Source organism: Macadamia integrifolia, chromosome 11 (genome assembly GCF_013358625.1).
Source record: "Macadamia integrifolia cultivar HAES 741 chromosome 11, SCU_Mint_v3, whole genome shotgun sequence".
NCBI classification, from domain to species: domain Eukaryota; kingdom Viridiplantae; phylum Streptophyta; class Magnoliopsida; order Proteales; family Proteaceae; genus Macadamia; species Macadamia integrifolia.
This window is the reverse complement of record NC_056567.1, coordinates 1197504-1269592: the sequence shown is the minus strand read 5'-3', so window position 1 is coordinate 1269592 and position 72089 is coordinate 1197504. Positions and strand designations below refer to the sequence as shown.

General features: G+C 37.2%; 1 protein-coding gene and 1 pseudogene across 6 annotated transcripts; one reads left to right on the top strand and one right to left on the bottom strand.

Annotated features, from left to right (window-relative positions):
- The first annotated feature begins 10384 nt into the window (after positions 1-10384).
- Positions 10385-15466, top strand: LOC122093873 (annotated as a pseudogene).
- A 10491-nt stretch (positions 15467-25957) lies between these two features.
- LOC122094165 (mediator of RNA polymerase II transcription subunit 13) lies at positions 25958-69723 on the bottom strand. Of its 6 annotated transcripts, XM_042664872.1 has the most exons (25): positions 69419-69723; positions 68975-69043; positions 65169-65262; positions 64260-64360; positions 63798-63871; positions 63541-63680; positions 62464-62550; positions 62225-62312; positions 62065-62148; positions 59676-59753; positions 59470-59552; positions 58504-58582; positions 58036-58377; positions 57889-57948; positions 56205-56460; positions 54071-54337; positions 51329-52690; positions 39766-40033; positions 39536-39686; positions 38970-39057; positions 38711-38789; positions 31723-32015; positions 29691-30783; positions 29210-29578; positions 25958-26776 (listed from the first exon to the last, which is right to left on the bottom strand). In XM_042664872.1, the coding sequence occupies exons 4-25, from the start codon at positions 64281-64283 to the stop codon at positions 26172-26174; spliced, it is 5970 nt and encodes a 1989-aa protein (XP_042520806.1). In that variant the 5' UTR covers positions 64284-64360; positions 65169-65262; positions 68975-69043; positions 69419-69723; the 3' UTR covers positions 25958-26171. The 6 variants fall into 6 exon arrangements, with proteins under 6 accessions (XP_042520806.1, XP_042520805.1, XP_042520808.1 ...); XM_042664871.1 differs by lacking the exon at positions 68975-69043; XM_042664874.1 differs by lacking the exon at positions 68975-69043 and having other exon boundaries at positions 62225-62306.
- Positions 69724-72089: the final 2366 nt, after the last annotated feature.

Here is a 72089-nt window from a genome sequence, read left to right as displayed (position 1 = left end):
TCAAACATCTTGATTTTGATAGTCCCTATCCCAATGGTCTTGCATACAGCATCATTCTCCATTAGGATAGACCCACCATTATATGGTTGATATGTATCAAACCAATCCTTATGTGGACACATGTGATATGAACATCCAGAATCTAAAATCCAAGAATCAGAAGGTTGATTCTTACCTGATGATATAGAGAGTACATCTCCATCATCTCCATCTGAACTATCAGCCACGCTACCTTCCTCAGATGCCTTATCTACACCTTTCTTCTTTAAGTTCGCCTTCCTCTTCAAGTACTCTCTCTTCAGATGACCTTCCTTCTTGCAATAGTAACAAAAGACCTTTGTCTTTGCCCCTTTTGATTTCGATCGACTCTTTCCAGGTCCCTTCTGATTTGATCTCCCTCTTTTCTGCTCCTTGTCACCTTCGAAAAGACCTTCTCCTTGAGATTTCGTACTACTGGCCTTCTTCCTTGTATCATTGGACATGAGGGCAGCTGCGACTTCATCCATCTCAAGGGTCTCCTTTCCATACAAGAGAGTCGTTACTAGGTGATCATATGATTTTGGAAGCGACGACAGTAATAATAACGCTTTGTCTTCATCCTCGATCTTAACCTCCAGGTTTGCAAGTTTACTTACGATCTGATTGAACATGTTAAGATGCTCTAATAGATCCGTACCTTCTTCCATCTGTAGAGAATACAATTGCTTCTTCACGAACAACTTGTTCGTTAAGGACTTCGTCGTGTAGATGCTTTCAAGTTTCCCCCATAACTGCGGTGCAGATTCGATACCCACAACATATTGTAAGGCATCATCAGAAAGATTTAATCGAATAGCAGTTACTGCCTTTTCCTCCATCTCTTCCCAATCTTTGTCAGTAATTTTTGCAAGTTTCTTTGACTTCCCCAACAACGTTTTCGCTCAACCCTGCTGTATTAGAAGATCCTTCATCCTTTGACGCCAGTGGGTGAAATTGTTCTTCCTATTAAACCTCTCAATATCATACTTGACATTCGATCTCTTCCCTGCCATCGTGATAGTAAACCCTAGAAAACGAAAACCTAGGGCTCTGATACTAATTTGTAGAAATGCAACCCTAAAACGATGCAGAAGATAATGGAAAAACAGAACAAACAATGCACACGGATTTTTACTAGGTTCGGCAAGGTTGCCTACGTCCCCGGTGAGATGAGATCATGCTTCATTATCACTGGAGAATAGGGTTACAGTGCCGTCCTGCCTGTCTAGGTGCTGCACTAGTACTCTTTGGATTAAACTGCGATGGAATACAAGACATTATACACCAACAGTAATATACTTAAAGGGTGTGTTCGGCTTACAGGCCCCTTTTTATTTTCTCTAACAACGGATATCTAGGCCTTTGGCTTGACTAGTCTTGCAGCCACATGTTGACCCCACAACCGCATGGATCAGATCATAGTTGAACAAAAACCATTCAGCTTTTGCTGAAAGCAGTAAAAAACATTAAACATCCCATGTGAGTCGCCCAAGAAGATAAGAGATGTTGAACTGAATCACATGTTTCCTGGGCTTAGAGTCCTTACTCCAGCTTCGGCATGACCATCAACAGAGTAAAAACCCAAAGTAAAAGAAGAAAATTACAAAACTGCAATTTTGGTCTTTGAAGACTATCCCAAGCAAGATCAAAGATTATAAAATTAGGAACACCATCCTAGATTGATGAAGAACGAGTAGCAGAGGCATGTTTCACTAACTTGTCTGCAACTGTATTTATCTCTCTTTGGCAATGAGATATCTCCATAGAGTAATTTCCAGACAGCTTATGTAAAATAGCCATGTTTGTTGAAAGCACCATGGTATTTTCTGGTTTTTGATGTAGTTCACCATTGATTGTAACATATATGATTACTTGTTTATTGGTTTCTTCCCATGTCCCATTCTTTACACACAAATAACATACATTCTGCCATATCTATTGATAATGTTAGGTCTTTATAGAAGATTTCATGTTGGTGCAGATTGAGTAGTTTTATTATGGAATTCCATCATAACTAGTGATAATGTCACAATATTTATTGATGATTTCACGTAGGCGGAGTGAAGATAATTAGTTAGTTTTACTTTCATCCCATACTTGTGCCAAGTTAAGAAATTAGATAAATGTGAAAACTCATCTGATACTCATGTATAGAAGTGAATGTTTTAAGAGGTATGATAAGTGTGATGAAAGTAAATAATCTTGGTTACAACAAGATTTTACCAAAATTAAATGATAAAAACAAAGTTGTACATAGGCCAGCCAATCGTAATGTGAAATAGTGGATCTAAATGAAAGCCAAAATAATTAATAGACACCTTTGCTAAAGAATAGTGATTTTGAATGACACCAATTGCACCTTTCATGAGTTTAGGTTATGGGTTTTTGGATAGGTAACTTGTCTAGTGTGATCCATCTTTAGGGATCAAGTTTGGTATTGCTCTTTGGACAAGTTCACCTGTTGGTTCAAACACACTCCAGCCGGTTCATAGTAAACTTGGCTTAGCTTCCTTGTATATTAAGCCTCCTTTGTTACTAATTACATTATTTTCTAAATCGGTCACCTAGTGAAGAAATATATATGTGACAATGAAAGTCTTCCACATGGAAGCTTAGTGGGCAGGTCCAATGGGCTCCAAATGGGTCTTGCCACCATTAATCATGCACTAATTTCAGCTCAAATGAATTCCGCCTCATGGTTAATAGATGAACTGTTGAGCTATTTTTGAATAAAAAAGTTTGACCCTTTGGCAGCTTAATGAGAAATAAATGGTTTAACATACATCGGAGGAGAACTTTTAAACTTGATATGTGGGCCCTGGTCTTCCATTTAAATTTTAATGAAAAATAAAAATATGAATGATTAAATAACCCTATAATAGAAAGTTCACTTATTACCACCCCCAAAAAATGTTTTTTCTTTTGCTTATTTGTTTATGGTGAAAGATTTCATAGATGCATATGAATATGGTCAACATTAGGTTGAGCCATTAGATAGGAATACTTGACTCTAGTTCGTCTATCCAATGGTTGACGTTTTGACTGTTTAATACATGTCCGCATGTGAAAATTGGGCCACTGTTGGGTGTTGGGGGAGGAACAGAGGTGAGAGGGGTGGTCCAGTGGAGGAATGGATGAGGAACAAGTGGGGTGGGGTAGTCCGGCAGTGGCGGGTGGTGGTACTTGTGATTGAGGGTATAACTTCTTATTTTATTTTGATGAAGATGAAGTTATAATTGGACAAAGAAAAAAAGGTGCTTTGAAAAATATTATAACTTAGGATGATATTTGTGAACTCTATGAGAAAATGAATTATTTTATTTCTTTGGTAGCTAGTAGAGGTTATAGCAACCCACGTAGTAGGGTGTCAATCAGTTGGTTTGGATCAGTTTTGTTTGGGCTGAATCAATTTCAGTTTAGAATTGAGGGAGGCCAAAACCAATCTGTTAAGGAATTTCAGTTTTCGGTCAGGCTGAATCAGTTTCGGTTTAGGAACGAGGGAGACCAAAACCAATTTGCTAAGAAATTTCATTTTTGATCGGTTTCGATTTTGGTCTGGTTTAATTTTGATTTATTTCAGTTTTTAAATATCAAGTTAATATCGGTTTATTATCGGACTTGGACCATAATGAAATCTAACATTCATAATTTGTAGTCATGAAAGATTTTGCGAAAACACTTTAAATTTATAATGAAATCATGGTTTATCATTGTAGAGGAAAGATTATTAATATAACTAATGGATAACTAATTACTAAGAAGAAAATAAATATTGAAATCACAAAATGAACCTTACCGTACAACCATTCATTTAACTATCCAACTAATTTTGTATGAGATAAGTGGAAGCATTGTTACAATTACAATCGATTTCTTTATTCATAGCCTCATATTCTTTGATTTGTAACAATTGCACTTACAACAAAAAATATTCTCACTAGTATTATAAAAAAAATAGATAATCTATTCACCTATTTATAACTTCATAATCACTTATTATTTTTTGCTTTCATTCGGTTTGGTTATTTGTCAGTTCGATTTGGTCCGATTTTCAACTGCTCCAACATACCTTAGTCCAAAACAATTCCAATAAGAATTGGTGTGCTTTGATCCAAGTTTTTCAGACAGTTTTGATCAGTTTTATTGGTTCGATCTAGGTTTAACACCCCTACCATGTATACCATGTAGCAGACAAATACATAATGTATAATTTCTCCAAACATTGTGTACCCAAAGTGTTATTTTACCTTTTTTTTTTATATACGTGTACTTACGTATAGAGCTGTGCTTCTTAGTCCATTGAAAAACACAAAGTAAAGGTAAATTTTAAATCCTGAATGTCTAATTGAGTCGAACAGAAAATAGTTTCCATTACCAATTTTAAATCCAGAAATAAAGCATACCAATAATATGCTTTATTTCTTCTCATCATGAAAAAAACATCTTTTTAAGTTCCCATGTATAAGTTTAGTGGGTTGAAGAGGGAGAAGGTACCAAAATTAAATTACAAGCATAATATGCCCCATCAACCAAAGAGCTAGTTTTTTTTTGGTTGGAACCGTAAAACCAATAGATAAATCAAAAGCATTAGACGAAGATCTCTCTAGGTTGGGGAGGGTTCTGTTGGCTGCTAAAAAAAAATCAAATCTTTCTGGAAGTATATAATGGCCAATTCAAGCATAAGAACATAATAACTATTCCACATTTGAAATATAGATTTACATATTCTTCATCTTTATACATATCTTTATGTTTTGATGATCATTTTTTTTTGGCAGAAATGTTTTGATGATCTTTATTGTGTTGCAATTTGGAAGCGTATAATCATCAATCATCATCTAGAAAACCTAGTAAGCCATTTATTTTCCCTTCATTTCTGTGACGGTGTACTAAAAGAATATCATTTTTTTCAGGTTTACATTTTGCTTACCATCTCCTTTTCCAAAATTAATTGTTGGTAATGTTGCCTTGAGAACCTAGAGAATTGATAGAAGTTTTTTTGCCAATCAAGATATTCACAGAAGTTTTTTTTTTTCATCACAATCAACATGAGAGCTGCATCAAGACTCTGACAAAGCACACGTGTCGATTCTTTAGCATCAATGTGGCATCTCCTTCTCATTCATTTCTTACTCCCAAGGGTTGGGGCTTTCCACCCTAAAACCTTTTGAAGATCTTGTTGCACTTGTAACAGAGGGCTAGAAATGAGAAGAGGGCTGAAGCTTTGCTGAAATATAAATAGCATCAAGCATGACTAGTACAAGAAAAAAGTACAGGTACGAGAGAGATTTGAGCACTCAAACCAGTATATGAAAAGGATTATAAGAAACGGTGAAATCGACATGGGCCATATATTCCAACTTAAAATTTTTCCTGCAGGATTCAGATTATTTTCCTGCAAAAATTTTGGACAAAATAAAAAATGAGGAAAACAAATTAGATCGTTTGGAGGGAACGTGGGACTACATTGATTATATTAATTAGTTTGGGAATCTGGTTGCATTGTTGTATTACAGAATACATCATCCCATTTAAAAAATGCTTACATTATTGTAGTCACTCACAATTTGAATACTCCGAAAGTAAACCACATTAACAAGTAATCGGCAATCACTACAATTAAAATCCATTTTATGGTAAAAACACAAACACTACCATTGAAACCATAACTTCAAAAGTATGTGTTACTGAATCAATAATTTATTATCGAAAAACTATGCTTACTTGCTTATTGGTTTCCTCCCATGTCCCAATCTTTTCCGAAATGATAATATTAACCATATCCACATAACTATGCAGTGCAGAATTCCATGGGAATATCACAGTATGTATAGAGTTGATATTCAGGAGGTGGAGTGAAGATTAGTATTAGTTTTATGAGTATACTTGTTTATTATGGATGAAGACAATAGATAATTGTGAATGTGCTTCACATATTCATGCAAAGTGAATGTGTGACGGAAGTAGATATCTGTGAATACTCATATGATATTCATGTCAAGTGAATGTTTTAAAAAAAAGTAAGAAAAAGATTAAATGACAAAAATAAAGGTGTAAATATGCCAGCCAATCTTAATGGACAGTAGTGGATCTAAATGTCCGAGTAGTAAGAGCCTAAATAATAGACACCTCTGGTAAGGAAGAGTGTGAAAAGGTCATGAGTTCAACTCTTATTAGAGTTTAATTAAAAAATAAATAAAGTAAAAAAAAAAAAAATAGTGATGTTAAAACCGTCTTCATCTCTAAAAATAGAAAATTCACCTATTCCCCACCCCAACATCTACTGTATATATGTTTATGGCAAACGGCGCTGGATAAGAATACTTAATTCTCGTGTGTCTATTCGATGGCATAAGTGTTGACTGTTTTATACATGGCCTAGTATATGATCGGTCCACTTAGGAAGTCTTTTCCTTACATATAGTAACTAGAGCTTGTGTTAGAAACAAGAATAGATCTCAAACATATACTTGTTTACCCGCTTTAGTTTCTATGCCTTTGGAGGGTAAACTAACAATGCTTTCTACAATATTCATAATTTTTTTTTTTTTTTTTGGTTAATCAAGGTGTCCGGGTCAGCTTACGCGCACCTCAACTAATCCTCCTAAAACCATATGTCAATTCACACAATCCCCAATTCACCCTAACCATCTGAGCAACCAACGGATGGGTCCTACAATGTTCACAACAAAGCATATCACACCCTTTTTTCTTTTGAGTTGTCCAGAAGTCCGTTAGAGCTTAAAATCAAACCCATCAGACCTCTGGTTATCAAATTACCAAATGTCTCTACTTTGCTTCTAATTCAACCCCTCATTATATTTGGGTCTCTTGTTGTTCAAATCGAGTTTGCTCACAAATGCCCTACCCTAGCTAAGTGGCCAATATTATATCAGTTTGGTAAAGCCATAACCTGGACAAAGTTAGTCTGATGAAACATTTCCATGTGATTTCAAGCCTCCATGGAATCACATGGACCACCCACAATTGAGGTACAAAAGGTTCCAAGGGCATTTATGTAAATGCCTAACCCTAGCTAAATGAAGGGCAAGTTTTGCTCACCTATATCAGCCTATCTAAACATGTTATTCAATGGAATCTGAAAGCCTTTTAGAGGAAAATGTTGACTTCATGAATTTGTTGCAATGAATTATAGGGATGCCAATCAGTTTTTATGTTAGGAGAGAGAGAGAGAGAGAGAGAGAGAGAGAGAGAGAGAGAGAGAGAGAGAGATCCTAACATTATTCGGGACAAGGGGAATGCCTTGCCCAAGCTTACCCCTAATTTAAAAAACAATGGAATCCCAAATTTGTTGATATGTCCTCAACTTGCCCGTCCACCTTAGAATTCTTTCATATGAAATATGGTAAATCGCTGCACAAAATGTCATCTTACCGAGATAGTTAGCACCTTCATAAAAACATTCATGAGAGGGCAAAATTTCCATCCCTCCATCTATGAAATATGTGACATTTATACTTTTCGAGTTTAGGGTTTAGAAAGTAAACAAATGCATAATTTTCAGCTCTTATATATCTTGTTTGACACAGGTAGAATTTAGGTGTCAAAACCAAACCGAAATCGAGTCGAGACACTTACATTGAAACAGTGAAATCATTTAATAAATGATTCATATTTGGTTTCAAAATTTAGACCTAAACGGTGTAAACCAAATCGAACCATTTTAAATCAAAGTAAACCATTTAAGTAAACTATTCAAAACAATTAATATATACATAGTAAGTTAAATCATTTATAGTTAATTATAATAAACAATAAAAAACAAGGAGAAATTAAAAGAATGTGTCAATTTCTAAATACACCTGTAGAGGTGTCATTCATAAACTCTCATTATATATTGATATAATATATATCATAAAATTTAAACATTAGACACATTTTGTTACAATATATATTGTAAGAATATAATAAGTTAGCTAATATATTTTATTAGGATGTTATTTTATGTAAAATTGATGGTTTTCAGCCCAACCCATGCACCTCCCCTTCCCTTCGAGGCCAATCATGGTCAGCCTGGCCTGACCCTGACTCAGTGCTAAGGTTGGACTTTTTAAGCCCTGAGTTAGGTCCAGGCCTGACTTGGGCTCAGTTAAAATGACTCAAGGTTGGACTAGGGTTTGAAAAAGTTTGGCCCATCCCGACTTTGTTTCAGCCCTAGCTATCATGCACTACTAACATTTGGGGAGGTATTGAAGACATTGAAGAAATCAAGATAGCAAGAAGCTGTTCTTGAGAGAAATCAAGGAACTAAGATGTTGGATTTTCTTTTCTTGGTTTGATTTTAGGATTTTACTTATAGTTGAATACTTAATTAATTTATGGATAAATGCAAGTTGTATAAAAATCAAGGGGAAAAGAAGTGCATGCGTCATAATGCAGATTCTATTATACACCCTCTCACATATTGAGTCATGGGGTCCACACTAAAACTCTTATTCTCCTATTTTGACTCATATGAACCCCATATGGATTTTACCAGAAAAAAAAAAACCCATATGGATGATTCCATTCTTTACACTACCATTGGTGTGATGAGAAAAATTGTCTCCATAAAATGGTGCTGCCGGTAACCCTCCCAAAATTTAATGCACATTCTTCTCTTCTTATGACTGGATATAAATAAGGAAATTATGCTGATAATGCTCTCATTTTCTCTTCTTGTTGCCAACCCAAAACCTGCATTAATTTCTTTAAAACCCAACCCTAAATAGGGTAAAATGAAGATGGTTCAGGCTGGTATTCCCCTTTCCCAGGTTTTATTGGTAAAAAGTGTGGGGTTCTTTTTTCCCCTGGAAATGTGAAAGAAAAAAAGAAAAAAAGGAGGGGGGGGGGCGGGGGGAGGGTTCGGGTTCGGGTTCGGGTTGAGTTCAGACTTGCTCACTAAATTAATTACTGTTACTATTGCCTATAAGTTATTGATGTTGGCCTGTAGGACACAAGTACATGCAATCTGATGGTTAGAAAAGGTATCCTAAAATGCTTCAACTTGATGTTAATTTCTTAATTATTATTTATTTTAATATCTAAAAGAACGATTCATGCTTCTTAAAGGAAAAAACCATTGTTTAATTAATTGTTAGAGAACTTCAGTTTCTCTTGGAAAAAATTATAGTCAATTATAAATTTTTATATATCTGCCATATACTCCTGAGAAAAAATTACATTCAATTATAAATTTTTTATTGTTAGGCTATAAGAATTAACTAAAACACCCAAAATGATTTCTCTAATTGATTAGTATTATTTAGGGTCTGTTTGGTTACAATGGGAATTTAAAGGGAAGCGAAGTGAAATTTTCATACTTTAAAAAGAAATGTTTATAACCATTATCCTATCTGATTGTATTAATTACTTAATTTTTTTAACTATATTTAGTAATAGTATATTTTACTTGTAATTTTTATTTTACATATTATAGCAAAGAGTTTTGGATGCAAAGTAAAGTGAAATTTTATAACCAAATATAAAATGATTTGAAGTAAATGTTATATTCACATTGGTAATGATTACAAATATTTCTTTTTTTAGTATGAAAATTTCACTTCCCTTCCCTCTAATTCCCCTTGCAACCAAATATAGCCTTATGTTTTTCAATCAATATGTCATATAATAGCAAAAAAAAAAAAAAGGGAGGGGAGGTGGGGGGGGAGATAAGATTTGTGTGTTCTAACTTCTAACATCTTCACAAGGGATTAAGGGATAGTTTCTTATTATTTAATGGTTCATTATAGAACTTCAATTTCTCCTGGAAAAGAAAAATAAAAGGGAATTTTTTTTTTTTTTTTTTTGAAGCTTGTGAGATATGATTCTTCAGTTGGATTTTAAGGTTTCATTTTCGATTTTTACAGGCCTGGCCAGTTCTCATTTCAACTCCACTCATGGTCTTAGTTCAATGTAGTTCAAAGTTCAACTCCATTCTCTACACGTATATTCACCTGAATATACATCTGTTTCTTTTATTTCCATAATTATACTTTTTATTCTTTAAATGACAGTAGTAAGGGAGAGAGATTGGATTCTTTGCATGTATGTTCACTTGGACATATACGTGAGTATCCAACACATGTCCCTATGCTTCTTGGCATTAAAAGGGTGAAGATGGGAACATACGAAAACAAAAGGGATAGGTGTTGGATCTTCACATGTGTGTCATCTGGATGCACAATCAGAGGATTTATTCTCGTAATTGAGACAAGTGTTGAAACTTGAAGCATACATGCATGGATCTCAGTTCTCATTCTCTTTTGTGGCTTAGATTTGTCGCACGTACGTTCACCTAGACATACATGTGAGTATTTAATACCTTTCCCTTTTGCTCTCATATAAACCCCTCTTCACCTTTGTAATGGCAAAAAGTGGGGCATATGTTGAATCCTCACATGTACCTCGAGATGAACGTATACAAGCAGCGGATCCAAACTCTAATCAAAGGGGTCAAAACTATAGTGGGTAGTTGTTTTTGCCGTGTGGGTTAGGGCTTATGGCCTTAGGAGTAACCTGTTCCATGTTCCAAAACAATACTCTTCCTTTTAAGGTAGAGTCCAAACATTAATAATAAAATGTAGAAATTAACTATCAGTAAATTAAGAACTCTATTTACTTTAAAGATATAGTTTTCTTGTAGATAATAAACTTAAACAGATTTGGCTACGGAATCTGGGCCTATTCCATCTATAATGTACGTATAGAATCCTAACATGAGTAAATATTAACTCATTTACTATTAGTAATAGCAGAAAAGAAAACGTGTTCTCTCTTTCTGTCTCTCTCTCTCTCCCCTTCCACGATAGCTGCATTAAAAATCTACCTTTGTTTGTGGATAATGAATAAAACAGATAAGAGATTGATCTTGGTTGGAACTTTAATCTACTAATTAATACATCTCGTACCCCTAGAGACTATATATAGATAGCCACCCATACCATTTTTCTTCATTCTGCAACCAATTCAAGGGTCACACACATTGAGATCATGGGGAATTTTGTTTTTGTTTTGTTTTGCTTGGCTTTCTCTTTTTCTCTTTTGGGTTCTGCAAGAACTCTCCCTTCCTCTTTTTCACTTCAAAATAGTTCTCCATCTTCTAGTACTTATGTTTGTGATCCTTCTAGATTTGAGGTACAAGGGTTGAATATTTCAGAGTTTGAATTCTGTAACAAGTCCCTTCCTTATAATGTGAGGGCTAAGGATTTGATTGATAGAATAACATTAGGAGAGAAAGTGAAGCAACTTGGAAATCATGCTTATGGAGTTAAGAGGGTTTTGTTACCCTCTTATGAATGGTGGTCAGAAGCTCTCCATGGTGTTTCTAATCTAGGTCCTGGAGTTCATTTTGATAAAGAGGTTCCTGCTGCAACTAATTTCCCAACTGTTATTTTAATGGCAGCTTCTTTCAATCAGTCTCTCTGGAAGACTGTTGGCCAGGATATACACTTAACTATTTTATTTTATTTTATTTTTATAGTATTTTCAAGCATTTGGGTAACTAAGTATATGTGAGAGAACATAAAATCAAAATATTATATATATAGTTTACATGTAGGTTCTCTATGAGAGAGAGAGAGAGAGAGAGAGAGAGAGAGAGAGAGAGAGAGAGAGAGAGAGAGAGAGGGAATTGTGAATTGTGATACAATAGACACAGCGCGCAGGGTTCACAGTAGGGCTATTGATCCGTCGGTTCGATCTGATTTCAGTAGTGATGAATCTATTTTGATGTGAGTATAGGTGAATCAAAAACAAAACACAAGGAAAGATTCAATTTCGATTTTTGTCCGATTTGAATTTGATTTATATACATATATATTGATTTTCTCTTATTAGGTTGTTATCAACATTATTTTCGTTTTCTGTGCATATATACATAATTATGGGAAAAAAACTTGATTTTTTTTAATGATTTTTAAATTAGTATCAATTTCTTATCAGCTTTACATTGGTTCAATTTTGATTCATTTTCTATGTTCGGTACAATTATCAGCCGGTTCCATAATATTCCAAATTAAAATCAACCCAATATGGAATCGGTTTGGTTCAATTTGAGCATTTTCGATTGGTTTCATACAAAAACTACCATAACAACAAAAATAACTCATTTTCCCAACTAAACCCAATATAGAATCGGTTTGTAGGGTTAGGTGATATATTATAATTTAACCCTTTATTATTTAATTTTTGGATGAATATATCATATCAATTTATTAAAAAGAGAAAAACTGTCCAAAGGCCTCTAATTTTTATTATAATATATAGTATATAATATATATTTCTTCTACATATAATGAATAAAACCAGTACCTTGCAGGGATACTAAAAACCAGATTATGATGGTTCCTAGATGATTGAAATATAGTGTAGGAAATGCCAAACCCAAAAATCCTATCTGGGCCAGTCTAGACCGGGTTGGATTATTGTGGTCCAGGAGGCATTCTTTTGAACAAAACCATGAAGTGCACCTAATGCTCTATGAATATATAGTTGATGTGGTATTTTTGCAAGTGTGTTTATGTCTATTATATGATGTTATTGCAGGCTGTTTCAACAGAAGCAAGAGCAATGCATAATTTAGGGCATGCTGGATTAACATATTGGAGTCCAACAATTAATGTAGTAAGGGATCCTAGATGGGGAAGAATCACAGAGACACCAGGTGAAGATTCTTTTGTGGTTGGTACTTATGCCTCAAACTATGTTAGAGGTTTACAAGATATAGAAGGGGAGGAGACGACAAAGGACTTGAACTCTAGGCCTCTCAAGGTTGCTGCATGTCGTAAACACTACATTGCTTATGATGTCGATAATTGGAATGGAGTTTTTCATGAATCTTATGATGCTTTGGTAAGGTTCAGTAAATTGAATTCTTTATATATTTATGTAGAGTCCTCTATCACATGGATCAACTCATATACTATCAAGTGGCAAATAATGAAATGTTATACTTCATTTGAAATGTTATACTTCATTAAACAAAGTGACGCCTAGAAAGACCCTTTATTTAAAGCCATTGATGATATTTTATATTTCTTATAATCTATTTATGTGTTGCAGGTTTCCCAACAAGATGTAGTGGAGACATTCTCTCGTCCCTTTGAGATGTGTGTTCAAGATGGGGATGTTAGTAGTATTATGTGTTCTTATAACCGTGTTAATGGCATCCCTACATGTGCTGATTCAAAGCTTCTGAAAGAGACAATAAGAGGAGAGTGGGGCCTTCATGGGTAACAAAATTTTTTCTTTCTAATTTTTTTTCTTTTTCTCCCTTCGTATAATCAAATGATACTCTTTTCTTATGTATACTATATATAGTATTAATTGATGGTTCCTTATATAGGTTTATTGTCTCTGATTGTGATTCCATTTCAACAATGGTTAACAAACACAAATGGTTGGGTTTTGGCTAAGAAGATGCTGTTGCACAAGCAATGAGAGCAGGTATATAATCTTAAATTGCCCATCTTTGTATCATATTTAATCCTTACAGTCTATTACTTTCTACTTGACTTTTTTTTTTTTCCAGGATTGGATTTGGAATGTGGAGACTCTTACACCAATTTCACTGAGCCTGCAACATTAAGTGGCAAAGCCAAAGATGCAGACATAGACAAAGCTTTAAACAATCTTTATGTTGTGCTTATGAGGCTTGGATTCTTTGATGACACTACTTCTTCTTTGTCATCTCTTGGGGCAGAGAATATCTGTTCAGATGAGCATATTGAGTTATCAGCTGAGGTTGCAAGGGAAGGCACTGTTTTGCTCAAGAATGACAATGATACATTGCCCTTGAACCCTAAGAAATTCAAGAACATCGCCATAGTTGGTCCACATGCAAATGCTATAACCGCCATGATCGGAACATATTTTGGTGTTCCATGCAACATTACTAGTCCTTTGGATGGGCTCTCTGCATTTGCAAGTGTGATATATGCACAGGGATGTGATGGTGTACAATGCAAAAATGATAGTTTGATATTCCTTGCCATGGAAGCTTCAAAGAATGCAGATGCTACTATTATTATTGTTGGGTTAGATACATCAATTGAGAGAGAGGGTTTGGATAGACTTGACCTAAACCTCCCTGGTTATCAAGAGCAATTGATCAAACAAGTTAAGAGATGTTGCTAAAGGTGCAGCCATTCTTGTGATAATGTCTGCTGGTGTTGTTGACATTTCTTTTGCTAAGGGAGATCCTAAAATTCTGGCCATCCTTTGGGCTGGCAATCCCGGAGAGGAAGGAGGTCGTGCCGTCGCTGATGTTGTTTTTGAAGAACAAAATCCTGGTAAGTGTAACCTGAAATTTAATATATTGATTAATTTTGTATAGTTTGGGTCATTCATTATAGGTTTTTCTTTCTCGTCACTATGCATAGTAAAGTATAAAGCTTCACTATTTGCCATATGGCAATATATTGGTTAGTCAACCCGATAGAGGACCAGACAAGCATCTCTCATCGGTACAATTTCAGCTTAAAATGAGTAGAGGAAGTAACTAAAAAAAGAAAACTATTTGTATTATATATTCATTTCCATTTGATGGTATTTTCGTTGTTTTACTAAAATTGAGTAGAGTTTGAGTAACTTTCCTTGCTTACTTTAGACTAAAATTTGGTTAATGAGATGTACGTGACGTCATCTATCACGTGGACTAAGCCATGTACTACCATGTGGCAAATTGTAAAACCTTATACTTCACAAGGCATGGTGACACCTAGACCCTTGATTATATATAAACTAACCACCTCATTATATATATATATATATATATTTTGTACTTTTTAAAAATTTACTGTTTGTATAATATTCCTATCTTTGTTCATCAGGAGGAAAGTTACCAATTACATGGTATACAAATGACTATGTAGACATGCTGCCCATGACATCTATGGCTTTGAGACCAGTTAATGAGTTGGGTTATCCAGGAAGGACTTACAAGTTCTTCAATGGCTTTACTGTATACCCTTTTGGTTATGGTCTGAGTTACACCCAATTCAACTACAAGATTGCCTCAGCTCATAGGTCGATGGATGTTAAATTGAACAGGAACCAGCATTGCCGTCGCCTCAACTATTTGGATGATGCCGGTAGATCCTCATGTGAATCTGTGCTCGTTGATGATTTGAATTGTTCCAAAATTGAGTTTCAGTTCGAGATTGAAGTCCAAAATGTTGGAATCATGGATGGAGATGATGTCCTTATTGTGTACTCAGTTCCTCTGGTCGGCATTATAAGGACTCATTCAAAGCAGGTGATTGGGTTCAAGAGGGTCTTTGTATTGGTAGGAAAGAGCAAGACATTGAAATTCAAGTTCAATGTGTAGAAAAGTTTGTTTTTGGTGGAGAAACTGTTGCCTTCTGGTGTACACACTATCCTAATAGGGAATGAAGCAACTTTACTTCCTCTTCAAGTTGATTTTACAGTAACAGCCGCTGAAGAATGAATACTTTTCTCTTTCAACGTAATTGTATTCTAAGAGTTTTTTAGTTTATGGGGTCAATGGCCTATATGCTTTAATTACTGTTTTAGTTGTTTTTTGTTTTTGGTAAAAATGTTTTAATTGTTTTTTTTTTTTTTCTAAAAGGTCATTTTATTAAAGAGAACAAAGCAAAACAAAGAGAAATACAAAAGGGCAGGCCGATCCCACTAAACCCACTTGCAACCTCCACCTTCGGCATGGCCATCAGCAGAGGGAACAAGCAAAGGGCTTAGCCAAATCGAAAACGGTGCCTGTCCAACGCATCAGAAGCTAACTCATCAACTACATGTCTCGGGAACTCCACTGAGAATTCTGAAGTACAAGATTTAGATGCTTTCCTAGCCAGAAAATCAGCGACTACATTAGCTTCACGAAAACAGTGAGTGATCTTCCATTGCACCAACTCCAAAAAGGAAATAACAGATCTCCATTTCTGCAGGGCAAACCATGGAATCTCCCTTCGCTGAACTGCTGAGACCACGGACGCTGAGTCTGACTCAATCCAAACACCCCTAGCATGATAGTGTCTAGCTAGCAGAATACCCTCCAAGACTGCCTCAAATTCAGCTTCATATATTTGTTTGACTCCCAGAAAAATACTAAAAGAGTCGATAACCTTGCCTTTATCATCCCGTAAGACACCACCAGCACCTGCATTACCTGGGTTACCAAGCGAACTTCCATCCACATTGATCTTCATCCACGCCCTGGAAGGCTTACACCAGTGAACCTCAAGAGGTGAAGGGGAAGTTGGATTTCTAATACTTCAACCTATCTTCCTGCAGGTCATCAAGTCTGAAATCGAACGAACTTCTTCACTTGATCCATCACAGCAAAGCTGAACCTCTTGCCTTATACTTTGAAAGACATACCGCCCTGCCCTTTCTTTATTTTCCTGCCTTCTTTTATTTCTTTCCCACCAAATATGGTTGATAGTGATGATCAAGCCCAACTTCCATGGCTTCTTTAGCTGAATCACTTGAGATTTCCTCTTCCACCACTGGAACAATGATTGAATGCTTGGATGATTTACCCACGCCACTCCGAAAAAATCTAAAAAATTCTTCCATATTGATATGGAGAATGAACAGTGTAAAAAAATATGAACCATACTTTCTTCAGCCTTTCCACACAGGTTGCATCTGGATGGGAGATAAACACCTTTTTGGCAAACCAGATCGTCCGTTGGGATTCTACCATGCACCACTCTCCATCCAAAAATGGAGTGTCTTGGAGGAACATTCTTCTGCCAAATCAAAGAAGACCAGTTCGCCTTCAAGGATTTCACTCTAACAGCCTCCCAAGCCGACCTTGAGGAGAAATACCCTGAAGGAACTAGCGACCACACCCTGAAATCCTCCATCTGTAAACTCGGAATGTCAATCTTTTTAATCTGTCCAAAAATTTCATTAAGCATAGGAGAAACTACCTCAGGTAGACGCCATTCTCCATTTATGATAAACTCCCCCACCTTTGCTGACGTAGAGAGAGTATGGTCACTATCCAGCGAAAGAAGTTCCATAATGGATTTTGGACCCCACCATTTATCCTTCTAGAAATTTGCAAGCTGACCGTTCCCTATGATCCAGCGCTCCTTGTCATCCACAAAGGACCACATTTTCCTGAGACCTGCAAAAATAGTGGAGGTGTTGCAATTTTTGAAGGATCTTCCATCCTTCTTTAGGAATCGAGCTCTGAGAAAGGTTAACGCTGCTGTCTTCTCCGTTTTGATCCTCCAAATCAATTTGCACAGCATTGCTTTATTGGAATCTCGCAGTCTCCTAAGGCCCAGCCCTCCCTCATCCTTGGGCTTACACATAGAGTCCCACTTAACTGTGACAGCCTTAACCGTATCTACATCACCTGTCCAAATAAAATTTCGCATCCATTTCTCCATCATTGCCACGAGAGATGCAGGCCACCAATAAACAGAGAAACTATGAGTCGGCATCCCCGCAAGCACCGATTTAACCAATTCCACCCTACCTGCCATTGACAACAGTTTCCCTTTCCAACCCGCCAGTCTCCCCTTAACCTTGTCCATAATCGGCAACACAGTATCTTTTTTAATCCTTCCCTTGAAGATTTCCACACCTAGATACCTTGTAGGGAAGGTACACATGGGAATACCTAAAGTTTCAGATATTCGATGCTTCCTGGAAGGTGATATTTTTCCCAAAAAAAGTTTACTTTTTTCTAAGCTGATGTCCTGCCCAGAAAACTCTTGGTACTTTAGAAGAAATTCTTTAAGAGTCCTCACATACCTCATAGAAGCATTGGAGAAGATGAATATGTCATCTGCAAATAGAATATGGGCAGGAGTTTTGACACCGCGAGGCCCATGAATTGGCTTCAGTTGATTAATCTCAATCAGATGCTTTAAACCTCGCGATAGCACTTCCTCCGCAATAATAAAAAGCATGGGAGATATTGGGTCCCCTTGCCTCAGCCCTCTCTCCACACCAAAATATCCCTGTGGACCTCCATTAATCAAAATCGATATCTTAGAGGATATCAAGATTTGGTTCAGCCATGTTATCCACTTCTCTGTGAATCCAAAGCGCCGCAGCACCTGAAACATAAAGGACCATGAAAGAGTATCATATGCTTTCTTGATGTCAATTTTTAATCCCAGACCTCCCCCTCTCATAGAAGCAAACATCATATTGGCCAGTTCTGAAGCCACACTGATATTGTCATGGATTAACTTTCCTTTTTGAAATGCCCCCTGCTCTTCAGAAATCAGCCTAGGGAGCAAATTAGCAAGCCTCATTGCCATTATCTTGGAAAGAATTTTACAATAAAAATTCCCCATACACAGTGGCCGGAATTTATCGATAGAAGATGCTCCCTCCTCCTTAGGAATAAGAACCACAAAATTGTTGTTCACACCATTGGGCAATTGACTAGTACTAAAGAAATACTTAACTGCATTGCACACCTCTAACTCGACAATATTCCAGCATCTTCTAAAGAAAGCTCCAGAAAAACCATCCGGACCAGGAGAGCTATCTGGGTCCAGGTCCCAAACAGCTCTCTTGATTTCTTCATTCCCTGGTAAGACATCAAGCATATAGTGATCACCTTGATGAAGAACCATCGGTATAGATTCAAGAAGCTCCACATGCTCCACTAAAGGCACAACTTTGTAAAATTGCTCATATGACTGAACTGTATAATTCCCAATCTGGTCGTTACCTTCCACCAAAGTCCCATCAGGAGTTTTGAGGCTTCTTATAGAGTTTCTGAGTCTTCTCATTTTAACAGAAAAATGAAATAACCTAGAATTGCGATCCCCTTGCTTCATCCATCTAACTTTGGCTTTTTCAGCCCAAAGTTTTTCATGGTTTTCCATTGCTTTTATTAGAGAGGTCTTCGCATCCGCTTCTAACCCAAACAAATAATCATCCATGCCATTAATTTCAATAGTCTGTTGCACCTGCGCTAGCTTATCCTTGGCTTCCTCAAGGGCTTTATTGAAATTCGGGAAAGCCTCTCTCCCCCAATTACGGAGCACACCCTTCAGCCTTTTGAGTTTCAGCATGAGAACAAATATCGGATTTCCTGAGACCCACTCTTCCCATGATGTGGCAACTACCTGCTCAAAATCTCTATGTTCCATCCAGAACTTATGGAACCTAAAGGGGCAATTAACGGGCCGTTGAGATAAAATTGAGGTGAACAATAATGGAGAATGATCCGAAGCAATTCTAGGGAGGACCCGTTGGTCACAATCCTGGAAAAAGTCAATCCATTCTTCATTACAAAAACATCTGTCCAGAACCGCCGAAACATTACCACGACGTCTATTGTTAGACCAGGTGAATTTCCTCCCCGATGATGGCACTTGGGCCATCCCACAAGCATCCACCAGAGCACCAAACTCAGCAGCTGAACCCATACTAAAATTCCCTGGCCCCCTTTTTTCATGGGAGAACAAAGTCGCATTAAAATCCCCAATTATAGCCCAAGGGAGAAGAGGCTGGGGGAGATCAGCCACAAGCTTCAACCACAGATCCCTTCTTCCTACTCTAAAGCTGCTGGCATGAATGAAAGAAATCTGAAACCATTTCGATTCCCACTTAATAGTAATCGAAATGTGCTGCTCAGACTCAGAGACAACAACTGGGGTGTTCAAATTTCTCTTCCATAAAATCCACAAATTAGAGGGTTTCCCAACTCTACAATTGTAAATGAAAGAACTATTGAATCCCAATTTATTAAAAAATAAATTTGGAAAAGCACTTACCTCAATCATCGGCTCTGCTATACATATAATGTCCGGAGCTCTTTCCTTAATAAAATGTCGTAAGGCATTCCTGCCTGCCGCCTTCTTAATTCCTCTGATGTTCCAGAAGAAAACCTTCATGATCAGTTACATGGAGGCAGAGTTGTGAGCAGCCTCATCATTCTGCTCTGTCTCAGAAACGTGCTTACCAAGTCTATCCGACCCTTCAACACGCTGTATGATCATATCAATTTCTTCCACTTCCTTATGATGAATAACTACTCGGCCTTCCACCAGGCACGATTGAGAAAGCTCAGTCAAATTATTCTCAACCCCCTCCCAAACTTGGTCCCTGCCACTCTTTCCCCCTCTGCGACCCCTACCACCTGGTTTGTAATTAATTTTGCGCCGTGGTCGTAAAGCACGCACCATTTGAGAGTACTCCCTCTGTGTCTGAGATTCCCTGACCTGAATATCACCCTCCCTGTGATCGCTCTCCTCACCTGAGGCCTGCGATTCATTCTCAGACGGGTTAGAAGACCGGGTCGACCCAAGGACATCCACATCCAAAATATTATCCACTCTCTGCCCAACACCCATCGGATCCACCCCAGCCTTAGCATTGTGAGGAATATTCTCAATTGGGCAATATTCTTCACCATTTAAGTCCACCACTAAATCTTGGCACTTTAGGTAACCCTCCTCGTTTGGCTCATTACAGATTTGGGAAGTATTCCCATTTCCTGCATCTACCATTCTGGTAGGAGACTCCTTTTGGGAAGGATTGTCATTCCTACCAGCTTCCTGGCCGCCGCCGCCCTTGTGAGAAGGCTGGTCAACAGCAGTTTTCCCCACCGTTTTACCTCTACATTGGTTCGCATGATGTCCCAGTTTTTTGCACGAGAAGCATCGAACCATATTGTCTTCGTAGACGATTCGCTGATTGAAGCAGAATATCGTCTCCTTTCCCGGTTGTCTTCGTTCCACTTGCATCTCCTCAACTCTAACGCCATTGAGCTCCATCTCAACTAGGACTCTTGCATAATTACCCATCGTTGCTTTAAGTGTTTTATTGTCCAGGGCGACAGGCCTTCCTGCTACCTTTGCCATGGTCAATAGGATTCTCTCATGCCAATACTCCATGGGAAGCTCAGGGAATCGGATCCAAACGAGCTTAGTGTGAGAGTAATTATCATTAATATTTAATTGTTTAGTATCTAGATTTTTTTTTTAATATACTAGTTAATTAATAAATCTATTTGTTTTTTTCTTTTTGGATTTTAATTTTCTTCTTTTGCTACAATTTTGGACTAATTAATTTATAGCACTATTTCTCTCTTCTTTCCAAGATTGTGTTGGGTTACCTAAAAATCCTTTTTTTTTTTTTTTTTTAATTACAATATTTATCTCTACCTATTGGCAGTCTTCCAATTCACATAAAAACTATAGAGAAAAATGGAGAGTAACCCATGGTTTATTAACTGAAAATACATTAACCAAACTTTTATCTTTCCTTTTATTTTATGTTTTAAAATCTTATTTTTTGATAACTCTTCCATTAATTCTTGGATTTGGAGAGGATTCTAAAACCAAACCCTTATCAAGCTGTCTTTGGTATGTATTTAACCGAATGGTAGCCGCCCCGCCTTAGAACATTTTCATTTGAGTACATGCCAATAATAAACCACTTTGCATTTTGATGAATAGAAATCGGTCGGTTGATTATAAATTGTTGATTCAATAGCATAGACTTTGCAAATTATGCTTTTATTAGTTCGTGGGATATTATATACTTACCTTACCAAAAAAAAAAAAGATATGATATACTTGGATGCGGACATTGTGGTATACGATAACATAGATCATCTCTTTGATCTGCACCGCGTAAGCCCTTCATTCAACTCAAATGTTCTTTTAAGACTTTATACGAATAGTTGATGGGCGATGTTCTGGATTTATGGACAAGGATCGAAGCCCTGGAGATTCACCGGTAAGGAAGAAAATATGTTAATTTGCAACATCAAAGTCTATGCTATTGAAATCAACAATTTATAATCAACATAAACACTTGCAACATCAAAGTCCATGTTATTGAATCAACAGTTTATAATCAACATAAATGCTTACTTGCTTATTGGTCTCCTCCAATGTCCCAATATTTTCACAAATGATAATATCGATGAGATTCATGGATATTCAATTCTTTGCCATATCAGTGACAATGTTAGCTAGTTATAGATAATTTCATGTTGGTGAAGATTGATTAGTTTCGGTGTAGAATTCTATTATAGTTAGGTGAAGATTGGTTACTTTAATGTGAATATTCATCCCATACTCATTCCAATGTGTGACAAAAGTAGATAATTGTGAATACTCATCTCATACTCATACCAAGTGAATGTTTGAAAAGGTAAGATAAATATTGTATGCCAAATAAGGGTGTACATAGGTTAGTCAATCACAATGGGTGATAATGGGTCAAAACGACTAAGTCCTTTAAATAAGCCCAATGCTAATAGGTGTTGGGGTACAATGTCTAGTATTCTGTCATTTGTATAAATGGACTGATTTTAAAGGGACGCTAAGAGGTTGAGGGCCCAAATAGTCTAAGGACTTGAGGTTATTACATCTATAGGGTTTTGTTATATATTTATAGTGAGGGTTCCTTCTTTGTAATCAATCTGATAGAGGTGTGAGGAGGAGCAATTGTAACCCTATTCTCCATCGATAGTGAAACAGATCTCATCTCACTATAGACCTAGACAATCTTGCAAAACTACGTAAATCCTTGTGTGCAATTGTTTTTTTACATAGTCCATTATTTTCTCCATCATTTTAGGTTCTTGTTTTCTACTATAGATCACAAGATTCTTGAAAATGATTTATCTGGCTTTAAAAATGGATGAAACAAAATATTATAGATTAAAATATAAGAATAATAAATAACAGTAAATATTTTTTTGGAGGGATAGGGGGAGGGACTGATAAATCAAAGAAAAAATTGGGTAGCATTGCTTACATATTTGTGAGCCTCTCTCACATTCATCTTCTTGTTAGGACTTTTATGTGAGCTTAATTGATACCGATTGATCCATTGGGCCCAAGCAATTATAGATATACTTTGACTAGGAAACTCCTAGCCCAATAGAAGCTAAAGGTCCCTGCAGCCGTCACTTTGACCTTCATGGTTTTGGAAGCACAGATTCCCCTCACAGGAATAGTGCTCATGTGAGAGAATTCTAAGGGTGCAAGGCTACAAAAGATCTTAGCATATGGAACTCATTCAGTAGTTCTTTTTTTTTTTTGTTAACCAAGGTGTCCGGGCTAGCTTACGCGCACTTCGACTAATCCTCGGGGAGACTAGCACAGCAACCCACTACTATGATCTCCACTTAAATCGCAGATGCACAGATAGGGAATCAAACTTGAGACCGTACGCCTAATCCACACAATCCCTAGTTCGCTCTAACCATTTGGGCAAACCCACGGGTGGGTACAGAATAAATAAGAAAAACACACACACACACACTCACACAATGCGTACGACAGGGTTCAATCCCACGACCTCCTCCCCTGGGTGCCGGCTCCACTAGCCAAAGCTACCACCACTAGGCTATTCTAGTGTTCGTAACTCATTGAGTAGTTCTTCATCATCTTCATAGGAGTAATCTTCAAGCACATGGGACAGAGGTTCGTGATCAATATTTATGAGATTCTAAGCTTATACACAGGTATTCCTCTACTCCCATTGAATATCATAGATGTGGCAAATCTACTTGTTTCTATATCTAAGATATATGAGGGAATTATTATTGATCTTGGTTTAGGGACAATACCCATGGTTAATCTCTTTTATGATTTTTATATTCTAAACACTATGGGGTTGTTCATATGATTCTATGGATTAGAATCTTTAACACTTCTCGTTTATCTCCTCTTTGAAATTGGTCGAGGTGTGATCATCACTGAGACTAACAACTAAATCCACCACTTCTTGTTGAAACTTTGATAGTCTTCTGCCTTCTATTGCACTTGTTGTGTTCCTTAACCGAGTCACCTCTGGTAGCACCTCTGTAAAAAGACCAAAATTGAAAATTTTATCAGATTTAGCCTGTTTAGTTGAACCGATAACCTAGTTAAACTGAACCAACTTTATTTCTGTTTGGACCTTGGGCTTTGCAATTTTTTTGTCAGGCCCTCCTGAATTTAACTTGCCAATTAGGGGGAAGAAATTATAAATAATAAGCCTAGGGAGATGAACGTTCCCTAGTTGCAGAACCCTTGCGTTAACAAAGAGTCAATGAGGGGGTGCACATGGGCATCAACAGGAGGTGGATTTTTTGGATTTCAAAGGGTGGGGGATTCATTTCGCCATCCTTTATATACATGCATGGGGGCTGTATGACTAACGAGTGTTCATTTCCCAAGACTATATATATATATATATATAAAAGGATGGGGGGGGGAGTGTTTCCTGTGGGGGAGTGCAATTCTTGTGCATGCACGAGGCCAAAGAGAACATACATCGAAGCATCCACAACGATATCATTTTTCATTTCATGGGGGTGGGCCTATGTGGTATTAAAAAAAGGGGAAAAAAAAAAAGGACACAATCAATCAGAATTATTCAGAAGAAAAAGTTGAAGAAGAAGAAGAAGCTATCTAGTTTGAAATTTTCAGATCATTACCAGTTCCTTCTTTGATCCATGGTGAGACCATGATCATTGGTACTCGAAATCCCAATCTATCAAACTCGAAGTAGCAAGGAGCAGATCCAATCTTCCCATCAGGGTTGGGAACATCCACAGGAGTTGGAACATGATCAAAGAACCCACCAGAAGAGTCTCATTCCATTGAGGACTTGATCTTAAAGCCTCATATACTTCCTTCACAAGCTTTAACCCATTTGCTACATCATGAGAAGGGTGATCATCGTTTGCTGGTAAATCAACAAAGTCGAAGTACCTCGGCTCAATCAAGTGAAGTTAGGCAATCCCTCTCTCTAGCATGCCTATTGAATGTTAGTTCAAATTGATGGAACTTGGATATGTATCTCAATTTTTGCAGATTTTGATAGACTAGAGTTTTGGGAACTTCTTGGAACAGTGCGATTTCGGTTAAAAATGGTAAAGTTCAATATACAGTGAAGAGTAGAAATCAAAATTGAATCATTTCTTAAATGGTTCCATGTAATGAAATCAAAATTGAATTACCATTAATTAAACGGTTAAGTGGTTCTTAAACAGTTTCATAGAAAATTTACTCCTGAAAACACTCTCATAGAAAAAATAATAAATAATTTAGGGCAAGATAGCCATAATTGATAGCATGACTACTGCACGGAAGAGCGCACGAGGCCATGTATCCACCAGAGAGCACACGGAGTCATTTCATAGAAACCTGTGAGAGGGTATAGGGAAAATGTCCGGTTATGATTCGTTTGGGCACATGTCCTTTTGTTTATAAATATATCCCTATTCAACCTTGAAGTGAAACAGATGCCGAATGCTCACATATATGATCCAGTGCAACGGATCCAAACTCCCTAGATGGTTTGTTTAGTGCTCTTCTCTACTTTTCAGTGAATATTGACCGATCCATGCGGTTATAAGGTTAATATGCTCCCACAGTTTTAACTGATACCACCAAAGACTGGATCGGACAGATTTACCCCAGTTTTTATTTATTTATCTATTTAAATTGATATTTTGAACCATTTTTATTTATTTATCTATTTAAATTGATATTTTGAACCACTTTACCCTTACACCTCACTGGTTGATCAATATCAGTCTTGGTCGATACCAATCCAGGCAATCCTGACCATTCGGATTCACAGTTAGTTTTCTTAAATTTTGTAACAGAAAAATAATATCAGGACTGTGACTCGGCCCGAATCGAGAGGATCCAATTGATAATATGCTGGAAACAGGATCAATAGCCTGTGGAATCGGAATGATCCAACAGATTTTTAGAATGCTCTACAATTAGCAGATTTTGTTGGGATTGGATTCACCGATTCAATTACCGATTTTTGAAACCATGGATAAGAGAGAAATTCCTCAAGGCATAGGACTCATGTGGAGAGTAAATACTCTAAACATACGAGGATGACCTCGACTCTTGCTTAGGAAATTTGGATTGATCATAGCCGATTCCAATCCGATTCAGATATTTGAAGCAATGATCCAAACCGATTTACAAACACACACACACACACACACACATTGTTGCAACTCATCCCCCCACTCGGGAGGCATTTTCAATTACATGTACAAATGTTACACTAATAGTACAGAACTGCAACATTGGCAGTATATGTAACAAAAAATCCTGCATACAGCACTCTTGGTCTTCATCTCCATTGCTTCCTAGTCCAAGGTGTGATCCATATTAACTACCAAGTGAACAAGTTTAGCCTGCCTAGTCACATTAATCTAGCTATGACTTCTCAGGTTGCTGAGGGAGCTCCTTATCAGCATAATGAAGCAGCCTTCTTAGCCTCAAAAGCATGTCGCAGTGGAAAGGCAATGCAGTTCGCCTGTCCAAATATGCCGGGCTCGCAGTCATCCATGACAGAGCTTGAAGCTCTGCTGCAACAGACTCAAGAATTAAATGAGTTTCAATCTCAAAGTTTCTTCCTTCCGTGCTTAAACCCCTACCATGCTTTATAGATCCTCTAGCAATCTTCTCTCGGATTATGTTGTTACTACCATAGTAGTCAACTAGACTGACCGATAAAACTGAAGGCCATTCCTCCTTTGAGATACTCCTGGAATCCTTCCTGACAGAGGGTACCGCTTTTGACACCACGAATCCAGTGCATAATGGAATAGCTGATCCTTTACTATGTAAGAGATGGGCCAGAGGTGGAGATTCAGCAGTAAGGCATGTTGGGAGCTGTAGAGGCATTGGAGAGAGGTAGCGCATGCTGGGTGAAGGGATTAGAATGTAGGTTGCTGATGTAGATCCAAGAGACTTCACAGGGCTGAAACCTTCCAAATAGCTTGATGGTCCAATGCTGCTGCCACCTTGAACTCCGCCCCCTTCAGAACATGCATTATTGTTAAAACAGTAGTGCTCAGCAAAGCTAACAGAAAACTTAGTGAAACCATTGTTTTTACATTGACCTAGAGAAAAGAGTTTCATACCAGTATTCAGGAGGGAATACCTCTGGGACAAAATAATATTTCAAAAGCAACACAACATATTGAGGGTCCAAACAATCCAATATCTCATATACATACTCAAACTTCTCTTCTAAGCCCTCAAATCTAAGTTCATTTTACTCTAACCCATCAAAGCATGTAGGGCTCATCTCTTGTTTCATATGATGCCAGACTGGTTCCATCACTCCAGGTTGGATGAAGTACTAGGTTGAAATTGTGTTAAAAACAGAGCAGGAAACCCGGAATGGTCATTTCAGAAAAAAATCATGAAACTAGAGTGGTGTTTAGATGCCCTTTTTTCTGCTTTTCTTTGTTTTTGCTTTGCTAAAAAATGTTCTTGGAATGGAAACAGCATTTCTGTCGCGCACTGTTTCCAAAACCAAATATATAAAAAAAATAAAAAAATAAAAAATAAAAAAATAAAAAATAAAAAAAAGAAGAAGAAGATTTTCTGGAAGCAACAAGAAAACTTCTTTTGGAAGATGAAAAAATAAATAAAAAGAAACAGCATGTTTTCTCCTTTGGCAGAGAAGCATTTTAAAGAACAATCATTGACCATTATAATCAAGTTCATGGCGAATATCTCTTTCCAGACTGTCATATTCCATCTGGTCCTACTCAAAGGGAGAGCAGAAAAAGGTATGCCATATCGTTCCCTCCCCCCACAGCCCCCCCCCAACCCCCCCCCCAAAAAAAAGAAAAAAAAAAAGGCATGACCATTACTACAACTCTTTTAGAAATACCAACAGCCCAAGTATGCTAGATCCTATCTGTCTCTTCTTCAATAAGACATATCTTCAACTCTTTTGGAGAGACCAAAAGCCTCAAGCTAACCCAGCCAAAACTGTGGCTATGGATTCCACCCCTCTCCTTTCTCTCTCTAGCTCCCTCTTCTATAAACAATCAAAAATCATAAAATCCTATAGCCCCAAAAGTGCAATTAGAGAACAGATGGTTTCATCCATTACTTCTTTTAAGATATCCAAATCCAAAACCCTCTCCCTCCCTTTTTCCATAACAGTATTCTGTTTTTTCCTTATTTTCTTGTGGTTCGATCAAAAGGGAATACTAGAGAGATGGCCTTGGTTATTTTTTTTTTTTTTTTTTGGGCAGGGTTTTTTTTTTATCCAGGCTTGACGAATGGGACCTCTCTCTAGTCTGGGAACCACTGGCAGCCCAGTAATAACCCAGAAGCAACACAATTGCCACAATGCCACGGAGACCGAGATTGATGGAGCCACCTTAGGGCTTGCTCTCACCATTGTCAGATTGAATTTTTTTTTTTTTATTTATTATGAATTTTGATATGAACCAAATTGGATATGGGTAGATTGCAAACAGTGTTTCTTTTCTTTTCTAATTTTGAGAAACAACTGTCAGAATACCATTCTGTGTAATAAAAACACTTTCCATTTTTCCTATTTTTAAACAGAAACATGTGGCAACTTATCCAAATGTCCCCTTGGAAGACATGCGTGTATAGAAATATGAATGGCAACTTATCCAAATGTCTCCTTGGAAGACATGCGTGTATAGAAATATGAACCTCACATAATAATGTGTGTTAGTCTTCTCCCGTTGGGGGACTTTGCCCCAAAAAGAAGAGCTAGAAGGAAGCAGCACTATCTAGTGCATAGTTATCTACCCCTTAAAAAAATAACAGAAAAAGTGCAGTTTATCCTTGGTGAATTGTCACAAAATACAGCCATTTTTATTCAAAATCCAAAAAAGCAATGTGAATTAAAACAAAAAAAAAACAAAAGCCAAAGTAGTACAACAGAATGTATGAATACCAAACCAAAAAGAAAACCTAGAACCTAGACTCGGATTGAAGGGGTTTCTAGCAACACCACTAATTGGGCAGCTTCCAGATCAGATGAGAGGGCCATTGAGATTTTCCCAAATGATTAGAGAAGTTTGTATTGTTGGAATCCAGCTTGAACATATCTTGTTCAGATAGATGGCTGGGTATTAGCTTATAACCCAGTAACATCCTATAAAAGGTTTGGTAGAAGTAATATGTTAGTGCAGCCTAAACTACAAGCTTGTTTCTATTCTTTCTACTCCCTCCCTATTTAATGTTGCAGGTTTCCGTTCGTAGTTGTCAAGGTGGCTAGGCGACACAAGGCAGTTGAGGTGGTGAAAAAACCAAGTCGCCTAGACAACTGTGTTTCTATTTGCTTCTTTTCAAACGTATCTTTGGTTAACAATCAAATAAAATGAACAAATACAAAAATATGTAATCAGGGGGAAACTAGTTATGAAGTAAAGAGGAGACAACAGAGGCAAAATGTAAAATTGACAACTTACCAGGGGAAGAAGAATCAGCATGATAGACTAGATGCAGGGAATGGTCAAGGGAAACCCCAACCAAACTGATACTCTGCACCCACTGAAACAGCCCCCTTGTACCGTCAACTGACATTTGACCACCCATAAGCTGCTTCCTCGTATTGTTCTGTCCTAAAACACCTTTCATAAAAGTAGAAGTTTTTGTGTGAGGACTGTATAGAGGATTGGGTGAGGAAGGTAGAGTTCTTTCTTGAAAACTCATCTCCTGTTGCTGTAAGGAAGTCCCACTACTGCTTGTAGAGATCCCATCAGGTGAAGAACGTCGAAGTTGTAGCGGCCACTTCTTCACTTCATTTCCACCAACCAAGTAAATGGCTTTCTGCCATTCTGTTTACAATATCAATTGTAACATTGCCAAGTCAATGCTTAAATAACAAAAGAAGCAAATAGTGACGAAGAACAACAAACCAAAAGACAAAATTGTGAAGTCCCATGATACCTTGGCATTCTAGCTCGAAGAAGGACCCAACGCGTGAGATAACAATATCTCTACACTTAGCAGTACCAACCTCAGGGGAAGAACATGATATCATCTGACAAGCTTGATGGAGCACCTGAACAAAAACACATTGTAGCCCCTTTGTATCCTGCCGACTACTGATTCCACCAAAAGGAAAAATGTGGCTGTCAAGCAATTCTCCTCTGGAATCTGTCCAGATGCAGATTAACCAACGCCAATCCTCAGTCCACCCATAGCAACAATGAAGGCTTGCATTCTTTTGATTGCTGCATCCTTCAGGTTCTGATCCATCGAGAAGAGAGCTTGATCCAATATCCATACTTCCTGCTGAGCTAGAACCCTGCATGAAGCCACCACCAGCACTATCATCTGTAGAAGCCCTTGTAGACTCCGATATTTCATTACCAAACAGTGGGGGCATAATTCCATGCTCCACAGAGCCAGGCTCAGCCAGAATAAATAGTGGTTCGAACAAACATCTGGCATCATCTTGAAGAAGAAAATCCCCAGGTCTGTTTGGATCACAGCCTAGTCCTCCACCCCTTGTTGACTGCCAAGAATTATCCCAAGTCCCAGGCCTCAAGCCAGAATCAAGTTCACCCTCTCTTGGAAGGGATGTTCCAGTAATTCTAGGAGCACAGTCCTTCCACATCCCTGGGATAGAGGACATATGCATCAAAGTTGCACTTGGTTTACCTGAGATGCCTGCTGATTGCACATCACTAAAAGATGACCGAGAAATACGGCGGGTTTTATTGTAAACTGTGAATGCAATCTCCTTGAGAAGGACAAGCTCATTAAGAACTGGACTAGTAACTCTAAAAATAGCATCTACGGTCACAATCTGCAAGACCAATTTTGGAATACTAAACCCTGAAATTGTCACAACATTTGATGTTGATGTTTCGTCCACAGCAGTCGAGCAACTTAAAGCCTTCCCAACCTGAGTGTGCAATGAAGACCTTCTCTCTTTATCAGATGAGAAAACTACTGACCCGATGGCACGGGAAGACTCGATCAGAGTCTGAAGAATTGCAATGGGCTCAAGGAAGGGACACACCACATAGATTACCTGCTTAGCATCACCAAGAAGATTAAATTCTCTTAGAGTCATTTCATTTTTAAATGTGTGTTGAGGCAGTCTAATTATATACAACAACAACAACTCAACCTTATCCCAACTAAATGGGTCGACTACATGGATCCATCCAAAGACAAAAATGAATAGAAAAAGTAAAAAGAAGTAAAAAGAAGAGAGGCTAGGTTATAATAAGTATGCTAGATCATTTTCTACTTATTATAGGCTAGGTTACTTGGTTTTCCTTATATATTGCATTAATTTTCTCAATGCAACAGCATAAATAGTCATTTGCACTAAACATATATTAATTAAAGTGATCAAGAAGAGAGGCTCCCTCCATCAATTCTTCTTCCATTCCTCTTTCCCCAAACACCACCTGGTATGCATCATAATCAGATCAAATGATCCATGCTGCATCAGGTTGGAGACAAAAACATCACTAGCAATAAAAATTTCCGAACATTAGGTGAAAAAATAGATGAAAGGGATACTAATGAGATTTTAATATCATAAGATACATGGAAGATTTGTGTGCTGCAGATGTAACAAAAAATGATAACAAGAATACATCCATACGAAATAAAAAGGAAAAAGGCTGGGTATGCCGCCGGTATACCCAGATCTGTGTCTATCTCTCTCCTCCTCCTCTTGGAAAAGTCCCCTATGCCCCTCCTATCCAGCCCTACCATTGGTTGAGCCGCTAGCTCCATGAAAGCCAGCAGCAGACCTAACCTCCACCCATAAAAATTACATGCCAACATTTGCTTAACAGAAATATTATACAAGAACTACAAAATTGACTACGCAAAGTGCCAAGCAGGTAGTTGAAGCAAAGAAAAGATGAATGCCAAGGAGTCCAGCACAAGTTGACCAAACAAATTTTATTATTTTCCATCTGCATTGAAGAACTATCAAAAGTAAACAACTTACCGTGCAAGGACCACTAACACCGTCTTTTTGATTTGTCGTTATATTTGAACCAAGTTTGAGAGCCTTGAGAATCTTAGAAAGAGACTTAAGAAAGCTTGCCAACTCCCAGCCATTTGATAAAGACAAAAGATAATCACTTATTGAGCCCATCCTAAAGGCATTACTGTTTTCTATCTTCATTGACTGGGGACAATCAACAAAAACAAAACCATGAGATGATTTCCCAGAGGCTTGCTCTAACTGGCCTCCCACATTCTGCGGTGCATGAGTTCCCAGTTTGCATGTTTCATAAACTGCCAAAGATGGGGCGCATTAGATTGAAAGCACAGGACTAATTTTCTAGAAATGCATCCAGATAGAAAATGCAATAATCAATTTGGCCTCATCAAAAATTTCAACTTCTGCACCAAAATTAGCTACAGCAACAGACAAGCATGTAAAAGTTTCAACTTCATCACGTAAGTCTAGGTTGGTAGAAAGTGAGTCAATTTAAGTTCAAGGGTCTTGTCCCTCATCTGCAACCTTATTAAAAGGTTTCCCAAGACCTAACTATGATAAGTATCGCTTAGGTCGCATGTCTCAGAATGTGAATTGGGTTATGGTTTCATAAAGTAAGTGGTGTGCTTCTCATCCTCCCTCGACATTGCTCCCTGATCCCCCTTCACACCACTCAATTCAGCCATTTGTTATTGCTATGAATGGCATCACACAGAAACATACAAGGTAAGAGACTTTGCACTATTGATCTCACATATAATCAATAGAATAGGAAATAGAGGACCGTCACCAAAAAATAAACAAGACAAAGTGAAGAGGAGAATGAACTACGAATAAACATTTCAAATATCACAAGGAAGGGTGATCAGATATGCATTGTATTTGGACCCTATCCCACCAAGTAGTTGTTTCTATTTTCCATTTCCATCATTGCTGTTGTGGCTGTTGTTGTTGTTGTTCTTGTACCGTATGCCTAGTGTTTGCTAGCAACAAAATCCTTTTGGGGTTTTCCCCAAGGACATAATCACTTGATTTGTTCTAGCACAGAAAGGGGGCAAGCTCCCCTTTTGAAGACCACTCAAATCACTACTCCAATTTGAAGAAAAAAAATATCCAGGCTGTTCCAAGACTATCCAGCCTGTTGAGAATTTGTACATTTTGTTACTGATACTGAAGAAGGAGAAGAAAGTAAACAGCGAAAAAGAAAAAACAGAATAATCTCGAAACATGTAGGCCTTGGAACAGACCCTGAGCTCTCATCAGATGCCACTACCTCCACTTTCTAGTCCCTCCTTCCCTTGGTTCTAGTAATGCAGTTATGGTAATGATACCATTGGCAAGCTTGCCTTTTCTGCAACCATTAACCACCTTTGGATGGAGCGTAACATTTGTAGATGGTCATCCAACTCCCGCTCTCCGGACAAGATTTGGACTGCCATCTTCTTTGATGTTACCTCCAAAATCCGCTCCTTCCATCCTAAGCCTATCCCCATCTCCCTAAGGAACAGTCCTATCATTGCCTCCTAGAACCTTCCTATTGACACCATCCCCACTACTTGAAGCTTCCCCTCCCTTCCCCATCCACCCCCCCCCCTTTTTTGATGTATCCCTTTCATCTTAGGTTTGGTTGCTGGCTGTTTGCTTTGCTGCTTTGGTTGTCGTTTTGTTTTGTTTGTTTTTCCCTTGTGGTGGGCTTTTCCTTATTGGCTTAAGCCTTCCCTCCCCCTCCTCTCTTTTCCCTTGTATATTCTTTCTCTCCTTTGGTTATTAATTATTTAATTATCCAAAAAAAAAAAAAAATGCAGTTATGGTAAAACATTAAGTCCTGTTTTGATAGCATTTTGTTATGGACTTCTGTTGAAAATTTATTTGTAATGGACTCAATTTTAAGGCCCAAATTGTAGGGTCCATGGGGGTCCACGGGATTAGAAGTTAAGTATTTGGATTAGATTAGGATACTTCATAAAGAGTTCTATTTCCAGTCTATTTACTTTATTTTGTATTAGATTGAATAGCTGTCCTTTATAAGTCAATGTAGGAATTTTAAAAGGTCTTCATATATTTAGTACACTCCCTACTAATTAGAGATGATAATAAGCAAAGAATGAGTTTTTTTCCAGGAGTTTTGAGGCTCTTGAATTTCGCACAAGGGATTGCAATTCCAAACCTGATTTGTTCTCCTCTCTTTTCTTTAATCTACCTTTCTTCCCTATTTGTAGGCTTCTGAATAAACAAAGCAGCAAGACTTTTCAACCCTGGTTTACCAGGAAAATATTTCAGACCTGGCCCTGTGATTCCCATTTTCCAATCTGGAATCTAGGTTGGCTGGCCATATCATCTAGCATTCCCAATAATTGCTTCCACTTTCAGTTTACAACTCCCTGCACAACCATACATACTCTATACGAAAAAATCTCTCCATTCAAGCTTTGCTCCATTCATTTTTCAAAAACCACCCAACACTTGATTTCAGCACTCCAACCAGAACCAACTACACAGATTTCTGTTAATCTTATTTATGCAAGTTACAAGTAAGAAACAGCCATAGTTTTTATATCACATTTGGTGGGGGGTTTTTAGGCCCAAATATCAGGTTTAAATATTAGATATTTGGGGAAGTACAAATTCAGATCAATTTTCTGAGCCTTAAGGAGCTTAACATGTTTGTAGAAAGTCTAGTTTCTAATTTCTAGGATGTCTTAAGTTGATTTAAGAAGTATTTCAGGAGCTTCTAGTTTTAAAGAGAAGCTTTTTCATTAAGAAGGAGACTCAAGTTATGAGTCCTCTAGTATCTAGAAAGTTTCAATTTTTGAAGGTTCTATTTTTTCTGCTACGTGTCTATACTCCATATAACGTATGTAACCCCTATATTTTTAGTCAATTAATCGAATAGCTTTATGGAATAATGGAGGAGAAGGAAATGTCTCTTATTTCACGATTTGATGGAAAACTTGAAAATCTTGTCACCAGTTGTTCGCGTGTTGAAGATGGTGGATTCTACTTTCAAGCCCACCTTGCCAAGCCTGTATGTTGCTCTGGAAATGATGAAAGAACATGTCAATCCTGCCAATCCACGTGGAAGTAAAAAATTGTGAACATAATAGAAAAACGTTGGGAAGCGCCAACTCAAGCATCCATTGCATAAGGTTGGTAAGAAAGAATATCTAGGCCTGCCAGGTTATTTTTTCCTCATTTGAAAGGTGTTGCTTCTTTGCTAGGGAAACGGGGGCTTCTATCACGACTTTTGTCCCCTTTTGGGTCCGAGGATGGACTCTTTGAACTTTCGTTTTTACGCTTAGAAAGATGCCCTATGACAAAATTCAACGTACTACTTAAACCCCAGTATCAGTATAGCCATAGACTTGCATTGAATCCGGAGCTTCTGAAAGCAGTGAAGCAGGTGGTTGCCAAGTTACGCTTCTGAGGTGATTTTTGTAGTACTATAGGAATCTAAATTTCAGTACAATGGTTGTTAACTATTTCCTATTTGTAAATTTGTTATAGATGAAAGAATTCAAGGATGCATTAGGTAGTTTTGGAGCCCCCGCCGCACTCAGAAGTGTCTAAGTGTTTTGAAATAAAAATAACCATTTGCAATTGTTGTAACTTGTAATGCAGCTGAATGGTGGGTGTTGTATGGGGGTTTGGCACCGAAATTGAGGAAGATTGCTATCAAAGTACTCTCACAGACATGTTATGCATCTGGTTGTGAGAGAAATTGGAGTGCATTTTCGCTCATCCACTCGAAAAGGTGAAATCGATTAGGTTTAGATCGGTGTATGTGCACTACAATATGAGACTGCGGAATTGCGGATGCAACATATACGCATGGGTATGGAGAATGACAGGGCCAGATTGAGCTTACTGATGTTTTTCCAATTAACTCAAATGAAGAGGATCCTCTAATAGACTGGGTGAGGCACAGAGGCGAGCCGTTGATGGATCAGCCAGGAGGTAGGTTGGACCATATGTAGTGCAAGAGATGGCGGTCAATGTGGATGAGTATATTGCTACAAAGGGAATACATTCACAAACTTGCCGACCATTCGAGCCTGCACCTAGAAGGCATGATTCAAATGAAGATGATGATTGGTCCACTTCCTCGGGTGGTCGTACCCAGAATTAGACTCAGACACAGAAACATCATCGTGCACCGATGGTGATGGTGGAAAAGATGATGACAGTGATGATGGTGATGGTGATGGTGATGGTGATGGTGATGGGGGTGGGGGTGGGGGTGGGGGTGGGGTGGATTTGAAAGAGTTCGAGAGCAGTATGAATAGGTTGAGCCAGATCCGGAGCCGGAGCCGGAGCCGGTGCCGGTGCAATTCAATAGGGAGAGTCAGTTTGAGTATGCCATACAAGGGCTGATGCTGATCACGGTGCACGACAACCGGGTGGCGGGAGGAATTTAGGTTACACTAGAGGGTCTGGTCGCCGATTCGGTGCAATCAACGGTCTTATTCGGATCCATGTAGCCTACCCCATTAAGTTGGGATAAGGTTATGATTGTTGTTGTTGTTGTACTTGTCATAACACCAAGGCGAACCATAACAGTGAAGGGTTGTTAAGCGCTTAGGCGAGAAGACGCCTATATTAAGGCGAACAACACGACCAACTGTCATTTTTTATTTTCCCTATTTTCTAGCATTATTTAGTAAGCTATATATACCTTGTATCATAAAAAATCAACATTTAGCCACATCAAGTTATAAAAAATCAACATTTAGGGAAATACTCTTATTCTATAACAAGTTTAACTGGTGAAATGATTTTATTTTTATATGAGACTTTTTATATTAAGAATAACAAAAATCCAGCTTTCCAACAAGTCTAAAATTACTTAAATCTTAGTTGTAATGACAAAGTTATGCTCCGGTCAAATTTATTTTAAAGTGCACGAATGTTGTTACAATCGCCTGAATGAAAATAATTTTATGGATATAAAAAAAAAAAATTATTATTTTACTGCACTTTTGGTTTTTAACACTGTTTTAACATGACAGGATGTATAATTTTTCATAATTGAGAAAAACCTCAGCATTTAAAAGTTGAAAATCGCCCCTATAACCAAAATCCAATTTTTGTTCTTGAACTGGGGGGTTGACTTTATATCCTTTTGAAATTTGATTTCTAACATATTTTTATTGGATTCAAATAGGGGGTATTTGTTTATTTATGAATAATATCTTAAGTAATCATTTACTTAAATGATATTTGGCATAAATAGATGACAAAACACAAGGCAGACATGCAATGCAATAAGGCAACTGTCACCTAGGCCCCAGCCAAGTCGTCACCTTGGTGACGCCTTAACAAGTATGGTATGGACGTTAATAGTATTATCTACATCTATTGGCGGAATAAGTTTGAGTAGAGGGGATACTCATCCTCATAGTCACATTAGAGAGAGTGGGCATTGGCGTGCCCCATCATTTACTGGAGAGAGCATCTGGTCGAAGTACAGTGTTGGAGGTGATTATGGACCTTATGGTCAATTCAATGGGATAGGGCATACACCTCGTTCATCCATTCCTAGCATTAACTATAGCTCCTAGACCCAGTCACATAGTGGTGCCTTTATGGACAACTTATTCTCCTACTTAGCCGAGCCGTGCATACTGCCGGAAGCATCAACTAACAGTAACTCATTGGCGGGTTCTTCTTCTTCATACTATAGTGGTGAAACATACCCTCGGATAGGTTACCTCCAATATGTAGATGACTCAGTTTTTTTGGCAGCTGTGGAGGACTAGGTTCGATTCTTCTCTTACAATATGATGTTGCATGCATTTATGGTGCAGTAAGAGGAAAATGCACGTTGACTACATCGTATTGGGGTGGAATCCAGCCAAGCCGTCATAGTTCTTTCCAGTAGACAGTCACTATGATTAGTATTGAATAACTAATATGTTTGGGACTTGAGATATTGCCATTTGGGACTTTGAGATTTCAAAGTAAGATACGAGTGAAAGACTTCAGTTGGGACTTGGGAGTTGCATACTATATTACTCTAGTACTCTAAATATTAGTTAATTAATGTTGAGGTATGTTTTGATAATGGCTTAGATGCATTATGTACTTGTTTTACTATGATATTATATTTTTCTCTAGAAATATTTCATAAAATCTCCAGTTCAGTTTGACAGTTGCTCCCAAACAAAGGTGCAACTCTAAAACACTATTATGTTTTAATATTTTTGCAAATTAAAGTTCTAAGCATGCTTATTAACCTTAAAACAAGCTCCCCACCAAATTTCAGGTCATAATATGCCGTATGACCACAGAAACAGGCAACTGAGTAAAAAAAAAAAAAAAAAAAAAACATGTAACTTGCCGAGATCTCGCCAAAATTTCGGTGGCTTGAAAAACCACCAAAACGAAACGAGATTTCGAACCTTGGTAACATAATACAGCTCGACCAGCAGAAAACAAAGAGCTTATACCAGAGAGAACAGATTCTATTAATCTCTACTCAACAAAATTCTTCAAGAACAATAATCCAATAAGACAATAAGGTATTGCAGTGAGGAAAAGAATTAAAGCCTCAGTGCTTCTGAACTCAGACAGCACTAGATAATATCCACGCTAAGTTAAGTCGGGCTAGTGCTCCTTTTCCTTATCAAATAACACGAAAAAAAGTTATTGATCAAAACAACACGTTACTTGAGACAAAACCAGAAACAATTAGAAACATGCACTTTTCTCCTAGATTCAGGCACAACAAGGATATGATTTAGTAAAGCCATTTGTACTTAAAAATTATGTGTCCAAGACACATATTGTTCAAATTCTAAAATGTACAGGTAAAATAAAACAAGTCCTCACTTCCCCCAAAGAAGATCAGCAGAACAATCAGAAGTCGTACAAAAAAAGTTCAGATATAAAACTACTAAATATAAAAATCATACAACAGCCACTATATTTTTATTAATGGAAAAATCACACTATATTTTAATTAATGGAAAAAGCACATATCTATCAAACTCACCGGTGCTTAATTGTTGAAAAAAATCAGCACTAGCAGAGATAAGGGGATCAATGTCTGGGCATATAACATAATAAGTCATCTGCAACAGTTATAAAACAAAAATAACTTGTGACAATAGTGAAAAAGAAGAAAAAAAATTATACCCGAATCAATAATACCCAGTTTATTAATATCTGTTACACACCAACCACAACCTTCACCACCCAGAAAAAAGGGGGAAGGAAACCATAACGAAAACCACATATGTTGAGAATCTTACGGGTTTTGGTAGGGCATATGGTTCAAAAGGAGCCTTTTCCCATAGTTGTAGAGAGTTTGCTGATGTCTTCAGCCAATCATCCTGGTACCTATTACAGAAACAGTTATTTTAGCTACAGTTGTGCCACTTCTAAAATGATCAGGAGGACTATATTGCAGTCTGCAACACCCTACCAGTACATATGGTACACAAGCAAAAGGCTTAAAGCCACCATTGAAAACATTTCTCCTAGAAAGAAATTTAATCCAACAAGATGAGCATGATCATCCATTTTACAGACCTCATTCTGATAAAAACCAACATCATCTCCTCCTGGCAATTTATATTAAAAACTAATGTAGCATCAATGGTTACAATAGGTTGACCTATGAGATCTCCTACAATGAAATCAATCAATGGTGGATCACATAACTCCAGCTTATGTACCACGACACAATGTGGTAGGCCACCCATGAGAAACCAAACAGAACACCGCTAAATTTACTTCACAAGGCTTCTAGATTTTCACCAGAAGCTAAAATCAGTAACAACCCAAAGCAAGAAGCAAGATGCAACTGGACCCCTACCCAACAAGTATAGCTGGGAATGGAAGCACATATAATGTTGGTCTGAGACGAGGAAAGCCAATCTGCATTTCTGTCTCTGAACCACAAATATCTGAGTTTGATCTTCTTTGACATGTTTCATCCACTCTAGCTCCATCAGTTGTGCTAGACACTGAACAAAAATTGAACAAAATTGTGTTACTACATTGAATATCAAGAAATTCATCACATATGTAAAGCAAAAGTTTTACCCTTTGGGCCAGATGAACCACCAGTTGATGACTGTGATGGGCTGATTGGCTCCCCAATGGCTAAAGTAATGGCACTTGAAGCATCTTTAGATTCACTTAAACTGGATTCAGCAGAATATCCGTCACACACAGTACCTGCATCGCCTGATTGACTGCGGCCCCTGCACCAATCAGTGGCTGATAATGGGCCATCCAAATTTGGAAATGCAGACTTCAGAGCGGCTTTGATGTCTGACTGTAGCAAGCTAATTACAGATGATGCATTAACCTGTAACAAGAAATTCCACAGTTTAAATAAATGGCAATGTGATTCAGAATTGAAGACATACTCAAGGAGGAAGAAGATGGGCTTCAGCCCACAATTTGGACTAGAGAGCTAGTCCACAATTTTGGCAGTTAGTAGTGGTTTATTTTTATTTTTGGTTTTTTTTGGTTCGGCTCAATAGTGCATCCAAAACCATGTTGGTTCAATTGAAGTTGTGTTTGGTTTCTTAGGAGAAAAGTACTAGTTGTTAGATTTTTTTTTCTCATTGTTTCTATTTTCAGTATTTCAAAACTTGTGTATTAGAGAAGAATCGATTGGGAGGTTTCTTATTTGAAACCTTCCAACTGCTCGGCTGTAATCCCTCCACCATTATCACTATAAATACAAGGCGAGGCTCTCACTAGAGCCACAATTTTTGAAGAATTAAACAATGGCTGCTGTTGCTGCTTCTCCTCGCTGAGAATTACCTTCTGTTTGATCAAAGTTGGTGGAGCTGGTGTATGATCTAGCTGACTCTCTGCGGTGTGGAGCCTGAGAGGTTCCTATCCTCTTATTATCTTCTTCTTCTATAGTCATTCAAGTATTCAGAACTTGTTATTGCTGCCACAGTCCATCACAGGTATTTGATTCATATCTGGGAATACTTGTTCCACAATCCTTCTCTCTCTAGGCAATCCAGCCATCACTTTTGGCTGATCTTTGGATCGATCCTTCCCCTCATCCAGGGCCCCACTTGATCCAATCTGCAGGTCATTCTGACATGTGGTTTGTGACTTATTTAAAATCCCCATCTGTTTTTCCTGTAGTGCTGGTTACTCCGTTTTCAGTCCTGAATCAGAAATCGATAGGCTGACTTAAGTTGCTTCTGATTTCTTTGAGATTCAAACATATTTTCTGAGTTGTTCTAAATTCTAATCCTATTTCAGTACCTAATATACCCCTTTCATACCTGATTATATTCTGTTCTCAGAAACCCTAAATTCAGAGATCAATAGCCTTATTCCAGATCTGTTTTCATCCCTTACTTCTGATCTTTTTTATATTTGTGGTGGATATTCACATGTAAAAATGATATGCCTCTTCAAAAGGAAATTCAAAGGATAAAAGCCCACACACAAAAGAACCCCCCACTTCTATCTCTCTCAAATTTTCTTTAACCACCATCTCAACGGGGTTGAAGCAGGGGTTGAGGTGGATGCAGTGTGTGATACCTAAGAACACAGCAAGTACTAGATTCGCCTGGGAGATTGGTGACGTGTACCTCTACCAAGAATACGGCAAGTACGAGGGTATTTGGAAGATCAATGAGGGTGTGCAAACTTTAGTCCCACATCGCCTAGAGGGAGATAATTGGGCTAGTTGATAACCTCTAACCTCCTAAACATGGTACAACGTGTTTTAAAGCCTTGAGTCCCATGGGTCAAGGAGTACAATATTGTGCCAAGGTTAATGGGGCCAGGGCGTAACAAGTGGTATCAAAGCAGACCCCGATAGTGTGTGAGGCCACAACGGAGATGTTGTGCCGAAAGAGGGTGCAGATTGTGACATCCAAGAATACGACAAGTGCCAAACCCGGCTAGGAGATCGGTGAGGTGTCCCAACCAAGAATACAACAAATAGCAGGTTGTTTGGGAAATCGGTAAGGGTGTGCAAATTTTAGTCCCACATAGCCTAGGGGGAGACGACTGGGCTAGTTGATAACCTCTAGCCTCCTTAACATAGTACAACGTGTTTTATAGCTTTGAGACCCATGGGTCAAAGAGGACAATATTGTGCCAAGGTTAATGGGGCCGATAAATTCCAAAAGACTCTACCATCCGGACATCTAATTATACTTCTATACCTACTTAGGTCACCAAGGTCCACTCCCAAACAATGAAATTCTCAAACAAATAGAATAGTGGTAATTCTTTCAGGACAGTTTTGGAAAGGTAAAACAGAATCTGAGGCAGACAGTACATATATTTGAAGGGTCCTATCTGAAATTTTAGAACTGTGGTGGGATGAAAAAGAATAGAACTCAGAAAAGAGGGCCTTAGAAAAAATACCAAAAGAACCTGCCCTTATGTGTAAATAAAGATATTGGTTCTTCTACCTATTGATAGCAACAGACCCACAACTTCAGATTTAGAGGAAGTGAGAGATCTCCTTTATCCTCTAAAGCTTTGGATCGAGTGGAACCAACAGAACCAGCAGGCAACGATGATGCGGATCTCACAACGGCCAGATCCTTTCAGACTCAAACTTTGCAGAACAAGTTGCCCTCAAGTAAGGATTCAATTCCCAGAGTTGGGTGTTGAAAGAAAAAGAATCAAGAGAGATTCAATTCCTCCATTCTGCAAGATCAGTTACACAAGTAATTTATAGACTAAACTTCAATGGAGAAGCTAATATACTTCCTTGGTTATTTTAGAACTTGCCTAAAACTAAATCCTCAGTTCAACTCCCTTCGCTAATACACAATTCAAACAAAGAAATATAACCCAATTGAAAACTACTCAAACCCAAGCCGATAAGGCCCATTTACAATTAAGCTGGAACAAGCCCAAGCCCCTAATAGAAGTCTCAATTACAATGGCAGCCCATGGGGCTCACTGCATCAACCACACATTCTTTTCTGATATGCAATAAATTTACAAAAATAAAACAAGAAAATTAGACTATAAGCCACAGATAAATAAATATAGGATCCAGCATGCCAGTCACAACAAAAAATGAAACCCAACTGCACCCAATAGAGACAGGAAACTACCTCGAAGCAACTACATTATGGCAGTAACACGGACCTGTTTGTCTCAGCCCACAAACCCGAACAACGATCTTTTCATTCATTTTCAATTTCAACATATTAACGATCTAGGGGATTTGGTGTTAATACAACTATACAACATGTATTGAGCAATAATGAACTTGTGAAAGGGTATCTCAGTTAATTGTCTATTACACACACACACACACACACACCAAAAAAAAAAAAGCATAGACTTACACTTTATTGGATAGATGGTTGTCTAGCCAAAATTATAACATAGATGCACATAGAGGTTCCTAGGCTCTAACAAGTTAACTATTGCCTAGTACAGTAGTACCAACATTTTTAAAACTCGGTGAGTCACTTAGGAATTGTCTGTACCACTCAGGACTCATCAGATCCTTGGTAGCACCACTCTTTTGACATGGGGACGAAAAACTACGAATTGAATAATTCAATCAGCCAATTTAATCAGTAAAACAAACTACTTACTCCTCTCATTGGATACATGTCTTTTCATATTGCTATATTTCTTATACATTATACATTATATATTCTAATTTCCATTTTTATCTAGATCGACTCCCCAAGTTGAGTGACCTGTATCACAAATCAACTCAGATCAGTAGGATACTGAATGAGTTGAATTTTTCAGTGTTAAATGGATGCCTAGGCCAGTATTGTATACTCACCTCACCCCTCAACTACACATCGCCTTGATAAAAATGCATTAAATTCTTAGTGGAACTCCAAAAAGCTTGCACAAATAGCCCAACCCACCAATGACAAACCAATCAAAACCCCACAATAAGACATCTTCTCTCCAAGCTTACAAACAATTTGTAGCTTTCCACACACAAGAACTTCATTAGTTTCAAGTTTCAAGTTTCAACTGATTCTTGTGCTTTTTTATTTTCTCGTCTTCTGCAGCAGTAACTGCAACAAGGAGCCCTTACTCCTCATGGCCGTGAAAAGTCCTCAACGATCTTGGCCAATCTTGACTCTTGAGGAGAAGAGACCCAAGATATTCACGCACCATTGCCACCAGGATGAAGACTCATCCACTACAACGCCGCAGTCTTGATTATGTGATGATGAGCCACATGACTGAGAGAATCAGTTGCATAGACTAACTGGCAAAGTCATGTGAGAAAAACAGGTGGGCGGACAAACATACCATTCACCTTGTCCATGGTTTTAAGTATCGGTACGTATCGTATTGTATCGGTATCGTTAGCCATCGGTACGATACATACCAATACGCTACATGGAATTTTTTGGATAGCTTCTCGTATAGGCGTATCGTAAGTATCGTATCGTATCGGTACGATACCTGCGATACGTATGTTCAATTTTTTTTTAAATTCCTAGGACATATTGTTAAGTATCAGTACGTATCGTACAATATCATACTTTACATACCGATACAGTAAGATACGCACCTTTTAAAGGGCTAAGGGCCTTAAAAATAGATTCGTTCATCTCCTTCTAGAAAAACCTCTTTTCTCTATTTCTCCTTTTTCCCACTTGATTCAAGCCTTAGCTACAACATTTGAAGAAAACAACAACTGAACTACATTTGAAGCAAATCTCTAGGTGGATTTATACTTGCAAGTGAAAGAAGACCCTAGTTTTTTAAGAAGGTTCTAGGGCTTGAATAGTAAGTTCTTACAAAACCATGCTTTTTTCAACTACATGCTATTTTTACCAAGTTCTTTTACAAATCAAAGCTCCCTTATTGTTAGAATCACAATTTGTGCATGATAACTACAAGAAAACAATAGATTTTGAAGGATTTACACACTTTTTCAAAAAAAAAAAAAAAACAGAAAGAGGGTTTCAATTTTTTTTCAAATTTCTTAGATCTATTCATGATCCATGGTCCAAAATGTTTGGATTTTTTATATGTTGTTCACAAACAAGTAATCAACAAGTTTGAGGAAAAAATTTAATTCTCAAAAGTGTCTTTTTTTATTCCGAAATTAATTAAAAATTAAGAAAAATACAAAAAATAATTTTTTTTTAGAAAATTTAGTTCATTCAAAGTTTTAAAAATAATGTTATAATTTATTTAATCCTTGATTCAAGATTTGAAATGAAACCCACACTTTTTTCCCAAAAATGTGAGGGTTTCAATTTTTTTTTTATTTCTTAGATCTACTCAAATTTTTTGGTCCGCAATATGTCAATTTTTTATATGTTAGTTAAAAACAATTAATCTACAACTGCTATAAAATAAAAAAATTTGTTTCTCTCAAATGTTTGTATTTTTTTATAATTCTGAAAATTAATTAAAAATTAAGAAAAATATTATTATTTTTCTAGAAAATTCAATTCATTTTAGTTTTAAAAAAATTTATAATTTATTAAATCAATGACCATGATTTGAACTTAGATGCACATTTCTTTGGGAAAAAAGTGTGTATTTCAAGCTTTTTTAAATTAGAGAAAATACAAAAAAAAAATTTCTTTAAATGCATTTCATTTTAGTTTTAAAAAATTCTATTATTTACTAAATCAATAAATATGCATATTAAGTTTTATTATGTATCTTTGTAGGAAGATGGCGCCTAAAGGACGGGCTCGAGATATTGGATTGGATTCAACCGAAAAAGTACAAAATAAGAGATTTTGGACAAAATGCAACTACTGTGATGCCATCCACCTAAGAGGTAGAATTGCCAGACATAAACAACATATGGCAGGAGGGTTTTCTAATGTTGCTAAGTGTACAAAGTGCCCATATGACATAAGCAAACAATAAAGAAACACTTAAGGGGAAGTAGAAATAAAGTTGTTGAAGATGAGGATGGATTGGTTGAGAATCTAAAAAATCATGAGGATTATGAAGGATCTAATATGGAGGTAGAGGATGAAAATTAACAGTTTGCATGAGCGATGCATATGTCAAGGGAGGAAGCAAGAGAAAAAGAATGAACAACAGAACAGTTAAGAAGAAATCAATCTGTAAGACCAGCGCATGGTGGCCCGATGATTTATGACCAAGGTGCTGGCTCTGCAGGTCGTCCAAGTGTAGATAAGGGCAAAGGCATTATGAAGGGTATGTTTGACAAATTTGCAAGAAGTGGTAAGGGCAAGGGGAAAAGGAGCCCAGATATTAGAGATATGAGAAATGTACCATATAAAGAGCATGATGAAGGGCAACAAAGGATTGAAGAGAGTTTTAAACCAAAGACATTTGAGTAAAAAAATTGGTAAAGCAATCTCTAAGTGGTTCCATAGTTCTATGATTCCCCCTCACAAGGCTGAAGATCCATACTTTAACGCAATGGTTAAGAAGATTCAGGCATGTGAAAAAATGTGAACCCACCCACACCTCATGAAATTGTTGGGCCATACTTAAATGCTATTGTGAAAGAGGTGATGAATATATTAAAGAGTTTAAATACAAGTGGCATGAATATAGAGCGATCATCTTGTGTGATGGGTGGAGTGGACTGACAGGATGTCCATCAATTTTCTCGTATATTGTGATGGGAAAATAATCTTCCATAAGTCTTTCAACGCGTCAACAGATATCAATGATGCAATGTATGTTTTCAAATTAATGGATGAAGTTGTGCAGGACATTGGGCCAGAAAATGTTGTCCAGGCTGTGACAGATAATGCTGCAAATTTCAAAAAGGCTGGTGTCTTACTTATGGTGAAGTATCCCAACCTATATTGGACATCTTCTGCAGCCCATTGCATAGTTGTCACGGTGCCAAGGTGAACCAAGGTGGTGAAGGGTTGTCTAAGCGCTTAGGCGAGAAGGCGCTCGCCTTAAGGCGAACAAGTGTTATTTTTTATTTTTCCTATTTTCTAACATTATTTATTGTATCATAAAAAATAAAGAATAAGCAACATCAAGTCATTAAAAATCAACAATTAGCCATATTAAATCATAAAAAATTAACATTAAGTCATATTAAGTTATAAAAAATCAACATTTAGGTAAATGCTCTTGTTCTATAATAAGTTTGACTGGTCAAATGATTTTATTTTTATATGAGACATTTTGTATTAGTTATAATATAAAACCAACTTTCTAACAAATCTAAGATTACTTAAATCTGAGTTGCAATGACAAAGTTATGCTCTGGTCAAAATTTTAGGTGCGCGAATGCTGTTAAAATCGCCTGAATGAAATAATTTTATGGATGTCAAAACAAAAGATTATTGTACCGGACTTTTGGTTTTTAATAATGTTTTAACATAGTAGAATTTATAAAATTTCATAATTGAGAAAAACCCTAGCATTTAAAAATTGAAAATCGCCCTTATAACCAAAATCTAGCTTTTGTTCTTAGACTGGGGGGTTGCTTTTATCCTCTTGAAATTTGATTTTTAAACTATTTTTATTGGATTCAAATAGGGGGTATTTGCTTATTTATGAATAATATCTTAAGTAAAACATTTACTTAAATGATATTTGGCATAAATAAGGGTAAAAACACAAGGTGACATGCAGTGCAACAAGGTGACTGTCTCCTAAGCCCTAGGCAAACCACCTGAACTCCTAGTCGTTGCCTAGGCGACACCTTGACAACTATGGACCATTGTATTGATTTGATGTTCAAGGACATTGGTGAAATAAAAAAAGTGGTTTCTGATGCCAAGATGATCACCAACTTCATCTACAATCACAACTAGGTGTTGGCATTGATGACAAAATACACGAAAGGTGACTTGGTGAGGCCCACAGCAACACGATTTGCAAGAAATTATATTGCACTTGGTAGTCTTCAAAACCTGAAGGAAGGGCTGGTTAAGTCATTCACCTATACTGAGTGGTTCACTAGTAGATATGCAAGCACTGAAATTGAAAAAACTGTTCAAGACCTAACCACCTTAACAAAGTTTTGGAAAAGGGTGTCTCGACTTACTAAGGTTATGCAACCACTCTTTGTGGTTCTTAGAGTAATTGATGGAGATGAGACATGGACTATAGGAAATATAGTGCATTGTATGAAAATTGTCAAACAGAAGATAGAAGATGAGAACCCAAAGTCAATTAAAGCATTTTTAAGATTATAAATCACATATGGGAAAAAATGTTGCTTTAAGACCTTCATCGGGCAGGTAATTTCTCAATTAAATTTATCAGTGACTTTATTAGTAATTTAATATACTCAATCGTTAACAATAAATAATATGTAACCATCTGTAGTCTATTATTTGAATCCGGATCTTCACTACACAAACAATTTAAGGTTTAAGAGTGATTTGATGCAATCTTTAAAGGATGTTATAAACAAGTTAGCTCCTAATATTGATGCGGCCAAAGATGTGGTTGAAGAGGTTAGTAATCTACTAATCTTACATATTGATTAATATTTAATACATTGAGTGGCGTATTAATATTTTAATATCTTTATAGGTGAAGTACTTCTGGGAGGCCACTCATGAGTTTTCTGATCATTTAGCTATCCGTGCTAGAGGAACAAAATGCCCTGGTAATTTAGGTTTAATGAGCTATCCTTGTATTTCAAACTCTTAATGTTGCAATTATCCTTATACAATTGATTGGTGGCTCAGCTATGGGTGCAACACTCCAAGCTTGAGGCCAATCGCAATGAAAATATTATTGTGCATGACAACCTCAAGTGGCTGTGAACGTAACTGGAGTTTCGGATTAATACACACCAAACCTCGAAATTGTCTGTGTTATGAGAAGATGGAGAAGCTAGTGTATGTGCACCACAACATGAAATTGAAGATGAATTACTTAGAATTGGAGAAATCAGGGGATGATATTGATGTCAGTCCATTTGACATCACCCACATACTCGATGATGAAGATCTAGTTAGGGGATGGATTGAGGACACTGAAAAGGTTTTGGTGATGGACAAATTATCCGAAGATTGACGAGAAATCACACCTGATCCGTTTATAGAGGACATCATTAAAGATATAAATCAAGATTTTAAAAATCTTGATGATAAAACAGAAGCACCATCAAATATACAAGAGGATGATGATAGCTCCGATGATAGCGATATAAGGAGGACGAGATCAGGTGCTACATATAGTGTAACTCAACCAAAAAGTGATGATGATCAAACAAAGGATGGTGCCAATGATAATGATGATGATGATGATGTGGCCAAACTTATGTACCGGTACATTTCACAGAAGAGGGTGCATTTACACATGCAACCCAAGATACACATCATGGTGCTCGCACGCAACCAAAGTCTTATAGTCGAAGGGATAGGTGTTCCCACAATCCAAGTTATAGTGATGCGTTGAAGAGTAGTATGGAGTCAATGAGCATTAGCTCGGCTCATGTTGGTGCCTCATCCAAACATGGACACCATGTATCATTAGGTTCTTCTTCAGGCTATAGATATGGGACTTATGCAGGACTAACACTGGCCACTCCAGAGCAGTACATAAGATTCTACCATAAATAAAAGTCCCACTACAATAGATATTTCGACTAGAGTAAATATTGTGTCTATGTCCGATAAGTGCACAACATCATCTTAATTGCTCCAATTCAAGAAGAAGGTCATAGCTATGAATATGAACTACCACGACATTCTTCATGACACTCATCACAGTGGCAATGGCAATGAGAACACAAAAAACTGTAAGAAACCTCATCATTGAGAACATTTTGAGCTCAATATACTTGTCTATCAATGCGATACCCTCTATTTTAGTGTTTATGCATTCTACATGTTATATATATAGTTTTTTTTAACTGTTTTTTTAATGCAAAAGTGTATAAAAATGTGTTCCCTATCCATTTATGTGGGTATCTTAAGCATATCTCCGATACGATACCCTCCAATACGTTTCTTAATTTTGGCGAAGGATACAAATACTTTAATCCTTGACCTTGTCTCCTTGAAAACTATGCTACACGTCCATCTCTCTAAAACAAATTGACTTCCTATGTCTCCCACACCTATGCTCTATGATCTGTCTATTCCAAAGGTTCTTTTGAAATTAGAGGAAAATCAATCCCACTGAAGAGAAAGAGACCCAACTTGCACACTTCTATAGGAACAAGGTTCTATCCGCTGGTTCTTTTAGAATGTGACTTTTTCCACCTCATCTTCATTATTTCCTTGTAAAATTTCTGAACCTTCACTCTGATTGACAGCAGTCTGAGTCTGAACCATAGAACCCTCACTACTCTCCATTTGAAATGCTAGTCTTTCTTCTCATGAACATCCACCTTAGACCGTCTCTCCTCAACAACAGCAACAATATCCAAAACCTTATCCAACTTAATGGGGTCGGCTACATGGAGATTCCAAGCAAGGCTGAGCGCAAAGATCCATGCAAAAAGATTGACTGGTTATGGCTAATTAGACCATCTCCCGTCCAGTCCCCCAAACCTTTTAACTTGGTTTGTGTTTGCAATTACAAGCAGTAACCAGATGAAGGGCTCTCTCCCCCACTCCTGAACTGATGGCATCACGAATCCAACCACTTCTAAAATCAAGAAAGCCATTCTCAGTTAGTCGAACAAGAAAATCATGAACAAATCCCACTCCCCAACAATAATCACTTCATCCCTAACTACAGTCGTAAGTTAGTATACACAGTAAGTCTTATTTACCACATCTGTCAATATCAAGGAATTAAGTCTCGATACATATTAGACAATACCAGGATATGTGGTGTCAATACGATACCCTGCTAAATGAAATATGAAAAAAGGACGATTTTGGTATCAAGCTGTCTCGACCCGTATCACCACTCTGTTGCAGAATAGCAACAGCAGCAGAAGAAGAAATGAACCTGGCAGCAGCGGCAGCAACCGCATCAGCAATGAGAGTGACATCGAGTAGGAAAAGCCCTCGACCGTCGACCCTACCACATCTATATTTAGGTAAAGTTTCCTGACCCATGGAAGTTTCCATGCCCTGACCATCAAATGTGCCACATGGAAGGACGATTTGGCAAATCCAACCACTGAATAGGAAGAGCATGGTCTAGATTGGTTACTATTTAATTTTGACAACAAAACACAATCATGTATCACCAATGTATTGGAATCTTTCCCTAGTGTTTCTAGCCATCCATTTGTTTATAAAATTTAATGAATTTTCAAAAGCTTTATATTGCAACATAATTTAACTCTAATATAGTTCAACATTTACAGGTAATCAGGGAATCAGGGGAATACTTGTACACAAATTTTTTACCCTAACTAATCTGCCTCGTGGTGGATAGTGGGTCCGACCACTTAGCATCCTATGGTTGGGCCAAATTACTGCTTTTGTATTATGCTTCAAAATAGTTGTTTGCATATATCCTAAGCTTATCCATGCTATCTTTTGCATATCGTGTCCCTTAGCATCTATATGATACATCTCCAAGATATCTCTTAAAATCACCTCCCAATTCTATGCACCTTGGTCAATATTACCATTTTGGACTTCATAAAAAGTAGAGATGTATTAAATGACATTCAATTAAAACTAGAATAAACAACACAAAGCAGCATTTACAAAATATCTTACAGTACCACATAATACAGAAAAAGAAATGTGAAAGAGTTGAGAGCAGGATTATATCAGCTTACATCAGCAGAAAGTGGGTCAAGTAACTCTGAACCAGCGATGTCCAGATAATGACAAGAAGCCATAACTCCACCACAGCCTGCATGGACCATAGAAGGCCCACAAGGAAATCCACGCCTACATTGCTCTTGTAGTGCAAGCCAACCATATACACCATCACCATGGTCAGCATCCAGTGCCACATCAACAAATGAAGTAGCTTGTTGGACAAGTAAGGCCATAGCATCCAGAAGCTCTTCAACAGGTTGTTTGTGAGAGTATGTCACCATACCTTCCTCATTGAAAAGAGTCTGGTGCAAACATGGTGTATTGTCAATACTTGGTGAATTTGTGGACTTGGCCCCTTTAGGAACCCCAACAGAACGCCAAACACCAACAGGTGCATTAACAGGCCCATCAAGTATTCCTCCATCAACATCACCTGCTATTCTAACTGGTATGTTTTCCTTTTTCTTTACCTCATACTTGCTAGAAAACTTGTCTCCTGGGGTGCTTGGGTCCCCTGGGAGCTGATCCAAAACAGCACTGCCAGTTAATCTACTCAGCCCAGTAGGCACTGAATGACTCGATGAAAACAGCATGTGACGCATCCTGCACATAGAAGCTTGGAACATGATGCACTCAACTTCGGTAGCAAGCACAGTCTTGGCAGACAACAACAGGTGTCCTGCTTCAAATGTTCCTTCATTCTTCTTCTGGAAAACTTTAGCAGCATTTGCAGAATTGAAACCAGAAACAGAAGAAGATGGTGTTACCACCTCACAAGAAGCAGCGGTATTATTACAAGCCAATGATCTATCATCAAGCTTTTCTTTCCCCCACTCAACATGAGTGTAGTATTTATTTGAGTAGAGAGTGGAACTTGCTTCATGCCCCGCAGGATCAGCTTTTGAATTCAACGGCACGTTAAGATTCTCATCTGAGACATCCAAACAAGAAGAAGGTGGCACTGCACCATACACATAAGCACAAGAGGTTGAATGTGAACTATCTACCTTCCTAGAACTTGGCATGTATGGGCTTCTGAAAATTGATGAGGGCAAATCATTTGCATGGGTTTCAACAGCTCTATATTCTTCAGCGAATGTCATCATGGCTTCAGCTTTAGACAAATGATCAAACACACTTGTGGAGGGTGCTGAAGAAGAATTTCCTGGAGCACCTGACCGAATAACTTCTTGATTTATGCTCTGTGATTCATCCATTACAACTGAAGGAGGTGCAGTAAAGCCATCAATAGATGGAAATCCAGATAAAAACATCTGATCTGTTAAATCCATCCCCACAGTACAAGGACTACCACTTACATCTCCTGAGTCTGCAACTGGAAACATTAGAGCTTGTGATTCTGCAGTTCCTGGGGGCTTCAACAAAAGATGGTTCATAATGAGTTCCAACAGCCTTTATGCATATCATATCAGAAAATCAATAACCGAAAAAAAGAAGGCATGTTCTTTTTTCAGATCAATGTAAGTTTTGAAGGGCAGACCAACCAATAGTAGGCGTAAATGAAATAGAAACATAAATAGTTACGCGTTCATTTAGATCATTTAAATCTTGGAAGTGCTCAGGAATATGGAGGGAAAAAGTGAAAGTTGACAAGGATCTATCAGTTCACTAGAAACGATAGGAAAAAAAGAGAACTGCTTCCAATAACCCGAGAGAGAGAGAGAGAGAGAGAGAGAGAGAACTGTAGATATTGGAGATGACAGAACTGATAAGTGTCGTAAGAAGAATACTTTGCAGTTGTGCATCATGTCAAATTCTTCTGTTCAATATCCCAAGAAGACGAGAGTAAATTCTTAGCATAATAAACAAAACAAGGAAAGGAAAATGAGTACCTCTTGCGATATTAGGTAATTGCATCAGGGATGTACATAATGACACTAAATTTTCAGCAGAAATCTTTAGTAAATTCTGGAAGTGTTTTCTGTGACTCAAGACACTTAAAAGGGATGGAGGTCACAATGGTCCAACCTGACCCGTTGGGCATTACTGCCACCCAACAGTACGCTGTTGACAAAGATGAATAATGTAAGATCAAATCACTTGTGGGCAAAATGTAAGATTGGTTCGCAAATGATTCGATCTTACATTGTTTCGTATCAGAGCTATGGCTGAAGGAAGCTCCAAACAATACTCACTGAAGGATGTGATGAAATCCCTCCAATTACTGAACACAAGGATGGATACTATGGACCAGCAGATTGCAGAATTGAATGGACAAAGAAAATTGCAATTAATTGCCTTCAACAGCCAAGATAGCATGGGTGAGATGCCCTAGGGAAGAATTATATGCTCGACCCAACTTATTCCCCTACCCCATTCTTCCCTTCATTCTCTATTTTCTGTTTTATTCATTCTATCGGTCCCTGAATTTGATTTTTATTGAATTTAGTAAAGGTCCTGCCTGGGATTGGATCAATTGTGACCCAATCTTACATTACTGAACTTATAGGGCTGACTGCAGGCCATGGACTTAATATCAGGTTTAGATAAACGGGGCTTGTCTTAATCTAAGAGCTTAGACTAGTTGATAAACCAGGTAACGAAAGTTTCCTGCCCTGTTATTGCTAAGACCAAGCAGGATCTAGATCCAGATGCTTATGTCCCAGGCAAGGTAAGATTCAGGCAAAGCTTGGTCAATCCTAATTCCCTTACTCAGAACTAAAAAATACTGAAAATAGAAAAACAAAATTATGAAAATAGGTGAATATGATGATGATATCTGAACAAGAGAATACCTCACCAAAAGGCAGAACATCATCTCCAAAGAAATCACTAAAATCCCCAAACTCAGAAAGAAGTATTTGGATGTCCATGCCAATACCCCTGCCTTCATCATCAAACCAATGAGATCCTAGAGAATCATTTACCACCCCTGTGGTGGCTGAGTTGTTAACTTCAATAGAATTATACCCTGCCTTGTATGCTTCTTGCATGGTCGAAGTGATTCCTGTTCCTGACGGACCAAACGAATCGGTCATCACCATGCGTGGACGCTTAGAAACCTGTAAAGACACAGTTAAATTGCTATGCTGAGTCACTTGACAAACATAATATAATAATCTAGGACAAAGAGGAGCAGGACTCCAGTAATAGAAAGCAGGTTTGAGTATGTTCGCATCATAACTTCAGTGAAATAATTTCTCTTATCCTATACAAGTAACAATCAATGATGGCCAATCCTCAAAGAATTTTTATATTAAAAAATGATAAGATGATCCACATTAACATATGCTATAAGAAAATCATATAATGATGAAAATTGCATAAAAGAAATATTAGGTCAAAAAGCAACTGAAAAGAATATCACATTGAAGTGATGCAGATTCATCACCGAAATAGTCTTGTTTTATTAGGAATAAGTCTAGGGTTGGGTTTCATACATGTTGGGCGTTTGATCCCATGTGTTTTGAGTGTAATAGGCCACTTTTATGGGCCTGAACTAGGGGTATAATGGTTGCATATGGGATTAACTGACTTCTTTCCTTTTACATTAATTTCCTGTATAGCTGGGTTCTTAAATTATATTTGTTTTCTTAGGAGTCAAGTCATTAGCTGAGTCAAGTCACTAATAGTTAGTTTTCCTTTTCAGCTAGTTCTAATTTCAGTTAGTTCCTATTTTCAGTTTTTAGTAAGTATAATATTAGGAGACTAAATTAAGGTTTCCTTTCAAGGAACCTTCTATTTTTTAATTCCCTCCCCCATCAACAATATAAATAAAGAAGAGGAGGTTCCTAAAGCTCAGAATGATTTTGATAAAAAAATTAATGGCTGCTACTATTGTCTTCTCAATGAAGAGTTGTCTTGTGTTTGATCAAGGCTGATGGAATTGGAGTTTGATCCAATTGACTCTCTGCGGCGTGAAGCCCAAGAGGTTCTTCTCCCTTCTTCTTCTTCTCCTCCTCTCAACCGTTCAAGGAGCTGCTGGTCTGCTAAGGCTATTACAGGTAACGATACAGCCTTCTTCAACTTTATAAAATCTTATGGTGCCTATTAGCATCAATAGGATAATCCACGACCCATTTAAAATCACAATGATCAGCTCAAAGATATCCTAACCACAGGTATCAGAGAGCTCACGTCCACTGGATTCTGAGCAAGTTGGGTAAGTGGGGGGCTCCTAAGCTCGAATCTCGCATTACTCTATGAGACTTCTTTAACTAGAACGAATGCATAGGTACTAAGGAATTTATTGCATGTATATTATTTCTACACGTTGCAATTTGGTGGATTAAACAATAATCAAGCTAAGTAAATGAATTTGCTTTTCTTTTTCTCCTGACCTGCCCACACCAGAACTGCGTAGGAACTCCAGGAGCCCCATTGGATTTCAACAGGTATGGCATATTATACTGCATTGTTGACCTGTTGTATGTCACCCTTTTATCTGGGGCTCACCACCGCTTTCCTAATCAATAAAAATTTCACTTCATCTACTTTGTTTTAAAATTTTAAAATAGGAGGGAGAGGGATGAGGAACAGGTGTACTTAGTATTTCCGGTAATAGAATGAATTAGCACTTCAGGCGGTACAATTTTCAAAATTATTAAGTCACAAAACCTGAGGCATTAAAAGTCCAATCAACCTTTTTTTTTTTTTTTTTTTGATAGGTAGGGGAGGGAAGTAGGTAACAGCCAGGAGGCTCAAACTTGAGACCTCCTGGTGAGCATGGGATTTTTACATAGCACAGCTCACCAACTATGATAGGTAGTTGTTGTTGGGATGCCAAAAAAAAAAAATCCAAGTCCAATCAACCTTATTATGTCATATATCATGAATCTAGAGAAAAAGAGTTAATGAAAACAGTAATACAACAATAAAAAGCTCAAGTGAAATGAAGTGAAAAATATTAAGTCTGCATAGCTATCGTACCAGTTTCTGGCCATCATTCTCAAACTGATCATTAGAAGATAAATCTGACTGTTTACATGTCAGTGAATCGGCATCTGCCTCAAGGTCACCAGTCCCTGTTGTGGTCCTATACTCACTTTCACTGGATGTGCTACTTATGCTGCTGATGCTACTGCTATTGCTGTTACTACTGCTGTTATAGCTGTGCAGTGAGCATATCCCGTTGGACTCACTCCATGGGCCATCTATAGACTCGATCTTGCCAGCAGTTTCCAAACTAGCATGAGAAAGAAAAGAAAATTTTAGGGCAAATATCTAAAAAAAGAAAGAAAGTGTAAAGGTAAGTGAAAATTAGACAGAAATGAGTAGAGAAATTATAATCGGAATTTGTATACCACAGAAACAGAAAGGATAATGAATAGCTACCAACATAGACAAGCAAGGAAAAATCAATTATGCAGATGATATTCCCATGCTAATGAGCATTTACTCATTCACTACACATAACAGGAACGAGGTTACTTCCAGACCCATTCTTAAATGTGACAAAACCGAAGAGAAAGCAAACCAGAATCTATGAAGAGAAGAGAGAGAAGAAGAGAGAACGATGGGAGATAGACAGGATGTGCTGAGAATCATGATAGACTCAGCTTGTATTCATGGTGAACATGCAATCTTTATTTATAAAATAGAGTCTAAGCAGTTCTAATGACTTGGCAACTAAACCTACTCCAGAAAATAGTAACTAAATAGTAGCAAACATAGTACTACAGAGAGCAATAGCATCTTCAAGAAAAACTCATCTCCACGCAAGTCACATAGTACCCACACTCTTAATCCAATCTACTACATGCGCAGGCAATATTATGATTTATGGACAGACTACGGGCCCAATATGGACTCGGTTTAACTAAACCATGGGGGCTAGTTGGGCTGATTCTATATCCTCCTATGCTGGTATGGTAACTGCATCAAACACGTACAAACCCCCCTTGCTTGATGACACCCAAGTGATAACCAGTCACCAAATCACCTTCATCTTTTATGTTTGTAAAATCCTTCTCCAATGGTAAATACCATATCCATGAAAAGAAATAAACGCTATGACCTAGGAGAATTACCCTCACCATAGGGACCTGCGCATGCCCCCCCAAAATGTTACCAGTGTCAGTCAGACCTAATGATTCCTCCCAAACCGGATGGGCCTAGTTTCCCATGGATGATCCAAAAGCTGTCACACACCCCCCCTTGGTGGTGGAGACAAGTGACAACATCCCTGACTTGTATTGTTTATAAGAGTCACCATGTTTCATACTTAATTTCAACAAACTGTTCATTTCCATGTTATACACTTATAACTCCACAGATTTCACCCCAATAAAGCTTGATCACTCTATTAATTGTGTTCTGTAACTTGCAAATTCCACACTTCTTTTAAAGAGTGAATGGCTTCCATGTCACTAGTTGCAATTTGTTATACTAGCCTCAAGGATGAAACTTGAGCCTGGGCAGTCAGTCCACTACAACAAAGGCAGGAGAGATTTTTTGGCCAATTGGGGTCACAATGCAATCATGGCATACAACAATCTTCATTTTGGTCAAAATGGAGAATAATAACTGAACTAACTAAACTAAAAGGCACAAGTTTCCTTAAGTAAAGTTTAAGCATTAGTAATGACATTTAAAACCAAGAACATTGACTAACCAATCCATAAAGAAAGAAGAACCAAATAGAGATGTGCGTGCCCAATTTTGTAGCCAGAATCTGCAAGTATGAGAATCACCATTGTTAATTAATGTAATATAAACTGCAGCAATAGGTGACAGTGAAGAAATGCCAAACAGCCAATACCTCTTCAGAGATGATCTGGAAAATATTGTGTGCATGACTGGGACAAGGACTGCCTCAGATGGATAAATGAATGTTCTTTCAAGAACAGGAGAATAGTCTGCTGATCCGTGCTTCAGATCACTCCTGCCAATAGCCGCTGCAGGTGCTTCAGCATGATGAGGCTTGGAAAATTTCCCATTGGAATTAGAGAGCGACCTAAATTCCTTGTCACTTCCATTGCCAGGACAGCCAAGGGTAACCTCAACATAGCAACTCTGCCCCCTAAGTTGGCAACCAGAGCCTTGCACTTGGAAAGGTATGCCAGGAACAGGAAATCCATTTGAAGGCTTCACCTTGCTGGAACTGTTTGACCATATCACAAGAAATAAATAAACAAACACCACAACAAGAATCCAGGCACCAGTCTCAACTACTATTCTCTCCTTAGAATACCTGGAAAACTGGCGACGTGTGGGAAAAAAAATCTACCTGTAGTAAACTTGCTTCACAAGATCACTCGGACAGCATCCTGTCAGCCTTCCTCGCATTCCATGAGGAGCAACAATAACTGTCAAATTTTCAGTAGCAAAACCAATTACCAATTCCAACGTTAGGTGAACATCACATATTTAGGATTCACTATACTCAATTTTTACTTGCCATTGTACATGGGACATTCAAATAAGATACAGAAACGAAGGTTTTACAGCTCCAGTAAAAAAAAAAAAAAAGTTTAAAACAGTTATGCAGATATCATTTTTTTTTTAAAGGATAAGTAAGAATTTATTGACAATAAGAAATATTGACTACAAAAATCTTCTGTTATAACAGCAACAAACATAGAGCAGCACAGCCAGTCAGAGTCCACAAAAGATTCTACACCCAATAAAAATAAGTAAAAATTGTAATTACAAAGGAACTCAAAATTATTTGCTTTAAATCAGAACATAGTTTTTTGGGAACAGCCCAATGTTGATTTGTATTAAATAAGCAACAGTTTTCTCTGAGAATGTGTATGTCGAATGGAAATGACAGTTACACCCAACCATGTCGGATGATTCAAAAACACATGGGCTAATAACAAGGATTTAAAAATGAATCAAAACATCAACTGAATGCATTATCACATAGATGTAATGATCAAGCTTTGTTGTCTACATATGAATCAAAATGAATCTTAAAATTTTAGGTTCTCTTCTTAGGACAAAAATAAATTTCATCCTTTGTCCAACCCCAATGTTTTCTTTCAAATATACTCCCATTTTTATTATTAGGAAAACAAGAAACAACACCACTCTGCTTGGGAAGACCGGTACTACAAGAAAAATAGACAAAAACAAGAAGAATACAAGTGACTAATGCAGTACAGACAAACTGTTACACCAAAAGTAAATTTGGCTCAACCAAATTTTGCCAAGCTAGGAACCTTGAAAAAAACAATAAAAAATAGGCTACCTGGAAGCCTTCCTCCAGATTTCTTAGAAGAGAGGTGTCCCAATACTCTTTCCATGTCATCACCAGAAAGAATCCTGATATGCCTGGAGATGAAGTGGGAAAATGCATATCAAATTGCTGCTGAATGAATGAACCAAATCAAAGATAAACTAATTTAATATGACTAGACACCATAACAAAGAAACAAGATGGCAGGTTCAACGAACTTTGCAGATATAATGACATGCACAAAGATTGCCTCTTCAGTTGCTGCAAAGATAAACTCAACTGTTGGCTGCACTCTCCTACAAAAGCAAAAGTATTTACTTAGAACAACACAAAAAATACTCACTATATTACTAAACTCACTGAAGGAAACCAGGTAGAATATCACATAAAGGAGAAAACGATACTGCTAGTGAACTAAACTCAGAGTCCTTTAAAATAAACATAAACGTTTAATTATGTAAAAGAAAAGATGACTATACCCATGGTTGGGCTATTTTGGCAAAAATTCATGAATAAGAACCTAAATCCACGGCATAAACTAGCAGTTGGATGCAAAGTAAACTATCAGCAGCAAACAAAACAAGGCAGAACCACCCACGCAATGGTAAGCAATATTTAGATGAGAGCAAACAAGCACTCTCAATATACTAAGATTACCCAAATACCCTTCTCGTGCTTATAGAGCAGTTTATGATTATAACTTAAATGAGTATGAGTACAAAAAAATAACTTGTACATCCGATATCTTTCTAAGGACTAATCTAGAAAGAGCTATTACCTGGATATTCAACTCCCCCCCCCCCCCCCCCCGGGAGTTATTGGTTTTGCTTTGGATTCTCCCAATAAAGCCTTCACTCTTAAAGTTCTGCAACATAGGGCTTAAGCTGGCTAGTAGATGCTCTTCATGTAACTGCAATTTGGAGACAACAGATCACCTTTTTTGCACTATGTTTTTGTCACAATGCTGTGGAGGTATTTTGTGGGCATATTAGCAATTCATAGGATTTCTCCCCATAATTCGTAAAACTCAACATTGGATTGATATTGGCTGAGACCGATCCCGATTCTTGACTGATTAGATACCAATGCACTGGTACAACCCAAGGGTAAAAATGTAACAAAAATAGGGATAAATCCATCGGATCCAAGGCAATCCGGATCGGTATTGGCCAAGACCGATTCTGATCCAAGAAACAATATCTTAAATCATGTTCCTCCACACCCTCCCCCCCGGGCGATCTCAAAAGGATTTTAAGCAGTTGGTCCAATCTAGATCTCAAACCTAAAGCTCATATTTTATTGCGTCTAGTTCCTTGTGGTATCCCTTCAAGTGTTTTAAGATGTTTGTAAATGGCCCCTTATTGTACTACTATTGGAAGATAGATAATGAAATAGGTCAAGATATAGAGGGAATATCAAGATGCGGTTGTCTAATTGACTTTCCTAAGGGTAACCAATGGCTACCCATAATTCAAGGGTGACCTGCTGAGAAATAAGCCATTTCCTTTTGCGCTGTAGTCTTTTCTGGACACCACATACATTGGAAATAGTGCAATAGTTGTACATTTTCTTTTTCTGATTTGAATAAAAATCTCTTTCTAGGTCCCTTTACGTACCTTCAAAATCTCCAACAGCCCCAGGCTACGATATTCTTTTTAAACCCTCAAAACATGGAAGTACGAAAGGTTGATTTTTAGCTCATACAAATGGCCTTAGCTTCCATTAATACCAACCAGTCTGTAGAAGACCTCAAGTGTTAAAAAATCAGTATCTCTAAATATTCCTTCAAAAACTGTTGGCCAGAATATCCAAAAGACTACTAGCAAAATTTTATAACCATCGTTTTCGGACACTTCCACAAATTCAGTCCAATCATCACTTAGTGTGAAGAACAGTCAAGCTGTGTTTAGTAACACTTGATTTAGTTCTTACTGTTCTTTCAACCAAAGCATTAAAGGCTCTTAGCACACAGCCTCAAAAATGGACATGTAATTTTCATTTGAGTGAATTTATTAGTACAAGGTGCATCATCAATCTAAGTTTTTCTAGAAAATATAACAATTTGGGATTTTCCATTTAAGCATCTTTAAGAAAATGGATGCAACTTCTAGGCTTTTGACAGAATTAATGAAAAGTTTGATAACTGCAAAAAATATTGTGCTGCTGGAAGTACCATAGAGTCCAAAAAATATGGCAAATTACTACATCTAACACCAAGAAAGTAGATTGCATAAGACAGAACACATTAAGTATAGGCTTATGCATCTGAAGGGAGGTTTTTATTGTAACTTGTAAGCACAAGAAATTGTGCAGGACATCTCTTCAACAGAGGAAGTTGTTAATAAGAAAAAAGAGATCTGCATATGGAAAAATGTATTGCATGGTTCAACTCTGACCCCACATTGCTCTGTATCGAGAAGACAACATCAACATATGAAGGCATACAACATTACAAAATAGTTGCCAACATATGTATTCTTTTCCGTTGGACAACAATAGATGTTCACAGACAATTATTATCAAGAGCAGAATGCTGAAGCATAACAGGCATGGAAAAATGGCTAGAATAATATGTGATTCCAACCTCAAAATTTTAAATCAACAGACCTGAAAATTTTTTCCCTCTGTGAAAATGAATGGCACCTTGCAAATACATCTCCAAATCTCACATAAGAAAGCCCTCTCATCGCCCTGCCATTACAATCCAATATATATCATGTTACAACCGAATAAATTTTAAATAAGATCAAGGGAAGAAGGTGACAACCTTTCTATACAATTCCGGAGAGCTTGAGATAAAGCTGTAGCAACCTCCTCTGAGTCACCAGGGGCCAACCAAAGTCCAGATCCTACAACTTGAGGGAGAAACAAAAAAGTAAAAACCACCCAAGGCCATCATCAATATCAAGAAAATAATAAAAAATATTGTGAGACATGAACAAGGTATCCATAGCCTATGACATTCAAGAAAAAACATTAAGTTATGACTTATGATCACAAAAATACCTCTTAATCTGGACAATGCAGCCTGGGCAGATTCAATAACAGATGAATGACGTCCAGGAAGAAAAAGCCAGAGCTTGATTTTCTCATCTATGCAGTTTACACCGGGGAGTCAGAGAGCAAAATTCAAGAAACAGAGTAACCAAAGCCCAGAGCATAGTTGTCATGGCGCCAAGGCGAACCAAGGCGGTAGAGGATTGTCTAAGTGCTTAGGTGAGAAGGCGCACGCCTTGAGGCGAACAAGGCGACCAATTGTTTTATTTTATTTTCCCTATTTTCTAACATTATTTAGTAAGCTATATATACCTTGTATCATAAAAAATCAAGATTAAGCAACATCAAGTCATTAAAAATCAACATTTAGCCATATTAAATCATAAAAAATTAACATTAAGTCATATTAAGTTATAAAAAATCAAAATTTAGAGAAATGTTCTGGTTCTATAATAAGTTTGACTGGTCAAATGATATTATTTTTACATGAGACTTTTTGTATCAGTTATAATATAAAACCAGCTCTCCAACAAGTTTAATATTACTTAAATATGAGTTGTAATGATAAAGTTATGCTCCGGTCAAACTTATTTTTAAGTGCGCGAATGCTGTTAAAATCGCCTGAATGAAAATAATTTTATGGATATCAAAACAAAAAATTATTTTACCAGATTTTTTATTTTTAGCAATGTTTTAACATGATAGAATTTATAAAATTTTCATAATTGAGAAAAACTCCAGCATTTAAAAGTTGAAAATCGACCCTATAACCAAAATCCAGTTTTCTTCTTGAATTGGGTGGTTGACTTTTTATCCTTTTAGAATTTGATTTTTAAACCATTTTTATTGAATTCAAATAGGGGGTATTTGCTTATTTATGAATAATATCTTAAGTAAATGAAATAACAAATATAAAAAGCATTTACTTAAATAATATTTGGCATAAATAAGTGCCAAAACACAAGGCGGCATGCAGTGCAATAAGGCGACTGTCGCCTAGGCCCCAGGCAAACCGCTTGGACGCCTAGGCGACGCCTTGGAGATGCCTTGACAACTATGGCCCAGAGTAACAATTACGATACTGACCAGGGTTGTGCATTCCTTGAGATGGATCCCAGGGACCAACAAAGGAATTGGTCCATGTGCTAAGAAATCCTTCCTTCTGCAATTGCAGATGAGATGAAAGCACCGACAATGTAGCAGCATCTTTCTGCTCTGCTTTCACACTGGGGAAAAAAAAAGACAACTAATTTTGAAAGAACAAAAAGGAAAGCAGATTTCAAACTTTCCCCATAAATTGAATCTTCGCAAAATCATGCAGTCATTGTGGACATGGATCAGACCTTTTCTCAGACAGGGAGCTTGGATCAGATTCAAAAGGTAGAAACTGGAACCAGGAAATGTGATGTAGGCCTCCCTGCACAGATTGCCAACAAATTAGCACCTATGGAATGCATACAATACAAACATATGATAACTAGCAGAGAAGATATCAATTCTCAGTACAGACAATATAAATCTTGATTAAGATTCATATGGTTGGAATAGCATGAATGACATAATCGTTAATCAGCTTCACTTTCTGGTACTGTTTCTTTAAATGGAGGTGCGTTAAGTTGGGAAATGTGGTTTTAAGGGAGCCAGAGTAGTTTTTTTTTTTTTTTTTTTTTTTTTTTTTTTTTCTTTGTCTGTGGTCTATGATGACTGATGAGTTTGAGGTTGGCTCCGGGATCTTGGGCCACCACTTCTTGTGCACTTCAAAATAAACAAAGCTACAGAAGCAAGAAAAGAGATAAGAAGAATACAATTTTGAAGACATTCGTCCACATTACTTGATAAGGCCAGGACTCCTTTAAGAAAAAAAAAATTCCTGATACTCCTTATGCTACTGCCAACATAACTGGAACTGCAAAGACAAGTGGAACATGTCAATTTTCAAAATGGCAGGTGAAATACCCAGAAGATAAACAAGATAGACTAAAGTTATAGTCAGAATGGTACAGACCAAAAAAAAGGCATAATAAAGAAAGAAGCTACAAAATAACCCAGAACCCCTTCATGATGACTATAAGTTCAGCTGAGTTAAACCCATAAAACTAGAAACTGCAGATCTTCCCATTTCATGCATCCCAATTTGGGAGTTATCAAACAACTTATTTGACAGATGGTTTGTTTCCATAAGACCTAGCAAGTAGCAAATAGCTGCCAAGCACTTTTACCAAAGAATTATGCTGGAACATAATCTTTTGGATTTCCAGCTTTGGATTAGAGATGCATATCAATGAGATATAGATAGCTCGGTTGGCAAAGGCCAATACTTCACAATGAATAGGCCATGAGTGTAGCGCCCCCAAATCTAGGTAAGATATGGGTGTAGGTCCTCGCGAACCTTTAAATAACGAGGAAAATCTATTTTTCATATATCATCAATAACAGAGACATCAGAATATCACAACGGTTAACTAAAAACATTTCGATAACACCTGAGAATTCCTGATAACCATCTCACATAACAACACCCATCTATTAAATCAATCCTAAGTCTATAATTGTATCCATACATTACCTCATAATTACTGCTATCAATATCTGAACATTACCTCAAAATTTCTACTATCAATACTAAATACATCAAAATGAGAGCTCTCCATACACACATCTCAAAAGTATATCAAGCTATCAACACAAAAACATTTCTATCTAAATATCTCTACCTTTATTTTCGTTCAACTGCTCGAAGGAACTACGTCCTTCCCACTACGTCCCTTCACATCATTGGCATTATGGCACTCCATCTGTGCATACTCTCTGAGAACATTTACAACTATGGGGTGAGCTAACTAGCTCAGTGAGAAAAATACAATCATATCAATGCAGTAAAACATGCTTCTTTGAAATCATGTCATGATCATGCAGTTCATGCCTTTTAAAAAAAAAAAGACTATGTTGTAATATCTATCTCTAACCCATTACGGAAGAACATGGCCAATAAAACTTGGCTTTGATTTTCTATACATCTGTTATCTAATTGATCAGGTTATTTTCGTATTGGTTCTCTTTCTTTTCCTTATATATAGATTTTCCTTTCTTGTTATTCTCTTCTTTTACTTCATTTATTATTTGTTCTTTTTACTTCTTTTCTTTGCTTAACTTTCTTGAGTCATGAATTCCAACCTATCCGGTCACTTGACACTGAGGAGGACTGATTCCCACCCCGTCCGGTCACTAGGAGCTCAAAATGCCAGGGAGAATCGACCCCACCTTGTCCGGTTATCGAAATTCTAGGAAGGATCCCTTCCTCACTCTTTTCATTAATATTTTCTTTAACTTTCTTTCTTTATAATATAATTTTGACTTAACTTAGTGTCCATCATGCCTCACACTTGTAACAATTCAGGAAAATAACATCACAATTCATTTAAAAATATAAATTAGACCCTAGATATAGTGGTATACACATGTATGCAATGGTGGAGCATAAAAACAATAATAACATGACTGATATGATAGAATTTCCTTCACCTCAAGCTCCACAATAACTGGGATTCTGTGAGTTATCTAGTTCGTCATGAAGGCTACATATATATTTCAATCATTAGAATTCCATTTCAGTAAATGCCTGCTTTTACTATTAATGGTTCTTCTGTTAAGTCATTGTGTCCGCTCATTGAGTTAGTCAAGCCCTCACCTATAATTCTTAAAATAAACTTTATCTAGCATAGTGTTTGATCTTACTTAAATCATAACAACTTCTAGTTAAAGTAACATTTAATGTATCTTCATTGTGGACACAAAAGTTATTATATCTCTTAAACCATCATATTGTAATCTTTAATACTACAATTTCGTGCATTCAAGTTCTAAAACAACATGGGTACAGTGGATATGAAGACTCATAGTCCACAATTAAACTCACCATTGGGTCCATCAAAACATTTACCACATACATGACTCATTTGGCATTTTTCTCAAACACTTGCTCTACACAATAAGCTATTTAAATAGCTCTAATTCTTGATACGTATATAGGTTCAGGTCACTAATCCCATGTAGTTGCTACTCATTAGAATATTTACAATTTCAATTCTCTTATATCATGATAGAATAAAATAGGGGCATAAGGGACATTCCATATTCTATTGTTCAGCCAAAAGGGGGGAAGGGAGGGTTTCCAAGGAATAGGTCTTCCCATTTTTCTTTGCGTTGCTTAAAGTCTGAGAGAAAGAGAAAGTGAAAGAAGGAAAAAATCGAAGAAGAGAAGGGGGAAAATGAAGAAGAATGAGGTGGAGAGGAAATTTTAGGGAATTGATTTGGGGGTTTCATCGAAGGGGATTTTCTTTTCTCCCAATTCCGATTTTTCTACTAGGTGTTCGTGGTTGTTGGGTGTGTGAGTTGTTGTTGGGATTGTGTGAGAAGTGAAAGGCAAGCAAAAGAGGAAGAAGAAGAGGAGAGAGAAAGGAGGCAGCAAGGGCAAGGAGTTACCGATTGGATTCTGTAACCCAGTTCTTGTTTCCAGTTCCTGTTTGAGACTAGGAGAAATGAAGGTCGTTGTATTAAGAATTATAAACGAGAAATCAAAGAGAGAGGGAAATTTAGGAGGATTTTGATTGTTCTTGAAGTACAACTTCAATTCAAGAAAATTCAAGGTGAGGTCCCATCATTTGGTCTAAATTTTGTATTTTCCTTTGAAGTAGAGTTGTAAAGATGCTTTTAGAGGGTTTTATGCTTAAAAATGGTTAAGGTAAAATTTGGGTTTAATTAACTTTAATTATGTTGTGAGACCATGCATATGGCTATTGGTGTTTGAAATTAGAGTAACTAAAGCGAAGGTTCATGAGAGTGTCTAATTGAAGTGAATTGGGACTGTTATGATGAGATATGGATTAAAGTAGAGTGTTGAATGTGCATTTTACTAATTTGTTGTGTGGTAAACTGGGACCTCCCATTGGTGCAACTTTTTGATGTTAGAGACTTTACACAAAACGCCTTCTGATCAGGTATAAATAGTGTATTCTAACATGATATAAGAGAACTGAAATTGCAAATATTCTAATGAGTAGCAACTAAACGGGATCAATGACCTGAACCTATATACATATCAAGAATTAGAACTATTTAAATAGCTTATTGTGTAATGCAAGTGTCTGAGAAAAATGCCCAATTGAGTCATGTATGTGGTAAATGTTTTGATGGACCCAATGGTGAGTTTAATTGTGGTCTATGCGTCTTCATATCCACTGTACCCATGTTGTTTTAGAACTTGAATGCACGAAATTATAGCATTAAGGGTTACAATGTGATAATTTAAGTAAGAGATATAATAACTTTTGTGTCCATAATGAAGATACATTAAATCTTACTTTAACTAGAAGTTGTTATTATTTAAGTAAGATCCAACACTATGCTAGATAAAGCTTATTTTAAGAATTATAGGTGAGGGCTTGACTAACCCAATGAGTGGACACAATGACTTAACAGAAGAACCATTAATAGTAAAAGCAGGCATTTACTGAAATGGAAATCTAATGATTGAGTTATGAAATATATATGTAGCCTTCTTGACGAACCAGATAACTCACATAATCCCAGTTATTGTGGAGCTTGAGGTGAACGAAATTCTATCATATCAGTCAAGTTATCATTTGTTTTTTATCCCTCTCTGCCATTCTTTCTCAGATACAATGGATTGGAGATAGCAGGTTAGAGTAAATAAAATGAGAATAAAGCAAACAAAAATTTCAACTAATTGGCAATCATAAATTATAATGCCCTTTTATGGCAGCAGATATAAACACAAAAATCTCAACAGTGTAAGAGATATGAACAGCTAAGCATACAAAATAAAATATTCCAACAAGGCCTTCAAGGATATGAACAAGGCAATTAGAGTATTACAGAACAGTAATACCCAGTAAAACACCACCCATTCTGGAAATGAACAATACTAAAAAATCTTACTAGGTCTGTAACTGTATAGTAATACCCAGTAAAACACCCCCATTCTCAATTTGGGTACAAGATAAAACATACAAAATTTGAAATTCCATATGCTGAGGCAGCCACATATGGAATCCCAATCCCATTTGATATACACGCACACATATGCATACAGAAACCGTGTGTGTGTGTGTGTGTGTGTGTGTGTGTGTGTGAGAGAGAGAGAGAGAGAGAGAGCACTGTGAGAGAGCTCTCTCTTTTAAAAAAATGAAATTTCTATTTACATATTAGAGAACTGATGTTCGATTATCATTTCACAACAAAGTAGATAATGAAGTTGTTGGTTTTGATTCCTATGTCCAACCAATGGCTGATAATGAGCTAGAGCTGAGCTGCTTTTCATTTTGGTGGTTCAAGACAACTCGACAACAAGTAGTAGAGAAGCTCCATTATGCTTCAACTTCTTATTATAAATGTGCTTGTGACAAGGCACTACTATTGTAGAAAAGAAACTGTCACGATGCATGGGCTTAAGGATGCAAGTCCTATTATATTAGCTGATGGGTGATTCTCAATTTCTTACCTATTTTAAGTGCATTCTGAAACAGCCGACAGATGCATAAACTTAGACCCTTCCCACAAAAGATATTTTCTGCATCAAAAATGTTTTTGTAACTGTTTAAGGTAAGTCAACTAGAGTTGAAGCTCAATTAAGTCCTGCTGCTGGAAAAGGGATGGCGGGTGCCAAGCAGATATTTTAGCTAGGCCTAGTTTGGCCTTACGGGGAGAGAGAGAGAGAGAGAGAGAGAGACTTCTTTCTATTTAATTTTCTGAAGTTGAGTAAATGGACCATGCGGATTCAGATTCAAAGATATGATGAAGAAGACACTCAGAGATATTACAGAAAATATAAGACAAATCAAAGAAAATAAGGGTTAAGAAACAAAATAACCCTTCACTGTTCGTGCGCCTGCAACCAAAATCCTCCACAGAGACAGATAACCAAAGAAAAGAGATAGAATCCAACCTTCACTGTCCGTGCCCTGTTCGTGCCTTTACTGTACTTGCGCTTACAACCAAAATCCCCCAACCAGCAGAGAAGAGAGCAGGATATGAGTAAAGGAAATAGGAAGAGCAAGAGAGGATTCGTGTGGGGAACTGGGGAATTACGATTTTATGCTGGAGAAAGGGGGAGGAAAGAGAGGGTTTGAAGCGACCGCAGGAGGAACAGAGACATGGACAGGGTAGATCGGAAAATTGGGGAGAAGAAGACGTGTACTGGTGTTTCAAATTGGAAAACGGAAAACCCTACTCTCCAATCTCCAAATTGAAATCGAGTGGGTTTTTTTTTTTGTTTTTTCAGTGGGTGGGTTTTAGTGAACCGAATTATTCGGTTTCAATTCGGTCCGCCGAACTTATTCGCGTTTTTAAACCAAATTCCAAAAATCCGCGATTTTTTCTGATTCTTATTTTTTATAGAGATTCGATCAGGATTATTGGTATAGTTAGAAATTATTAGGTTGGGCCACTTTTATTCACGGAATTAAATAACTAGGTAAAAATGTATGAGTAAATAATCCTATTCACTATTAATAATATTAGAAAGAAAACGCTCTATCCTGGATTCGGCTCCACTCCTGAGCGATGACTGCCTAGGTCAGTCAATACTCAGGTCAGCACTGATCCAATGGCTCTTGGTGTTTTTTGTTATGTTCTGATTGGTGGAAGCATAATCGTTGGATCAGCCTTGGACATGTGTCGATTGCACAGGTAACTATGAGCAAGACTTGAGCAATCAGTACTTAGAGGAGGATCCTGATCCTTCCACGATACCTCACATTAGAGGTCCTTCCCCCCCCCCCCTTTTGTGGATGATGAATAAAACAAAAACAGAGGTTGATCTTGGTAGGAATTTAATAGACTACTTAATTGTTAGAGTTATACCCATAGTTAGTACATTTGGGAACAGTAATAATACGTGAACGAATACATATGACAATAAAACGAGTTATATAGAAATAATACTGTTCAAAAATTCGGCGCAATAAAACATGCACAGCAATGATACAACACATGTTTATACATGATTGCTATGTAAAAATCCGAGAGCAAAAATACAGGTTTATTTTGGCATTAAGAATGAAGTAAAACTAGTTATTTACAACTAAATTTTAATATACCATGCTCTCATGAACACCTAAATCCAATGATTCCGATCTAGCTTTCTAATTAGGGATCATTTTTTTTTTTTTACATCTAATATTTATTAAGTTTAATAATATCTATCATAGCCAATGTTGATAGGCGACCCATCAACCACTTTCTATCATAGTAAATAAGTGATTAATGATTACTACTGTTTATCAATAGAGATTTCACTAAGGATTTTGTAAGGGTAGGTGATATATTGTTATTTAACCCTTTATTTATTTATTTTTTGGATGGATAGGCCATATCAATTAATTCAAAGGAAGAGAAAAACTGTCCAAAGGCCTATAATCCCCTTATTATTATTATTATTATTATTATTATTATTATTATTATTATTATTATTTCTTCTACGTAAAATGAACGAAACCTGTACCTTGCATGGAAACTGAACTGGCCTAGCTCTACTGAAAACCAGATTATGGTGGTTCCTAGATGTTTGAAATATAGTGTAGGAAATGCTAAACCCAAAAAATCCTATTTGGGCCGGTCCAGAGTGGATTGGGCTATTGTGGTCCAGAAGGCATTCTTTTGAACAAAACCATGAAGTGCACCTAATGCTCTTAGAATAGTTGATGTGGTTTGGTATATTTTGACAAGTATGTAAATTAGTTTAGGTGTATTATATGATATTATTGCAGCTATTTCAACAGAAGCAAGAGCAATGTACAATTTAAGGTATGCTCGTTTAACATAATGAGGATTGTGTAGATATGTGTACGGTCTCAGGTTCAATTCCCCATCTGTGCATCTACGATTTAAGTGGAGACAGTGGTGATGATGTTAAATTGAATAGGGATCAGCATTGTCATCGCCTTAACTATTTGGATGATGATGGTAGACCCTTGTGTGAATTTGTGCTCGTTGATGATTTGAATTGTTCCAAAATTGAGTTGAGATTGAAGTCCAAATTGTTGGAACCATGGATTGGGATGATGTCCTTATAGCATACTCAGTTTATCTGACCAGCATTATTAGGGTTCATTCAAAGCAGGTGATAGGGCTCCAGAGGGTCTTTGTATTGTCAGGAAATTCAAGTACAATGCATGCAAAAGCTTGTTTTTGGTGGACAAAAATAGTTACAAACTATTGCCACAAAACTGTGCACACACTATCCTAATAGGAAATGAAGCAATTTCACTTCCTCTTCAAGTTGATTTTACCGTAACAGCTGCTAAAGAGTGAATACATTTTTTTTTTCACTATCCTAAGGCTCTCTTTGGTATGATTTATATTTTGTATTTATTATTTTAAAAAAAATTATTTGTGACAATAAATTATGGATCATAAATAGTATTCATTTGCTTACTATTTATAAAATAGATTATACAATGAGAAAATAAGTTTCAGTTTTCACCTTCAATTTTGAGCTTCGAGCAAGAGAGATAATAGGACTTGGAGTTTTTTTATTCAAAAATATAAAACATACTGAAAGTACATATTTACAGTTGATTTTGAGTAGTTGAGCACACATATTCATTAAGGTAGTA

Excerpts from the sequence above, each read along its gene's own strand:
- LOC122094165 (XM_042664872.1), bottom strand. The coding sequence starts at position 64,283 with ATGTGGACGAATGTCTTCAAAATT. Across the intron at positions 62,551-63,540 it reads TCAAGGAATGCACAACCCTG|ATGAGAAAATCAAGCTCTGG; the intron begins GTCAGTATCGTA and ends TAAACTGCATAG. Across the intron at positions 52,691-54,070 it reads ATGTTCTGCCTTTTGGTGAG|CCCCCAGGAACTGCAGAATC; the intron begins GTATTCTCTTGT and ends CTTTTGTTGAAG.